Here is a 61,886-nt window from a genome sequence, read left to right as displayed (position 1 = left end):
CATTACGTCGTTGCACTCGGTGCTTGCTTGGAAGTTTAGGGTTTTTTTCGCTGTAAAAAGAAGTTTTCTTCCCACGCACAACGGACTCTAATGTTTTTGTCACTTTTTATGGAATCAAACTCAAAGTAAGGTCAGTACTTCCACGCTTTAAACCCTGCACGCTCATACTCTCTCCTGCACTCGATATATGATCCATTGTTGATCTGCACACAGCTGTTGTCACGAACGTCGCACTCGCTTACGTCACTGTCATGAGACATTCTCGCAAAAAATCACGGTTTTAGTAACGCAGTAACGCAGCGTTCCTACGGGAAAGTTGCAATAGTAATCCCTTACTTTACTCGTTACTTGATTAAAAGTAATCGGATTACAGTAACAACGCGTTACTGCCCATCTCTGGTCGCCACGATTAATCCCTGTGACAGCTTTATTGGCTCGGTCAGTTTTACACAGCATCCCAAAACAAGTCAGCGAACAGTGAGTTCATCTTGTGTATAATATTAACTACAAACAGATGTTTAGTTTATTTAAAATCATTACTGTGATGTTTAAAAGAAACTACAGCACAAAAAGAGATGAGTTCATAGCCTGCTATAGACAGCATGTGTGCCAACAGCAGGAAAGCTACACAGGCCATGGAAGGATTTTCCTTTATTTTACAGTATTTGCACCTATTCATCTGCATGTTCATGTAAATATCTCATCAGCCAAGTAACTCAGTGTATGAGACCGACCATATCTGTGGAAAAGAACAAACCCAGTGACTGTTAGCTCTCTGGGTGAAAATGTCTTGATGGCATAAGAGGTCAGAGGAGAACATCCAGACTGCTTTAGGCTGATAGGAAGGGATCAGGAACTGAAATAATCACTTGTTCTAAACAAAGTATGCAGAAGAGCATCTCTGAATACATCACGCTTCAGATCTTGAGGCAAATGGGCTACAGCAGCAGAAGACCACACCAGGTGCTCCAGGAACTATTATCACTTCTTTTTCCCATTAATCTTCTTTCCTTCTGCTGTACCTTAGTCAGTATCAGTATTAAGCAATAGGGCTTACTCCCTGATTTATCCAGTAAAATGACGCTATGAATCACAGCGCGTAGATTAAAATGTTACACAATTCATGAAAAAGTGCCATTCTTAGTTCCCTTTTGATTGTGCAATCTAATGTTTTCACTCTTTTGGAGGGGGGAGGGGGTCATCTTTGAAGAGCAACATTATGAATGTACACAGCCAGTAACTCTGACGAGTGCCATTAATTACCAGCGTTTGGGGAATTAACACACATCAGCAGCTGAAACAGGGAGCAAAGACATCAATAACAAGTGGCAGCATGAAAATAAAAATGACACAATAGCGGCGAAAACAAAACGCTCAGTGGGAAAGCAGGTTTAATTAGGTGGATAAAATAGAACACTGAGCTGTAAATCACCTCATCCCCTTTAAACATCATTCATCTACTTATTATCCAAACACATTGTCTGGATGTGATTATGGCTATGAGGTGATAAAGGCGTACTTTATTTTTCATGGAGCAAACAGAACCTGTGACTTTTTTTCTTCCATTTAAAGGACAAATTGACTAGGAAGCACTCATGCAGGCTGGAAGCAAAACAGAGAAGTTTTGAAGATGCTCGCTAATGTAGCCAGGCTGTCAAAGAAATGTGATGAATTGCAGTTATGTGGTAACTTTGTCCTTAAATAACCGACACCCAGCAGTGCACCGTGTGTGGTCATAATAAGCAGTTGCACTGATGCAAGTACTGCACAACAGTGGACTGTATTACTGTCAGGCTTGAAAGGACACCTGATGCTGCCACAGATGTAGCAGCAACAAGGCTGGGATTACATAAACACTCCAGCTTTAAGAGTGTGGGCTCATCTAAAGAGAAATGAAACAACTCGACCCAGTGGAGCTGCTCGCTAAAGAACAACACTGACAGCATAATGAGCATCCTCTCACACGGGCCTGTCCACATAAGCAAGGAAGCTGATTCGAACAACGATGGGATGGCTCAACCCGGCCACAAGCTCCACTGACAGCATAATAAGTATTCTCTTGAAACCCATCCACGGCATTTAAGAATGGGATGCATCCAGAGTTTATCTGCTGCAGTGGAAGCAGATAGGGCCAACACAAGATGCCACACCAAGCTATTTGATATAGCTAGATAGTTATAAAGAGCTCATTAGGATCATGTTCATTCATTCAGCACTATGGAATAGAAATGGCAAAACTCTTTGACCCACAGCAACATAGATTGCATTAAATCTGCACTGCATTAAAAGAAAGTGAGCTGATCAAATGCAGTACAGCGATACAGTTTTTGAGATATGAACATTCGTTTTTTGTTTTGTTTTGTTTTTCCAGAAAAACTACAAGAGCGTGATAGTAATGCAGAAACTGCATCCAGGACAGAAAAACTGCATTATGTTGCTAACCCAACTTTGGCTCTTTTCAAGCATCTGCAGGGACAGCATGCTAACGCTAAGCTAGTAAAGAACCCAGAGTGAAGTTAAAGCTGAGTGAATGCCGACCCAGCCCAGCAGCCAGACCCTGAATTTAGGCAACAAACTGATGGGCAGTCAGGCTGCAGCCTCAGTTTCTACCTGTTTATGTTTCTATAGTAGAATCGCCATGGCGATTGCACTAAAGTCTCTTTGTGCTGGTTTTCATCTTTGATATTTGTGTTGTCGGCTTTTTGTTCATTACAAAATACTAAGAGAAAGATGATATATGTGTCCTCAATATGATAGGCATTTGTGTTGGTGTGTGAAACTGTAGCATGTAGGTTTATATCGTTAAATGATAATTATGAGAAAATGTGTTTTGTATCATTTTATGGAGAAATGCAAAAGTAAAGTAACAAGTAGTATAACAAATTACTTTCTCCTGCGAGTAATTATGTATTTCATTACTTTTAAGAAAAGTGTTCAGTGCAGTAATGACTTCTTTTTGAGTAATGATCACAAAACTGATCAGAACGAAGAAGGGAAATACTCCCAACATGCACAAACATTTGACCCACCGCATACGATTAATTTGCATGAATGTAATGTCTTTGATATGGCGCTTAGCGATGGTGGTGACTCAATGAGGAGCCAATGAGAATCCAATATGAATCAATAAGGAATCAATAGGTGATATCGATAATGGAATCAGAATTGCTAAATACTTATCAATTTCCATCCCATCCATCCATGGCATGATTTTAAGGAAAAGTAATGAGTAATGTGCGATATATTACTTTTCTTGAGTAACTGACCAGTTTGCACCCATATTCAGTGTTGCCCTTTGCCAAAGAGTACAGCCGACATCACTACACGGTTTTCTGAGAAGGCCAGATGTGGTCCACATCTGGCCTTGAGTGACACCATAGCCTGAGGGTCCGTCTGGCTTCTGCATATTTTGGAATAAAAAAATAAAGAAAGAAGTGATTTGTCCATTTCTCACTAAGAATTTCCTGCAGTGTACCTCTAGCCATGATCACATTCAAATATTCTCTATACTGATGCCGGATGTGTCGGTAGACTGACTGAAAAGTAAGAATAAGGAACAATTCCAGCAGCGTGTTGCGATGCTCTTTGTTTGCGAGCTTGTCAAGTGCAGCATCTTTCATCCTTTGGGGTCATTGATGGCCTGTTCCATCTCCTAGCTCTCTGAGTACACTCACTTTGATTTTGTGCTGAGATGAGATCTGCTGCTTCACACCAGAGTTTCTTTTCTCGGTGTGATGGAGCAGCATATGCACGCTGTCCTTTAATGGCAGAACAGATGGTGGCTGACATCATTGTTTTCAAGCTCGTGCACATGGACGCTGATGTAAAGCAACACATGCAGCTTTTTCTGACCAGGAGCAATAGCAGCCTCTGTGGCCACAGGTGGTAGTCACAGGATTCCTGCTTGGATCTAAGTGTAGGTGGTAAAGGGAACCAGAATGCAGTTTATCAATTGCTCGTCAACAAACAAAATCTTTTTTACTTTGCATGACTCTCCTGGCCATATTGTCTCCAGATTCGCTGATTTTATACTCACACAGAGCCAAGATCTTCAGCCTGTACAAAGAATAGAATCCCTCAGCAGAAGGATATGAAGTTGTGTATTAGGAGGATCTTGTGCTCTTGAAAGCAGTTTCACTACAAGCAGACAAAAGAGACAGATTGCTTTCTGTTTACTGTGTAACAAAGACATATGTGAAAAGAATGTCATGGTGAAATTATGCTCATGCTGTAATAAACAATGCATTCAAAAAACAAACTGAAATCGTGCACAGTGTCTGAAACTTTCCGCTTGCAAACACAGTAGGCATAGAAGTAATTATCTGCTTTTGTATTTTAGCGTGATGGAGATTTTACAGAAAAAAAATGAAATGTTTGGCATGGGTGCATTTTTGGGCTTCATCTCTTTCTTAGGCTTTTAGAAAAACTCACACGGTCATCGTCTTCCCTGAGAGAGGGATGAGGTGAAGACTTCCTGTGGCTTTTCACCTCTCAGTGGCAACGATTCATCCTGAGTTTTCCTTCCTCTGATCATATCCAGAGCTTCATTCCTTGTCAACTTGTGCACCCATCAATCTTTGCTAAGTTCTCCTGAACATGGACGGCTGACAAAGTGGAGCTTCCTGTGTTTGAGTGCAGGAAGAAAAAGGAGAGGTTAAAAGATTATAGAGGAGTCTGGAAGAGCTGCAATTTGTGCAGAGCATGGAAAACAAGAGTGTAACGCCAACTTTGAACTTTTTGAACTATTAAAGTGTTTCTTTCTTTCTTTATTTTTTTATAAAAAACTAAAGCTGCACATGTTTGTGTGCCTGTGGATGAACCCTGACTTTTTCAGCCCCCTTTTTGTGTCTGCATTCAAACATTTCAGCAATAACTGGAGTGCTTAGCCTTGAAACAGAAAATCAAGATTCATGGTGGATAATGTGTATTTCACCTCATTACTTGAGATAACATCTAATTCCACAGTGTGCTCAAAAATGTAACCATATCCAATATTTGTTATGACGCACTGCGGGGTGAGAGCATGAAAAGAAACCAGAGATCCTTCAACATCTTTGTGAAAGTTTGTGCTGTCAGAATGACACCATCCAACATAGTTAAGTGACATAAGAGACTCTCTCAAGAGTTTGAATGACACGAAAATGGGGCAAGAGAGACATTTTTCTCACTTGGGTTGATACTCATCTTGTCACCCTTGTCAGGACGGGAGACAACAGCCTGCGGGCTTCAGAAAAAGAGAATGACACAAAATAGAAGAGTTTTCCTTAGCTTAGCTCTCAATCTTGTTGAATGTAAAAGGATTCCTAAATACTGTGTGACAAATCTGAATCGTGATGATAAATAACCTGTTACTTTGAGGCATAACTTGATGTTTAGTTTTAATTCAACAAAGTAATGTCAGCGTAAACTGTCGTAAGTGACATTCTTCGTAATATCACTTTCTTGTTGTCTGAGACCTGTCAGAGAAATTCATACAAACTCCGAGTATTATGGATTCGCTTAAAGTTTGTGTGACATTTTGGCTGGAAGGAAGGCATTGCATTTAAACTTTAGCTCTCATGATTCAATTCAATTCAGGTCAGTTTAATTACATTTTTTATATAGCACCAAGTCACAGCAACAGTTACCTCAAGGTGCTTTATTTTGTAAGGTAAAGACCCTAGAGTAAACCCCAAAAATCAGATGACCGGTGATGAGCAAGCACTTGGTGACAGTGGGAAGGAAAAACTTCCTGTTAACAGGAAGAAACCTCTGTCATCTCACCATCTCACAAAGCGAAACAACCGCTAATTTGAAAACAGGAGTTTTTGGGCCACACCAACACAATTTAGCTTCCTTACTTGCCCTTCTTGGCAGATGATCTTGAACGGGAATCAGCTAATGTTCTGGAGTTTTATATGCCCGTCGCAGTAAGTTTTTGTTCACAACTCAAAGCAGATTTTGCATGTCATGTCTGCAAATTTAAATTTTTTGTGCAGCATTTTATTGCATCATTTGAGACATAATAAGTATGATATCTAATAGCATGCCAAAAAACAGAAAAATGGTTTGTAATAGGATTTAAAACATAAGGGTGCTGACAGGGAGACACTGCTTCACCACTTCAGATAAAGTCTGTAAAATGTAATTGCTCAAAATCCCCAGCAGATCAACAAAACAACTCGTGGCAAGTGACTCAAAGAAAGCCTTACAACCGTGGAGCTATAGTAGTTAACAGGAAGTCCCAGAAGCACTGAGTTTCCATAAATGATCCATAAATCATCTACTGCAACAAAAGTGCATGACTATATTCTATTTTTGTCTGTAAAAATCATACGTATTCCATCTTCAGCACATAAAAATCCTAATAAGCTACAGCTAATCCCTCTCTGCTAACAGAAGCAGCTTGCCCACACAATCACTGTCAACAACCCTCCTTAGAAATGCCAGTGCAGGCCTTTCAAAACACCTGCTTCATTAAATCTTGCTGCTTTTCTTCCAAACATTGACTGGTAATTGTGTTTGAGCTCTGCAGTCACCCAAGATCTTGAGGAAATACACACTGTATGCCTTCATTGTAATATTGCTTTGACAGCAGCGGATGGATTTCCTGCCCGCTATGACGGGAAGATCAATTCTCGCAATCCAACGATAGCAGAGCATTCTCCAGAGAGCACAGCATTATCTTTTAAGAGATAAGCTAACGCTGGCACATTCACACACTGTAGGTTAATGCAATTCAAAGTGGGATAGAGGATCTGGTGTAGATGCCTGCAAATGCAAATGGGGCACACATGATGGAGTGGGGAAATTGCTGGTACTGCTGTAAACTGGTGTGCAGGGAACAGGGTTTTGTGCGTAGGAATAATCTAATAATGATCTTCTTTGCCATTATCTTATTTAATTTTAAGATTTCTTCCACCCACAGAAGAAGGAAAAAAAGCTAACAGGGCGTGTGTTTGTGCATCTAGCTAATGTGATTAAGAGCCCGACTTTTAGTTCTTTCTGTTGTTGAATGTTCAGCCCATCGATTTAGCTCTTTGGTCCAACACACAGACAATTTGTGTCAGCGATTAATGTCAAACGATGCATGTTCAGTTTAATCCAAGATGGTGAAAAGCAAGATTTATGAAACAGGTCTGCAGACTGTGATTTGTTACTCAGGTGTTGGAGCATCGTAGGCATGCTAAAGGAGATAAAACACATCATTTAAGGAGTTTATGAATCGTGGGCATAAACATGTGATTGATGAAACAGTCCTGAGGCACATTGTGAGTCTAGATGATAAATATCATGCTTTCATAGCTGTGGCTACATCTCAGATTTTTTTTTAATAGTTGTAGGAATTAGTTTTATGTGACATATCATCTTATTTTGTTATCAAATAAGATGGTATCCCCCCCAAAAAAACACCAAGCAGTCATCCTGTCAGCCAGGCACAGTCAAGCGGCCCTTCAGGTAACTGTGTCAAGGTTTCACTAAAGTATTCAGATGTAGGAAACAGCTGACAAGTTTATCAGTTTTAATGAACAGAATTTTCAAAATGAGCAGTAACACTGAACGTCACAACAGGATCCAGCAGGAAACACAGCTGCTCCTCTCTTTCTGCAGGGCTGACCGCCGCTGCCCAGAGTTTCAGGCCAGGTGAGTAGTAAGGATTCATATAAGGTATGTAAAGCAGTGTTAGGTAATAAATATATAATCTTAAATGCTTATATGCTGATTATATTGGTTTATATAAGAGAGGCCCAGACTTCAGTGTAAAACTAGGCTGCAGGCTGACGGGAAATTACATGCTTTTGCAGCTAGAAAGTGAAACCAACTAAGTGTGGTGTGACGTAGAGAGCAAGTATATAAATACCTAGGCTTCCGTTTGTGCTTCAGACCTGGGGTTGTGTGTTTTGTGTTCAGGTCTCCATATCCCGGATATGTAGAAGCTACACTACCACACATCAGACAACAGTCCAGCAAGTAGTGGTGGTGCTGCACTGAAAAGTTGTGCCTTCTAGAAATCAGAAGACCACGCTGACACTGTAAGAGACTGGTTAGCCATAGCCACGCCCACATTCATACAGGTAGAGGACAGAGAGCACAAGCCAAGTCTGCACCTGGAGGACAAGGGGGACCATGACACACTGGAAAGGCATCTCAAATATGTAAACATGTAAATCCTTTTTGTTCCGTTGTATTATTTTTGGCTCTTTTGATTGAAATCTCGTTGGTTATGAAACAGTTGTGATCAGATAGCTGCACAACAATGGGTAAACAAACTCGTCTTACTGGACAGAACATTTTCCCCATTATAAAAACACACGTACATGTAGATTTTGTTTTTAAAGGCTTAGTCATCATTGTGTGTCGCTTATTTGTGCAACATCAGGGCAGTGAGGTGCTAATAATAATAAGCAATGTTGCATCACAGCGAGAAGGATCTGGGTTAAAATACGCTGATCCCCCGAGGAGTTTGCAGAGGTCTTGAAGAGGAAGGGCTTCTTTCCCCTTTTCAGCAAAATTTAGATGTGATGGGGCTTTTACTCAACATCTTGACCAGAGGAGCAGCTCTTCACCTTTCACTTTTTAACCAAATGTCAGAGTCGTATAAATGTGTAACAAAGCCATCCACTCAGGGTTTTTTTCCTGTGTGGGAGCAGATAACAGATGCAAAAAAAACCCTGAGCAGAGTATAATACAGTGCAATGCAATAGAAATGTCAATCACGGTACGTGGCATTCAAATGTTTAGTCAAAACTGCTGTTTACTGCCTTAAAAACATGATGCTGAATGACTGGAGGTGTAGAGCGTAATTCGCTGTACACACATAAGTGTTGTTGGTTGTTGTAGCTTTTCTGTTGCTTGATGTTTAAAGAAGGGATAACCACCAGTAAATATTAACTGCTTGCTATACTGCTTATCTTTTTGCGTCAGTTTAAGGTGCAGCAAGTGGATAAGAGGGATTAATGGTATCTAAACCTTAAAACACCAGCCAATCCTGTAATCCAAGCCGAGCATGGTTGCAATAGTGCAAATGTGTGTGGCTTTGGCGATCCTTCGTACATCTCCTGACACCAACGATGGCTCTGATGACAGAGATCACGCCCTACACGCTTTCTCCTGTAACGGTGCGTACACGCCAGTTTATCCCATTTTACAACCCCAACTCAAATCCAGTTCCTCTTTCAGACTACAAATGCTGAACCCATGATCCTGAGTCATCACTGGCTCCATCCTTTCTGCTTTAACCAGTAACATAGACGCTTGGTTTGTGGGGTATCCCTCCATAAACACCCTCCCCTTTTAAGTTCTTTGTCCTCGTGTTCATCCACGCTAATGGCGCATCCACGCTTATTCCTGCAAATTCCACCCCGCCCCCTCCCAATACCAGTGCAAAACGTGAAACGTGACATATAGAATGCCTTTTTTTTTAAGCTTTAAGTCAAAGCTTTGTAGAGCTTGTTCCATACTATATGTTTGTTTGCCAGCCTGCACAGTAATGCTGCTAAGAAATATCTGAAAAGAACCAAGAGCATTGTGGCACAGATAACGTCCTGTGACGGTGTGATAAACAGAAGCTACTAACAACACTGATCCATTATAAAGAGAACTCGAGGAATGACAGTGAAGTGGGAAAGACGCTTTGATGCTGTCACAGTGCAGTGCAATCTCCACACCAGATGTGAGCAGCATTACTGTGGTAACAGTGGATTATCAGTGATTACATAACAGGGGCTGTGCACTTAAACCCACACGATAAACAGTCACATTGTGCAGCCTTTGTTGCTAGTGTGTACAGTACAGATCTGGGTGGGACATATGGTCCTGATGGTTCAGAGAAGTAGAATTTCAAGAACAGACAGATCACTGTGTGTTCAAGGCCTAATATGCCTGTTTTCATAACCTTGCAAAAAATACTCCATTATTAAATATATAGACGGATCCTTCATTAAAAAATAATAAAAAATTAAAATGTTAAAGATTAAACAAAGAAGAAACTCTGCAGCGAGGAAGCTCTCATTGTACCCTCTAATTATGTCCTACTTCTCCATTCACACTGAGATAAGAAAGGCAGAAAAACATAAAAACACCAAATGGCATGAACTCTCAGTGCATCTGTGTTTGTAAAGTTACCCCTTATCATGATTATTTTAAATTATCTGACTTCAAAAGCCAATCAAAATGCACTACATCGTGCATTTGGGATTATTCAGGTTTGAAACACAATCTGCGTCTGCTTATGGAGTTGGACGTTTGAAAATGCTCACGACGAGATTGCTCCTGCTGACTTATACCAACACCCTGGAGTCCATTTTCATTGTATGTGTGCTAAATATAACCAGCTTGCATTTTAAGCTTGCCATCATACTATATGCACAATCTGCTGCCAGTGAGGCCAGCAGATACTCTGATCCAGAAGCACTGTTCTGCTTCCCCTTGTTTAAATACTAATCAGACCTGCTGAAATCTGATTGGGCAATACAACATGGACTACAAGAGTCTACAAATAAAAACCAAGAAAGCAACCAGCATTTTTCAGATGAAGATATTTGCTTATAGAGCCAATATGTGCATGTCTTAAATTTTGCTTCGGCTGATGAAGGTAAAATATAACCCTCTGTTGTTAAACTCTACTGCACAGGGTTGGCATGGTGGTGCAATCGTTAGCATTAGATAGACTTGAGTCTCTTCCCGACCCTGAACTGGATAACTGATAAAGACAATGTACAGATGGATGTCTTTGCATGGTGAGGGGTGACATTATGCTTATCAATAAAATACTAAATTGTAGCCGTGTTTTTGTAAGCTGTCATCTCGAGTGTAACAAAAACTCTATTATTAAAGTAAACACAGTCTCCTGCACAGATGCACACATCTATGCACTCAAACACAAATCATGTCTGATTGCCTGAGGGGGTGACCTTTACGAATAAGAGCCCGAATCATCCACCTCCTTCGCTAATAACAGAAGTGCTTCACTACAAAGTATGTGCACTGATTTAACAGACAGGCAAATGTCAAACAGTCTGGTCTGGAACCAATTGAGGTGAAGCAGGCATACGTATACGTTTCAAAGAAGCAGTTTTTACAGATATTGTATTGAAATCAGCACATGCTGGGAGCCAAACAGCAAACGCCTACTGGGAATTTCACCATGCAATCGAGTCAACAGTGAAATCCACCTGGGCAGGCATACCTCTTACCTCCTAATTACTAAGGTCCCTGGAGAAATCTAAAGTCATTGTTCTCTGAAAACACTTTTAACTTAAAGCCCTTTTGAAACATTTTGATTGTGTTTTCAAACAAGTAAAGGTAATTGAGCAGAAAGCTGTTGCTCACAGTGGGGTTAAACTTCGTGCTGCAACAGGAAGTTTTATTTGTTCAGTTGCTTTAGTCAAAATGTCCAGCTGAGCTCTTGTTAGCTGTGTGTGTGTGTGTGTGTGTGTGTGTGTGTGTGTGTGTGTGTGTGTGTGTGTGTTTTAATACATTATAAGCAAAAGACTCTCAAAGAATTCAAAATTGAAATCTATAGAATAATTCCTCAGTAGCAAATAAAATAGTAGAAATATAAATAATAGGTAAAAAAAAATTGTAAGAAAGTCAGGAAACCTTTTAAGGATTTTGATGCAGATGCCTTAGTGACTGCTTAAATTAGAGTTAATTCAGATAATTTCTCAGTACAAATCAAAAATAACTGCTGAATGATTTCAAGACATCTGATTGCTGGTGAGATTCACGTCGGTTCAGTTGTATTTTTATAGCAAATCACAACAGCAGTCGCCTAAAGGCGCTTTATATTGTAAAGTAAAGACTCTAAAGTAATACACAGAAAATCCCCCAAATCAGATGATCAAGCACTTGGCGACAGTGGGAAGGAAAAACTCCCTTCTAACGGGAAATAATGTCAGAATTGGGTTCAATGCAGCCATCTGGCGTGACTGGTTGAGGCAGATGACAAAATGCTTCATTTCCAGTATTTTCTTGCATGTGTGTCAGTAGGTGCTTTGTTTCTGTTTGTGGTAGAGCAAAGCACCAAAGCACTGCCTGTGAGTCAGAGTAAAACAAAAGAACCGTGCTAGAAGTTCAGTGAGGTTGAATTAAGGGAAATTGATGCTTTGAGATTAAATAACGTGACATGCATATTTCTGGCAGATGATGCCAGTTTACTAAGTTACAAGCGCTTACTTGCTAACCTAAGGAGTAGCTGATTCTGTTGTTGGAGGTCTGTTGGAGGTCTATGCAAAGAAAGAACTATGATCCTATGCCCAAGACTTGCTTTTCCCAGGACACCAAAGTTTAGTCATTTTATAGTTTAACTGATACTGCAGGTATCAATAATGGATCAAATAAGGGTTGATGGATTTAGGCTTAAATGTCTGCGTTTAAAGTCGTGTAAATAATCAGGTTTTGGCTAGCTATTGAAAATGTCTACAGGTCCTTTTGAGTAACTTCATTTGACTCTGTCTTACATTTGCAGCAGCGGAGGCAGTGAATGGTATATGAGTCAGTCTGTGAGTCATTTGGATTCAATCGGCTCTAAAATAAAAACTCTCTGTGTAACCGGGTTTCATTTTTTCCACGTTCTGCATTTTTGTCTTTGTTGCACTGTGAAAGGGAACTAGCGAGAGATGACAAGTAGCAAAGGTCAGGAGCCGGAGTGGTGCGGTTAAATGGCATGTGAAGGCGGCCGCTGCAGTGACAGTGTTAGTCATATCCATCACATTTTGTTTTGGCCTTCATGTAATTATTTGTCTTTGTAACCATTTGCTGAATCTTGAGCTCTGTGATTACAGCAAATTAAAGCATTGAAGTCATACATACATGCATCAGTAACAAAAACCTTTTTACTCCAAACTCTATCAACTTTTAGGGGGAAGTGATTCTTCAAACTCACTCTTCATTTACCCAGATACTCGCTCTTGGACGAATTGATTCATTCAAAACAACCACTTGTTTGCGAGCTTCTATAATCTCGATTCTTATAGAAAAACATGCAGGGGTGCTCTGCAGTTACCTGTTGCCATTTTTATAATAGCTTCATTTCGGAATTTCAAATGAACAGAGCTCCCTGGCGCCACAGTGCAAACCTCCAATAACTGGGAAAAGGAGGCGATACTACAGCACACAGCTGTGCAGCATTTGGTATATACCTTTATTCTGTGCAGGAAGGCTCTCAGAGAACTAATGAAATCACTCTCCTACCTGATGATCCTGAAAGTGTTTGCTAGTTTGTTTTGCAGAATGAGGAGGCAGTTGCACAGGTTCTCCTCAGCAGGGTGAGTAAGCCTGGTGGGAGAATGGCACACTACATCCTGTCATGTTGGGGCTGTTGCTAATTGTTTCCCTGAGACCAGTGGCACGCCAGACAGTCAGACCTAATTAGGATTTTCAAAGACTCCAACCTGCCAGACAAAGTTGTACAAACCCTCGAGCAGGTACACAACACTCACAAGTTGAGTTTATACTTTTGTAGAGACATCACAGATTACTACATAGAGTCCTGGCTTGTGAGAAGACTTTGTATTTGCATACAAGTACAATATTACAGTAATTCCCTTTTTATTAAAAGTCCTGCTCTCATATTATGGCTGTGTCCCTGTCTGTTGACAGCAAATTCAGAAGAAAAGTCTAAATAAATCCAGACTGTGGTAACTCATGTTTCCCTTTTCACTTCTGAAAATTAAGTGTTATAATCAGCAGAGACTCTAAACTGGTTTTGGCACTCAGTAAACATTAGCGAGCAGTCTGTAAGCCTCAGAGAAACACCAAGCTGTATACCAGCTGCTGTGTGCATACTGCCGCATGTCCTTTGAAGTGCCAAAGCCAACCAGGCCTCATGACGAACGAGCCAAGATGGACTGAAGGTGCCAAACGGCAGACTACTGCCAGGTCATTGTCCCAACAATAAAGCGTAATTGAGCTCTGAAGCAGCAGCAGAGTTATGGGTAATGCTGTATTACACGCCTGACCAGAATTTTCCCCTCAAGGACTGAGAGGATTATTGGAGGGCACACATACATCTGGTGAGCTGTACACGGCCGGCATGTTCCGAGGAAATAGCAGTAGGCACAGCAGTCTCTGCAGCACAACGGGAACCCTCTTTCCAATTTCCTGCACCAGTTTCCATTCCTGCTTTATTTCGTGCAGGGACCTGTAAAGAGGGATTCGCTAATGCAGAATGTAACATTTAGCCGATATGGCACCACAGAGCACAAAACAAGGAAATTGATTCTGTCAAAGGCAATATTTGTGATAATGATCTCAATAAAAACATAGGATGATTTCAAACAGGGTTAGCACAAGTCCCTATAGAGATTTCACACCTAGCGCAGCAGTTGTTTCTAACAGGCTTTAAAACAAGTGCCCGAGGTATAATCTAGTTCCCTCAACACAGTAAAGCTTGATATCAGAGCTGAGTTAAGACTTGTTGACATACATGCTTTTCCTCTGCTTGTTTTAGCAGCGACACAGTTGAAACAGTCAAGAGGCCCAGACCTTTTTTTAAAATGTTGCATCTAAATGATCCATGCCGTCTATCAAATATGTAGACAAGCAAATTTTACAGTTGTTTGCATATATGTCGTCGTGCAAACAGATCTTTGTGCGCACTTGACACCAATTTCGTTCATTTGAGAACTTTAATAAAAATATTGATAGATCACAAAACATCATCTATCCCTTAAAGGTTACATTCAACATTTTTATCATGCAGTGAAAGAAACGATCTAACAAAGACAATCTGACACCCATTTATCATTTAAATCAAATTTTAAGAGAATACACAGAAAATTCAGTTTTTTGGAAAATGGAGTGTTTATTGAACCTTCTTGTGACGATTGTTCTTAAAGATACGATTACCATTTTGTTTTAATTGTATTATAATTTGTACCAATTTCTTTTACATTGCACAATTTGTTGCTAATTTCATCATGTCATTTACTCAGATTTTGCATAAAAACTCAAATCAAATATGACGCATTTGAGGTAACAGGGCTGAGGAAACCTACTCTGCTCATTTAAAACCCCTTATTTTTTTTATTTTAACTGTTTTAGCATTTCTCCTTTTAAAGACACGTTTCCTTTAGGCCAGCCTTCTTCTTTTTTTCTACTGGTGCAGACAGAAGGTTCAAACAGCAGGTGGCACTGGCTCCTGTGCTGTGAAAACTGTATTAGGGATATCCCCTCTCAGTGACACCATAAAGCCCTGAGTAGAAAAAACTGCCTGAGCTTTGGGATCCCAGATTTTACACTGGCTGACCTCAGTCTTTCAGACTTTGGTCATGTTTGTATGAGCGTTTAGTTTGGTGGGTTTCCATACACACCTTTTTGTGCTCACTGCATAAAAACACACGGGGACAGAAAATGTGATAAAATGTTGAAAAGATTGTGTATCGCTGAAAGATGACAAGTTACAAAGTGCAACAAAAAGGAACTAAAATCAGACCACCCTCACCACCAAGGTCTTATTTCCCAATTAGGCTACAACGTGATTCAATTCACGCTGCTTGTTTTTATGTGAAATCGTATTAATTAAGGAACCTTATTGAAAACATGCCGTTGTTTTGGTCTTGGTAAGGAATAACATATATATTGTATATGAAGCATTTATTAGTCGATGAGACTAAACGAAGAAAGATTTGATTTGTCTTGAGCAACTCTTTCTTATTTTTATTTTTATTTTTTTCTACATTTTGATTGCAACTTAGTTGCAATTAAACCCCAACTTTACAGCTCGCAGAGGATCATATTTGGGGAAACAAAGATAATAAATTATGTTTATGCATTTCTGTGTAGCACCAAAAGTTTGACAACAGGCCGGAGAACTGAGTGGAGCATTTAGCTTATGACTGCTGTTCGATCAGGAGTTCGTGGAGAAGAAAAACAGACCTATTCAACTTCTGATAATTAATCTGATGTAAATGAACAATTATACTGCCATAAGCCTTGGCTACTGTGGAAAACCCTATGACGGGCTGAGCACTTCTTCTTCCTACTTCCTTCTTTCATTTTCTGTGCATTTACAGCATACTTCATACATCTTTCTCAATCTGTGCCCTCTTCCTGTAATTTTCCATAGAAATCTTTGACTCAGGAGCTGAAGAGAAGTCCTGATTTGAGATGATTGGCCACATCAACCTGCTCAGATCTTTTTCTCCCTGTCTTCACACTCCTCTCACCCCACCAGTCACTGACCCTAATCCTGGATCTGCTGAAGCTCTATTTCCATTAAAAGGCTTTTCCTCCACGCTGTCACATCACAGTCTTTCTCAAAGGGGCCTGCTTGCTTTCACTGTATATGATATTTTCCAGGATTCACGTCACTAAAGTTATTATTCCGTAAGTGAAGTGAAATGAAAGCTAGTGCTCTCTTCTTATTAAATCTTGTAATCTTTTTCTTGTTTTAATGCACTTTGCTCTGTTCTTCTACCCGCCTACATGTAAAACACTTTGAATTGGCAGTGAGAATGAACTGAGCTATAAAAACAAACTGCACTTCCTTTATGTTCTCAAAGTGGCCTGAAAAATCTCTGCAAACACACAACAAGGTTGCTATTGTACGTACTGGCAAATGACATAATTTAACATGAAAGTTCAAGCTGTTTATCAGCTTAAATGTGTATGCATGTTGTGTAATTCATTGGATGCCGTGGTAACCTCAAAACAACCAACTAACTAAGACCTAGCAATGGGAGTTTCATACTGGAATGTGTGTGTGTGAGGCAGAGAGTGAGCAAGTACATCACTAATTAGACTCATAAAAGTAACACACACAGACCTGGATTTCCAAATCTCAGGTTGCCACAGGAAACAGACAAAACAACTCCCAACAATTAGTGTTATTCTTTACAGATGTATGTTTGTATGAGTGTAACTATTTATGAGGCTTTTTTGCTATAACTCAAATTTTCCAAAACAGTGGCGTTATTGGAGAGACAAATTAGTAGAAATGTGTGTTAGCCACTCAATCTTTTTTAATTAAAGCCAAAATAAAATACAAAGCACCTTTGTTTGGATTCACGCAGCTGAAGGAAATCACTGGTAGGATTTTTGGGTGATGTTCAGTAGCTGCAAATTTCTCATCGAGGTGATTTTCGATATATTTTATTAATTGCAAAAGAAAGCTCGGTCTTGCAGGAGGTGCTGCTTCCAACAGCTCAGCTGGAAACATTCTTAAAGTATCACATTGCTATTACTGGAATGAAAATATTCCTCCTCCATTCCGGAGTCTCATCCCACACTGTTCTTCAACAGTAATGTTTTCCTCTCCTAGTGTTTCAAATGGGAAGATCTCAGCCTCTGTCCTGGAAAGAGAGACAGAGCTGAAGACTCCCACAGTTCTTTGCCTTTGTGGAGCATCATTTAATCACTTTTGTATGTCAGATTGGATTAGTACATGACACATAGCTAATATATACAGCAATAACAAATGGCACAGGAGGGTAAACTAACTTTAAAAAAAAAAATCTGTAAAACTCTTAAAGAGATTAACTGTTGTCATGCGCTCGCACAGCTGAGGCTATAACAGGAAGCAAAGATGGCACACAGCAGTTTGCAATCACCATCACTCTCCCTTCATGACACAAAGGGGAGACTTTCACTCAGCAAGCATTTGATTAAAGCATCAGAAGAACATCAAGTTCCTTTTTTGTATTGCTGCAAAACACAGCATGCAGAGGTCGTACACAGCAGCAGATGGGTGTTGTATTCTAAAGCTATACCTGACTTTTATTGTGATGTTGGACCGACTGTAAGGGTATTTTCGTGGAGTAACTGTAGCTGATGATATTCACTAAGAAGCAAAAAGATCTTGTTGTCAGATTTATTTGAACTGGGATGATATCAAAACCAAACCCTTGAACCTACAGTGAATACCAAATACTTTGTAATTATACAAATCAAGTGAATCCAAAGCTACGAGTTTTGCAGAAAGAATATTTTTGATCCAGAGGATTTCTTTTTGCCAATTCTTTTCTTCTTCTGAGTGTGTTTAATATAAGTTGTGGTGAAAACGAGCATCTGCATTATTATTGCTATTAAAGGGAACCTTGGACGTTCATCTCGAGCTGCATATTTTTTTTTCTTTACAGCAGCTTTGCATGACTCGCAGTTCAAATATACTGGACTACTATATACTGCTATGTACAATATAATATTTATTTTATGCTGGGGCTTGGCCCTCATTTCATCATGCTTGAGAAAAACTAGGAAAAGATGCATGCAGTGTATTTAGTATCTTAAATACAGAGATCAGCAGGTGCACATGCACATGCCATCAAACTTTTATGTATATTAATTACTTGACCTAAAGACATTTCATTAAAACTATGAGCCAACATGGTTTCCTCAGTTTGACCCATACCCCATCAAGAGTGACTGAGGTTTCAGAGAGGAAACAGACTGCTTGTTAACCAGAGCTGCTGAAGAGCATGCAGAAGAGAGACACCTACTGTGTGTTAATGCCTACATCCTGTTGAGATGAGGTGGGTCACCCTGGAGACCAGATGTAGGTTTCTTCACAGGTGGGAGCAAAGAAACAGTGTATGTGCTCCGTTTGTTCCTGGATGTGTGGATTACTGAGTCGACAAACAGGCATTTCTCCACAATAGTTTTAGCCAGAGGTCACTGGCCAAAAAGCCTTTAAAGTTACTGGTTTGACCCAGTGACCTATCCTTGAAAATAGTGGAAGTAAAACGAAATGCAAAACTAACTCATGGAGCAGCTCAACAGTTTAAGAATGATGATGTACACTCAGTAATGTGAATTAAGTGCTTCACCGATCCCTTCGGGAAAGTGAGTAAGCATTGCATCAGAACAAAGTAGGTCATTCACTTCACATTTCAAAAAATCAATTCGAACAAATTTACTCCTTATCAAAATTTCCCATCATGTTGTTTCAGTAAAATGACAATAAAAGACCAGTGGAGGAATGAAATATACCACGTTGTGCAGCTCAGAACAAAGAAATATGTTTTATTGCACAAGCACATAAATGCCTTTTAAAATGCCCTCATTAGCTTATCATCCTTTTACCTTCAACTCAGATTTTTGTGAAATATTATTATAAAATCGTGATATTGTAGTAAGAGGTAGAGTCACAGCAAAAGCCTCGTTAGAAAATAATTTACTGGCGCCATCCAGAGGTCAATCATCGACACTGGCATGTGAAAAGGTGAAGCTCTTCTGCCAGCTGGATAAATTCAGGGCACACGTGAGCAAACCTGTTTTACTGCTTTAACAAAGCTGCTGTCATAATAGGGAATTTATAAGTTGGTTAGAAATAAGAAGAAACTCAGAGAACAAACAAACAAAAAAACATTTCTTCTAGTCTGGACAAAGAAGAGGTTCCCTGAAACGTGGCTTATTATCAAGACTTTATTTTTCTTCATCCTAACAGATTTCATTTATTGCATTCAGGAGGTAACAACATTTTAAGATCATCCTTCATATTTATGCAGGAGCCACAAATACGAAGGAAGCCACAAGCCAGTAAGTTTTGTGAGAGGCAGTGTACAGGTATTGTATATGTGTAATGTGACGACTTTGGGATTCTACTGTTACAAAAGGGAGCAAAACAAAAAAATATCGACTTGTTTTTTCAGCTATATTTTTCACTGTCTCTCTCCTCTGTTGGAGAAGTGCATTTGTTCCACAAGCTTATATTAAACAGAAAATGCAGCAATTCCTTCATCCTACAGTGATTGGACTGGTTTAAATATTGATAATATGGCGTGAGATGTGAAGACACAATTTATAGATGTGAGGAATGGTGTAGGAGTTCACACACACACACACACACACACACATAAGTCATAAACACACACAAGTTAATGATTTGTGTGCGTTTATGACTTTTTAAAGATAAAAACTTTGTTTATCTTTAAACTAAAACTATGCCACTATTAAATACTCTGAACATATACATAACATTTTAATGCCTCATTGATGTTACTGCTCATGTACTCCATTCTCTTGGTGTCATTCAGACTGCCCCACCTGTAATCATCTGGCCACTTAAAGAACTTAAAATTTAAAATTCAAGTATTCTGAAGGAGTTCATAATATTTCCAGAACTCAAAGGTGTAGAACAGATGCATTCAGAAGACGTCCACGACCAGGAGGAGTAAAGTTTTGCTTGGAAGTTAGTCAGACCCTCTGGGCCACGTGCTCATCAGTCGTAGCTGTTGGTGTTGGTGTGGCTGTTATACCAGGTTGTAATGCAGGCCAGGACTTCTTCTACCCTTACCTATATTTTTATTAGTTTGAGGGATTGCTATTTAAAAAGGTGCATAAAAAAAAAGAAACACATTCATGGGTTGGTGATTCTTTATCAGGTTTGACATTTGGATTAGTATTTAAGTGACTGTTTGTGGAAGGCGAAGACTGATTCAAGCGTGTGTGTTATTAAATTATTTATAGAACTTTTTATGAATATATTTGTGTTGTATTGCGGTTTGATGTTTGCTTATAACTTCGGTTATTCCAGATGCTTACATGAATCAGGTAGAGTATAAAAGAAAGCCAGCTGAAAATAAAATTAAAATGAATTGATTTTAAAATCACATTATAGTTTGCAAAAAATGTCATGTTTGACCTCTGACCTCACTTTTACAATCCTGCCTTTCCTTCAAGCTGACCCCACTCAAGAGACAGAGAGCTGCACTGTAGTATAATATCATAGCTAATAAGCTAATACGCTCAAGCTATTCAATACCAGTTATTCACAAATCAATATCTGAGTTACTCCTACATGTTTGTGTAATCAAAACAAACATGTGTCCTGCTCAAGTTTTCAGGCAGTAGGCTAAAGAAGGAAGTTTGTTAAAACAAATAACAAAACAGAATGAATATATAGAAAATTTTATACTATTTCTTTAAAAGTTAATATTGTCCAGAGCAGGGGTCGGCAACCCAGGGCACATGTGCCAAGGATTAACTGATGCACGACCATAGCGGGACTGGCCATCGGGCATACTGGGCATTACATATCTTTCAATGTGTGAAAGATATGTAATGATTTCTAAGATTCTAAGTTTTGGCTCAAACAAAGACAGTTTCATACTTATTCTAAACTTTAGGACATTAAAATTAAAAAAGTGAAACAAAGAATAATTAAGACGTGTTGTTTTGCTTTATTGGTTTTCAAGCTGGTAATCTCAAAGTTGTTTTGAACCTCTCAGTCATTCTTTTGTCAGAATTTTATTGATTAGGGTGACGGTGTCACCTTTTGATTTGAGCCGTACAGATTAAACATTTATGATGATTTTTTTTTTTACATAACAAAAAGTGATATGTAGATCAAAGTTCAAGTGGTATGGGACACATCATGGCAAGATAACGTTAGTTACATCATGTTGTAACTAACAGTTACCGCTGGCCTCTCAAAACCAGCAGGTTCCTCTGAATGTCACGGGTTGCCGGGGCAAGTCGTGCGAGTTAGTTAGGACCCAGGAAGCGGCAGCTCTGGTGCAAGTGAGTTTAATAACAAAAGAAAATACAAATAGCAATGGCGAACATGAAACAGGCAAACCTAAACTGGGCAAAACAAAACAAGCCAGAAACGAAGACGCAGGGAGGTACGAGGAAATACACGGAAGACGGACGGACAGAAGCAGACAAACCAGCAATGAGGACGAGGGAACACACACTATAAAAACACACAGCAGTAATCAGGGGATGGGGAACAGGAGGGAAACACACCTGGGAGACATAACAGCTGACGAGGCAGGGGAACCATAAACAGAACACACTGACATCAGACAGAGACCTTCAAAGTAAAACAGGAAACACACCCTAAACACAACACACACCAACTAAACACAGACTGGAGGACACCGACATCGGCACATGAAACGTGAAACAGAAGAGCACAAAAACCCAAGATAACCAAAACCACAGAATAATAATAAACTTAACATAAACACGGAGTCACAGACGCCGGACCATGACACTGAAGTGATAATAAGTCTAAATAGATCACTTCTTTAATGTCATATAAGGTCAAACTTTCACAAAATGTATTTTATCTTTAAACTCTGCTTAAAATTCAACGGTCTTTGTTTGTATTTGCAACATTTAGGACAATTATTTGGATACAGTTCAGAATCACTTTAGTTTGTTTTTTTTACAGTAGTGTGTAAAAGTTTTTGCTCCTTTCTGATTTCCTAATTTTTCTATGTTTGTCACATTTAAATGTTTCAGATCATCAAACGAATTTAAATATTAGACAAAGAAAACACAAGGAATCACAAAATGCTGTTTTTAAATGACAGTTTTATGATTAAGGGGGAAAAAATCCAAGCCTACATGGTCCTGTGTGAAAAAGTGATTTCTCTTTAAACTGGTTGGGCCACCTTTGGTAGCAACAACTGCACAGAAGTGTTTGCAATACCTGGCAATGAGTCTTTTACAGCACTGTGGAGGAATTTTGGCCCACTTATCTTTGCAGAATTGTTCTAATTGGGTTTTAGAGCATTAAACAACCTTTTTAAAGTCGTGCCACAGCATCTCAATTGGATTCAGGTCAGGACTTCAGGTCATAGGTGGACTTACTGGTGTTTTTTGGATAATTTTTGCTGCTGTAAAACTGAATTGCACTTCAGTTTGAGGTTGCAAACATCTGGCCGGACATTCTCCTTCAGGATTTTTTGTTAGACAGCAGAATTCATGGTTTCATTTACCACAGCAAGTCCTACAGGTCCTGAGGCAGGAAGACAGACCCAGACCATCACACTACCACCACCATATTTTACTATTGGTATGATGTTCATTTTCAGAAATGCTGTGTTACATTGATGCCAGATGTGATGGGACACACACTTTCCAAAAAGTTCAACTTTTGTCTCACCAGTTCACAGAGTAGCTTTGATCACAGTAGGAAGGAAAAACTTCCTTCCAGCACAAAGTAACCTGCAGCACAACCAGGTTCATCTGCTGTGAGTGGTTGGGGGTGACAGGACAAAGACACACTGTGGAAGAAAGCCAGAGATTAATAATGACTAATGATTAAATGCAGAGTGTTGTATAAACACATAGTGAGTGAAAAATGGTGAGTGAAGAAGAAACGCTCAGACCCCAGCAGCCTCGACCTGTTGCAGCATAACTAAGAGATAGTTCAGTGTCAAATATCTAAATCTCACAGTATAGCTTGCACAAAAATATTATGTCACATTTGACCTCTGCTCTCACTTTTACATTTCACATCTGCCTTACTGTCAAGTGAACCTCAAAATGTGTCATATATAAAAAGCAAAATGTATTCATGGTAAGTTATTTACAAATAATGCCTATGACCCATTACCCTCTCCTACATTAAATATATATATATATGTAGGAAAAATTGAATATTGATAATGATATTGTGATAACATCATTTTCATTGTAGTTTAGAAGTAATATTACATGCACTTTGCTTACAGACAAAACTCTTATCAGAATTATATTCGTGAAAGACTTACTTTGACAAGAATATAATTGCGATAACAGTTTTGTCTGTAAGAAATATATAAAATTCCGGCTCTCATTCTTTGTCCTTCAAGCTCGGGCCTTTACCAGAGGCCTGGGAGTTTGAGGGTCCTGCGCAGTATCTTTGCTGTTCCTAGGACTGCGCTCTTCAGGACAGAGATCTTGGATGTTGTTCCTGGGATGTGTTGGAGCCACTCGTCCAGCTTGGGGGTCACCGCACTGAGTGCTGTTATTAATGGGACCACTGTTACCTTCACCCTTGACATCTTGTCTTAGCTCTTGGTACTTATTAAGCTTCACGTATTCCTTTTTCCCGATGTTGCTATCCCTCAGTATAGCTCCATCTACTAGTTACTACTATGTTGAGTTGGTTAGGCATCACCTTCCCTTGGCCTGGAAGATATCCGGACTTCCAGGCAATACTTGGTATAGATGTTGCTTTTTACTGTGCCGGCCACTTGGTTATGGCGTTCCATATATGCCCGGACTCTTGCACCCTGCTGTTATGTGCTGGATTATCTCAGGCTCATCTTTACACAGCCTGCACTTGGGGTCTTGCCTGGTGTGGTAGTCCCCAGCCTCTATGGATCTTGTGCTTAGGTCTTTGTTTCTGTGCTGCCATCATTAGTGCCTCTGTGCTGTCTTTTAGTCGAGAGGACGGTCCTTCCATGATAGTTCCTCTTCTTGCTCCTCATCCATCTTAGATTTCTGCTGACTGAGGTATTCACTAAGTGGGGAATTTATTCCCCACTTAGTGAATACCTCAGGATATGAATTCTACATGATTACTATTAATAAAAAGTAAATAAATACATGTTAAAACGAAACTTGTATCAAATAAATCTTTTTGATACCTTGTTGCACATAAAAAGGCTTCACAGACAATAGCAATAATAAGAGTGGTAATAATTATAACAACACAAACCTTTCAACATCTTTGCAACACTTAGACAGTAAGATGTTAACTATGTTAAACATAAAAACAAACCAACAGAAGTCAAAAGTAAATAAAAGAGTTAAAAGACTAAATTTAAGCACCTAGGATAGGAGTAGTAAAATTAATGACTATGATATGATTCTACAGCAATAAAAAGTATATCAGAGCTCAAGAACAGAAGATGGGGAAGTTGCTATCTCTAGAGTCCAGAGTCTATCTGGCTATCTCTCAAAGCTACAATAAAACACTTGTGATAACTAGATGAGGTGCCAATAACAATAATTGTGTAACAATGTAAAAAAAAGGAAAGATATTGCTGTTAAATAGCTCGGCTACACTCGAAAAATATCAGTTGTTCTGTTTTTGAGCCACAATGAAGAAGTTGTTGTGGGTCTTTTGTCTGTACATTTTTTGTCTCTGTATTTGTCAGAGCAGTGAGGTGAATGGAAGGGTGGACTTCATGCTTCTTGCAGGGCCTCTGACAAAGCAGGTGGTCAGAAGCTCAGACAGAAGCGTAAATGATGCCTTTGACTGCAGTCATCCCGTTCCTCCTGGCTCTAAGCAGTACTTTGAGTACCTGCAGAGCAGAGGGGTGACCCACTTCAAAGTACCGCTGTCATGGGCTCAACTTCTTCCTACAGGCCACCCCAGCCAACCCCAGCAGGCTGTGGTTAGATGTTACCAGACCCTGCTGAAACAGCTGCTGGAAGCAGGTCTTCAGCCTCTGGTCATCCTTCAAGGATGGACAGTTCCAGAGTCTCTGCAATCAAGGTATGGAGGCTGGGAGAGCCAGGAGCTGGCACAGATGTTTCAGCAGTATGCAGAGTTTGCCTTCCAAGAGTTTGCACCACTTGCACACTCATGGTTGACACTGGATGGTGTTTGGCATGACGGGCAGCCTGCACATGCTCCCAGTTTTCTGCAGAACATCCTTCAACTTAACAAGAACATTTACCAGATGTACCATCAACACTTTCCTGACAAAGGTGAGTCAAATTAACAGGAAAAATGACGATTAATGACAAAAGTGTCGTGACTAAATTTATGCTTTCAGAATTCTTCTCTAGTAAATACTTTTTTGTATTTCTCTGAGGCTTGAGTTTACTTAAGGTTTTGTTTATAGACAAGTGTCTTGAGAAATCACCTGTAAAAATAAATCATATTTTATAACCAACTAAGTTAATAAAATCCTTCAGCACATGTTCAGCTGTTCCCAATAGTAAAAGTGCCTTTCATGCTTGCATATTTACAGGCAGACGTCTGTCACTTGGACTGAAAACTAAAGATGTGGCTTCTCTCTCCGACATTAAAGCTTCAACAAGTGTAAGTTTTTTTCTTTTCTTTTATAGATACATATCTTATAAACACTAATATATGTATAGTCAGAATTTCACCTCCTTGCATGATTTTTATTTAGGATCCTAATAATATTTTCGGTTGTTGATATTATTTTGATAATCGGCAATGAAATATTTTATATTTACAATAAGCTCCAGTTATTTACTCACCAAATATATGAGAAACAAAATTCTTCCACGGCCTCAGAATTGACAAATATCCCCTTTAATGATTTTCTTGCATTTAAAGCTTGTTTTTAAATCTCTCCAAAATATTACAAACCTCAAATTCAGCTTTTTAAGGAATTTGCTTATCTGCTTAGGATGAATATTCCAGTGAACGTCCCCACAGATGTTCGCTTACATGATGTTTACCACTCATTGATAACATAAAGTCTGTAAATGAATCAGTCCACATTAAAAGGCTTGCATGTATCACACAGGCGATTTTTACTGTGGCCAAACAATGAAATCTTACATTTGTCTCATGACAAAACTTTATTTCCATTCCAAGTAACGTGGATAAATTGCACGTTAACTGGCTGTTTTTGCGGGGGGTTGCGTCTTGTAGAGGATTGTTCCCTTGTTATAAAATTATTTCAAGCCATTTAAATAATTACTTGATCCAATTTTTTAATATTTTATTCTTTTTATTTTGGTTTTGTTGAAGGCATTCAACAACTCTTTACTCCACACACTCTAGTGACAAGAACAGCAGCACTAACGTACCTGAGGTTAATCATTCCCAAAGAAAATTTTAATCATTTTCTCATAATCTGGAACTACTGACTGTTGTTATATGGATTTTATATGGATTGGTCATATAATTATATACTTTTTGTTTGTTTGTTTTTTTGTTTGTTTAGAATAAGATTGATTTGGTTTTTTATGTCATGTTGAGTGCTGTGTGGTAGGCAGGATGTAGGACCCAATTTCAGGACTCATATTTCAGATTGAACTTAAAGCGGCAGCGTTTATATCTGGGAGACCTTCCATAAAAAGTAAACATCACAAAAAACAAACCAAAACCTCAAACTAGAAAACTAGAAATAAACTGGACACACTTGAATCTAAAAACTAAGAAACCAAGAAAACCACACAGCGCGGTGACGGTACAACGCAACACTGACAGAGAAACACGGGGCTTAAATACACTGAAGGATAACGAAGGAATGAGACACAGGAGGAGAGCACAGCTGTGTCTTGTCAGCAAACATGGCGCGACCAAGGGGAAGCAAAAGTAGAAACACTGACAAGAGACAAGGGACTGTCAAAGTAAAACAGGAAACATGAGACAGTTCACAAAGACGCAGACTAGACACTATGACGTGGAAACACAACAGACCTAACAGAGGCAAGACCAAGACTACAAATACAGAATAAGTCAAGAGTATAATAATACTGGGCTAGGAAATATAAAATACACAGAGAACCTAACAAATAAACAAGACTCAAGAGAAAATCCAAACAAGGAGTTAAACAGGGAATACAGGACACTCAAAACAGCATATAAGACTACCAGTGAATCAGAACATAAACCATACTACAAAATATTACCAAAACACAAGAAACTCAAAATGCTGGGTCATACTGACCCTGAACCATGACATTCAATTTATTTAAATGATGCCAATGAAAACAAAGAATAAGTCACTTTAATTACCTTAAAATTTCTAAAAAATGATGACGTAATGGTTCAAAAAAGTCCCATCTCAGAATGATGTGACAACCTGATGTTGTGTATCTCCTGCTTGGAACAGATGGACTTCTTGTCAGTGCACATTGACTACAACTGTGCCATCTCTTCAGAGTTTGAAAATGAACTGAGGAACTTACAGGTACAATAAGCATTATAAGATGTTTTTTTATACGTTGCATTTAACATTTTGCTGATACAGCAAAGCTGCATATGTTTCATTTTATGTTGTAGATTTTGAGCGGGAACTTGCCTATCCTGATTTACGAGATGAGCGCTCATGATTGTTCTCCCGATGATTACCAGCTTCTTGGAGATTTCCTAAATGGTAAATGTCATGACAGCTTTTTGACTTTCCAAATTTAAGATATTAATAATCATTTCCCATAACAGAAACGAGAACAATACCTAATTTTATGAATGTGCAGCTGTATATGTAATACTACTTTCTGGTAGCTGTTGTAGTAGAGATTCGTGTTGTGAAATACGTACTCATGGTGCCTAATACACCAGTTAAATGTTTCTGTGACTATAATACCACTTATTATTGTGTACAGTGTACATCCTTTCAAAAAACAGCTATCTGAAGATATTACGGGATGGCAGAATAAAGAAAAACCAAAGGCCACAACATCTGGGCAAATCCTCTGGTGTTATTAACCAAACAGAATACATTAAGATAAAGTTCTAGATTTTGGGAGTGTTATTGTGTCATGAAATCTTCTTGTTATGGGCCAGTGATGTTATATAAGGCACCCATAGACTTAGCACACACTTATGATGTTTTTCAGTAATAGTGAATACATATTGTTACAATAACATATATCAGAACTATATCAGAACTGAACTTAAAACAATTCATATTTCTTGAACACAACACAGTCTTGATGGACAACGGCCTGAATATTGTGGGATGTGACATGAAGGACATGTTAGGCAAGCTGGACACGGAAGATGCTCTTGTCAAGTAAGAGTTCATTTTCTGATTTATATGTACTGGAATTCTGTTATCTTTTTTTTCTTATTGTATTAAAGATTTGCTTATATTTTTCATGTCTCTCTCTTTCCAAAAGTCATGGCATTTCACACCACGCCAGGATGACAGGGTTAAGAAACAGTTATCAGACTGTGTGGGATAAATTTAAGTCCCAGACCACAGCAGAACGAGATCTTTTCCTTAAGGAATCATTCCCCTCTGGCTTCCAGTGGGCCACCTCCAGCGTATCCTTTAAGACTGAAGGTGGCTGGTCAGAAGGTGGGAAAGGAGAGACTATTTGGGACCGGTTTGGTCATGAGGGCTTGGCCTTTGCAAATCAGACAGCTGACCTAGCTTGCGACAGTTACCGTAAGGTAGATTATGATGTCTACCTTCTGCGAGGTCTTCAGGTCGACACCTACCAGTTTTCCATCTCTTGGGCCCGTATTTTCCCCACAGGGTACCGACAGAGCCAATCAGAAAAAGGAGCTCAATACTATGACCAGCTGATAAATGCTCTCGTTGCATCTGGCATACAACCCATTGTCACTCTGTACCACTGGGATCTGCCTCAAGCACTCCAGAATTATGGTGGATGGACCAATCCCTCCATTGTAGAGGCCTTCAAAGACTATGCAGACTTCTGCTTCTCCAGGTTTGGAGACAGAGTCAAGATCTGGAACACATTCAATAGTCCCTGGGTAGTGAGCCATGCCGGGTATGGTACTGGTGTGCATGCCCCAGGAGTAAAGGACTATGTGGAATCTTCCTATCAGGTGACAGTGATGTTATTAGAATACTACAATTAATCACTTTATTACAAGTGTAATTGTTGCACTAATGTACTTAACATTTGATTTTGCATTATCAGGTCACTCACAATATTCTCAAGTCCCATGCTGAGGCCTGGCATGTCTATAATGACAATTACAGGAAAACACAAGGAGGAAAAGTCGGCATTGCCTTGAACTCTGACTGGGCTGAGCCCAGTGACCCTGCCAAACCTGAAGACGTAGCAGCTGCAGACCGTTACCTGCAGTTTATGCTGGGCTGGTTTGCACATCCCATATTTGTAGACGGAGATTATCCTGCAATACTCAAAGATCAGGTGGAACAGAAGAAAACGGCATGCTCTGACTCTGTACCAGCAAAGCTCCCAGTTTTCACTCCCACAGAGAGCAAGAGGATACTTGGTACTGCTGACTTTTTTGGTTTAAATCACTATACTTCTCGGCTGGTCAGCAACAGTGATGGTGGGTGCACCCCTGGTCCTGACGGTGTGGGTGACTTCCATGCAACTGTGGACCCCACATGGAGTTCCACAGCTTCTGACTGGATCTATCCTGTTCCTTGGGGACTTAGAAGGCTCCTAAACTACATTTCAACAGAATACCTGAATGTTAACAAATTACCTATATACATAACAGGAAATGGGATGCCAACAGATTACAGTGTAGACAGTCTCACTGACACCAGCAGAATGGACTACATGAGAAGTTACATCAATGAGGCCCTGAAAGGTTAGTGTTGGAGATTTCCCCAATTTGAAGGCACATTTTTTTTAGAGAGAGAGTTAAAATAATTCAAATATTAATCTTGTTTTTGTTTGTTCATTTTGTAGCAACACTCACAGATGGAGTGGATGTGCAGCGATTCACAGTGCAGTCACTCATGGATGGATTTGAGGCAAACCAAGGCTACAGCCAAAGATTTGGTCTTCACTATGTCAACTTTGAAGTGGGATCCAGACCAAGGACCCCAAAGCAATCTGCATATTTGTACGCTGAGATTATCGAGCAAAACGGTTTCAGTTCACAAAAAAGTAAGAAGTTTAAAGCTGCAGAAAGGCCATTAACTCAACGTTTAGCTGCTTTACCACCCTCAGAAGTTCCATCTCAGGCAAAGGCAGTTTGGGAGAAATTCTCTTCACAGTCAAACTTTGATAGAAAAATGTACCATTATGGCACTTTTCCTGAGGGCTTCAGTTGGGGAATTTCTTCTTCAGCCTACCAAATTGAAGGTGGCTGGAATGCTGATGGCAAAGGTCCTAGTATATGGGATACATTCACTCAGACAACTAACACTATTCCTGATAACGCAAATGGCAATGTAGCCTGTGACAGTTACAACAAACTTAATGAAGATCTCTACATGCTGCGGGCTCTGAGGGTGAAGTCATACAGATTCTCTTTGTCCTGGTCCAGGATCTTTCCTGATGGCACACGTAAGTCCCTCAACCAGAAAGGTGTTGACTACTACAACAGACTCATTGATGGTCTTATAGCGTACAATATCGAACCCATGGTAACACTGTACCACTGGGACCTTCCTGAAGCTTTGCAAAAGGTCAATGGCTGGGAAAGTGCAGAGATGATTGACATTTTTAATGACTATTGCGACTTCTGCTTTGCTACTTTTGGTGACAGAGTGAAATTCTGGATAACCCTTAACCAGCCTCAGACAATTGCATGGTCTGGATATGGACTTGGAAATATGCCACCAAATGTTGTGGACCCAGGATATAGACCATACATAGTTGCACACAACCTCATTAAAGCCCATGCCAAGGCCTACCATACATATGATGACAAATATCGCCAGTTGCAGGGTGGTCTAATCTCCATAGCCCTCAACGCTGATTGGTTTGAACCTATAGATGTCAACGTAGTCCGTGAAGTGGTGACTGCTGACCGGGCGATGCAGTTCCAACTGGGATGGTTTGCACATCCTATTTTTAAGAATGGTGACTATCCTGATGCACTGAAGTGGCAAGTTGGGAACAAAAGTGAAATCCAAAGTCTTCCAAAGTCAAGACTTCCTTCCTTTACTGAAGAAGAAAAGAACTTCATCAAGGGAACTGCTGACGTATTCTGTGTAAATCATTACACTACAAGGGTAGTGAGCTATTTTACAGCTGCACTTCAGCCTCACTCCTATGAATCAGACCGGGACATGAGAGAATCAGAGGAACCTGATTCACCAACTACAGCCATTCCTAACCAAAAAGCTGTGGCCTGGGGCTTGAGGAGACTCCTCAACTGGATCAAGGAGGAGTATGGTGATCCAGAGATTTATATTACTGAGAATGGAGCTGCAGTAGAATGGGATGACTTTGAAAGAGTAATGTTTTACAAGGCCTATATCGATGAGGCTCTCAAAGGTGCAGTGATATAAAAATATTTCAGAAGATATTTAACATTTTCCACCACTGCCATGACTGGTTGTTCATTTATTTTGTATGTATGTGTTTGCATTTGTGGTTACATTACAGCCAATAACCTCGATGGTGTGCGGTTGCGAGGATACACAGCAACAGCTTTTATGGATTCTTTTGAGTGGCTGCACGGGTACAAATTTCTATTTGGGCTGCACCACGTGGACTTCACAAACCCAGATCGTCCAAGAACACCAAAGTACTCAGCTCATTACTATTACAACATCATAAAGGATAATGGTTTCCCCTTGCCAGATGATGAGAAGATGCTTCATGGCCACTTCCGTGAGGATTTCATGTGGAGCACTGCTTCAGCATCATACCAAGTAACTTATACTTTTACTGCAATTTTACTTTTACTCAATACTGTCTTACTTCCCTTGTTTTCATCTTTTTAAATTTTTGTTTTGCATTTACTGTGTCCAGATTGAAGGAGGATGGAGGGCAGATGGAAAAGGTCTAAGCATCTGGGACAAGTTCGCTCACAGTCCTTCCAAAATATTAAATGATGACAATGGGGACATAGCCTGTGACAGTTACAATAAAATAGAAGAGGATGTTGCGATATTAAAGCAGCTGAAAGTAAGCCATTATCGTTTCTCCTTATCCTGGCCGAGAGTCCTTCCTGATGGCACCATTAATAACATTAACGAGGCTGGAATCAACTACTACCAAAGACTTTTGGACGCACTGCATGCTGCAAATATCCAGCCACAGGTATGAATAATTCCTTTCTGGCAAACAGAAAATCTTTGTGCCAGAAAATATACATGGAAAGTAGATCAAGTCAGCAAGTACAGCCAATTTTCCTTTCCTTTCCTCTTCAGGTTACTCTGTACCACTGGGATCTGCCACAAGCTATAGAGGATTATGGAGGCTTTTTGAATGACAGCTTTGTTAAGCTTTTCAGGGACTATGCTGACCTCATGTTTGACCGTCTTGGTGACAAGGTGAAAATTTGGATCACCTTTAATGAGCCGCTCGTTGTAGCCCGCCATGGATATGGCTTTGGAGACTTTGCCCCAGGTATGGTTTGAGCCAGTGGTTTCCAATTCTTTTTTTCTAGGCCCCCTCCCGGCACAAACACATGCTCCATCCACACACACACATATTTTGTTTTCAAATTCCATTGCGGTTTATTTCACACCTCAAACTGTTTGTGAAGAATTAAACAAATAAATGTAAACTAATAAATTACAGGTAGCAATAAAATCAACTACTACCTCTTTTACGCCACGTCCACACCTACACTTGTATTTTTGAAAACACAGCTTATTCTATCCGTGTGGGTCTTTCGTCCACACGTAAACTGCATTTTGGGTCACTGAAAAAGTATATTTTTAAAAACTCCTGCCATGGTGGAGATTTTTTTTATCAACAAAAAACAGAAAATCTCTGTTTTCAGAAATACCCGTGTACGTGTGGAGGTAGAAAAATAAACCATCTTTATGGTGTAATTATTTTATGTGTAGTTATTTTGTTTTGGTCTTATTGTGTAAGAATATTCAACATTGCTACCAATACATTTTCCAAAAAAATGCCTCTCTGTGCAAAATGGGTTTAAAAACATAAACAACTGTTACTGTTTGTCCGTGATATGGATATGGGGTCAAGGTAAATATCTGAGTATTTTGAAATAAGCTGTAATCTGTACAGCAGTTCTTCACATTTCTAAACCATAGTGACAACCCCCCCGGCCTTGCAATAAAAACAACAACAACAAAAAAAAACAGAGCATATAGGCAGCAAATGTGTCTATGTTTGTCCCCAGGAATCAGTTCAGGTCCAGACACTCTGCCCTACATTGTTGGTCACAACCTGATTAAAGCTCATGCCGAGGCCTGGCATCTCTACAATGACAAGTACAGGGCCAAACAGAATGGCATAATCTCCATCACAATCAGCTCTGACTGGTCTGAACCCAGAAATCCTTATAGACAGGAGGACTATGATGCTGCACGACGTGTGGTGGAGGTATGCCAATTCCTTTCAGATTTGACAAAAGAAAAATTAACAGCAGTTAGTTTCAAGTGACTATTATGTTTTCTCTTTGTGCAGTTCACTCTTGGCTGGTTTTCCCATCCCATATTTAATGGTGACTACAGTGAAATTATGAAGACAAGAATAAGAGACCGAAGTCTAGCTGCTGGTCTACCACAGTCTCGGTATTATGAAGGCTATTATTAAATCACAAAAAGCTAATTCTGTTCACAAGCGTTTTTCACTAACAACGCTGCTTCCATATGAACAGAATCAACTTTTTGGGATTTCCTTACCTGGATGATTGAGCATCCATCAAGACCCTATTATTAAATCTTTAAAAGTTTGTCTGTGATTTTCTAAGTAGCTCTATAGTATAATAAGTAAGTTTGGTTTCACTTAAATTTCTCCAGGTTGCCTGAGTTTACTCAAGAGGAGATTAAGAGAATTAAGGGCACTCATGACTTCTTTGGATTGAACCAGTACACATCTGTCCTGGCATTCCCTGTGGACCATGGAAATATTGCAAGCCTTGAGGCAGACATGTAAGAAGTTAACATTTGAAAAACAACTGTCTTCTGGAACTAATTCTTCTGAACAGCTTTGCTTCTTTATTCTGTAATTTACCAAATTTTGCCCTCTGCAGCGGTGCGGCGACAGTTCCTGATCCCACTTGGTTGGATTCAGCCTCCGTCTGGCTAAAGGTCACACCATTTGGTATCCGCAGATTGCTGAACTTCATCAAAAATGAATATGGAAATCCACCAATTATCGTCACTGAGAATGGAGTCTCAGAGCAGGGACCTATTGATCTAAATGATGTTCACAGGATCTACTACTATGAACAGTACATTAACCAGGTGTTGAAAGGTAACAAAAACCTCTCTTTATAAAAAAAATCTAAAGCCAGGAATGTCCTGGAGAGGAAAATAACATAATCATGTTTTGTGTGTAATATGGATGCTTTAAAATAGACTCTGAATTTCAAGAATATGAAGGTACTTATTTTCTCTTCACAGCTTACTTGCTTGATGGTGTGGATGTGCGTGGTTACACAGCGTGGTCACTGTTGGACAACCTAGAGTGGGCTTCTGGCTTTTCACAGAGATTTGGTCTGTTCTACGTTAATCGCTCAGACCCTAATCTTCCTCGAGTGCCTAAGAGCTCTGTAAACTTCTATGCCACAGTCATAAAGTGCAACGGATTCCCTGAATCAGGAGTGCCTGAACCCAGGTAAAGGAATGAAATATTTGCTTAGATGCCTACTTTGAATGATAGACCTTTAAATTAAATGTTCAAATAAATAACTAACTTACCTGCTGAAAAGCAGGTTAATTACTATCTGCAAATCTTCACAACTAATACGACAGTATTGTTTTTACTGTGTCTCTTCTGCAGCAACAACCACGCCAACAGCTGCACCACCAGTCAACATTAACAGCGTGAAATTCCTTGGTCTGGATCTCTCCGCCGATGATGCTGAGACTGGACTTTATACCACATTTGCTCTACTGATTGTTGCAGTAGTAGGAGTCATTTGTGTTTCTGTTTTCCTCTTTAAGATAAAAAAAAAAAAAGTCCAAGAAAAGTGAACATGTGGACAGTAAAATGGAGTAAAAACTGTAACTGCAAATAAGCTGATGTGCAGTGTAGGCCCCCGTAAACAGCATTTGATTGCAGACCCTTAAAGACTGAAAAATACTGCTAGGCTCATACTACTTGACCACTGCTGCAGCATGAAGATTTGAGAATCCCCCAAAATGATTAAAAGTGTCATTTTATCCTGTACTCAAAAAACATAAAAGTAATTTATGTAATAAGAAAAACAATTTTCAGGTTATAGTACAGGATGTAACATACGCCTCAAATTTGAATAATGTTTTTGTATATGTTTATCAGATAATCAAATATATCAAATAAAACACTGCAAAAAAATCCAGTGAATTATGTCATGATTGCTGTTAAATGTAAGTACCTTCTTCATCTTAAGATTTTTTTCTTCACTTTTTTGTACAGTGATAAGCAATTTTTGATGGTGATACTGTTACCTTGAAGTAATCAAAATTACACTGTGAATCAAAACAATATATCCATTATATTTATTATATTTGTTTAAACATTTGTTATTTAGCTATAAATCCAGTGGCCTCTGAAATCTCTTAAATCTTTGCAGTGTTTTACTTCAATACATTTGACTTCAGCGGTCTCCAGCAGTGTTTCACAAACAAGGAGCAGAGTAACACACTTTAAATTGTTCTTGTTAAAGAGACCTGATGAGAGTAAGTGTCAGGGTACTGTATCTGCTAAGGTTTGGACTTGTATTTGTTTTCCAGCTTCAGTCAGCACTCTACAGCCCTCACCACACTCCCTGTCCCTGGCTGATGCCCCCAGGCGCCGGTGCGTTGGTGGTTCTAAGTGTCTGGGGCTGGGCGCTCAGGTATGTACTGGCTCACTCCCGGTGGCTGCTTGGGGGCCCTTAGGCCTCTGGGCCTGCACCTCGGTTCACTCTGGCGCAGCTGGGTGCCGGCAGAGCCAGCGGGCACATCACTGCAGGCCCCTTTGGCTTCTGCTCTATGGCTGCTGGGTGACCCCATATCTGTGGCTCTTCTCAGCTCCTTCCAGGAGGGTGGCACGGATGCCCCTCCAATGGTCCTCCTTGGGCTTTCGCACTCTGGATGTCATGGGCCTGGATCTCCTGCATGCCTGCTTCATGCCCTGGGGGACAGGGCCATGGCTCCCTACATCCTCTAGCAGATCTGTTTTTCTTCTCTCTTTCCATCCTCTCTTTCTTTCTCCATTTCCAATCCTCCAGCCATGTCTGTTGGGGGATAGGAAAAAAAAAACCCAAAAAACAAAAAACTCTACAGCCAAGGCCAAAACCGAAAGGAGGAAAAATGGGCGACGTAAAGGTATCATTATGTTAATATTTATCAGAGTGAGAGAAGTGAAGTGAGAGAACTCTGAAGAATCTGGTGTTCAGTTAAAATCATTTTCAAGGACTGAAGGAGTCAAAAAGCTTTATTTGTCATTCGCATCACATGTTAACATGAGGTGGAATGAAATTATGTACACACGGTCCCGGAGTGAAAAGAAACAAAAATAATGAAGAAACAGAATTATTAAATTTTTTTAAGTTATAAATAAATAGTTAAGTTTGTTATGTTTTTTTTTGTTTGTTTTTAACAAGCAGAAATGACACGTAATAAGACATTACAATAAGTAATACTATAACTAGAGTGCAACAACCTGAGTACCAGTATGGAGTATGGGTTTAGAGTGTGGGTATAAATATATATATATTTATATTTTTATATTAAAGATTACTTACATTTTTTGTTTGCATGTACTATAAATTTGGAAAAAGTACAAAATAAAAAGTAAAAAAAAAAAGATTACTTTCAATCTCTTAAAAACATTTCCAAAAATTAAAATAGAAAACCCTATTTTTTTATGCTGCTTCTCACTGCTAATCTCAGAAGCTGTGATTTAAACTGAAGTTGCTATGTTCTGCAGAAATCACAGTCCCACTATAGGTCACTGTGGAGAAGTCACATGTTTTATACAGAACAAAACAAACAAATACCCCCCCCCCCCCCCCCCCCCCACACACACACACATGTTTAGAGTGTTTTGTATTGATGATTTGTGCTTTACTCACCTGAGACTAACAAAGTAATATAAAATATATTTTACTACCAATTCCCAGAGACATTATAATATTATATACAGTGTTGGGAAGGTTACTTTTAAAATGTATTCCATTACAGAATACAGAATACATGCCCCAAAATGTATTCTGTAACGTATTCCGTTACGTTACTCAATGACAGTAACGTATTCTGAATACTTTAGATTACTTAACATATTATCATGCTTTTTACAACTACGTGAATGTACTATTGCTGTGTGATTTATTACTATTACTGAAGGTCCGTGACTCCGAACTGTAGTAAAGGGACCTCTGACTAATACGGCGGGGTCCCTGTCGGCTCGTAGCCGAAAAATAGCTTTACTTTGTTGTCTGGGTCAACTTTTCTTGTGAGAGACAGAGAGAGGCGTTGAAAGGCTGCTGCAACGGAACTTATTGTTTTCGGAGGAAAACACGAACACGGTGTACAGTCGAGTCTTAATAGCTTACTTACAACTGGGCTCGTCAGGCACTCTTCTTGGCTGCAGTGGTTATTATTATATTTACATGCTTCCAGCTCCCGTTTTTCCTCGATGACAACTCGTACCTTTCCACTCCCCTTTTTCTCCCTCCTCGCGCTCACAGACCCATAACGGGTATGGCAGTCCATTCTCCCTGCAGCACGGACTACACTGCCCATGATGCTACATTCTTTAGAGCTATGCTTGTAGCATTCTGCTTGTTAGCTTAGCACAACAACAACAACAACGAAAAGGCGCTCTCTCACCCAGGAAACACAGAGCGTCGCCCTGTAACCATGGCAACCGTAACGCTGAACAACAGAACGTAGCTGTCAAACAAAACCCAAACAGTCCTGACCCGCGACAATATGAAACAGAAAAGTACCGCAGTGTAATCCATTTATTTCAACAAAGTAACTGTATTCTGAATACCACCTTTTTAAACGGTAACTGTAACGGAATACAGTTACTCATATTTTGTATTTTAAATACGTAACGGCGGTACATGTATTCCGTTACTCCCCAACACTGATTATATATATATATATATATAATTTATTTTTTCCATGTGTCCATGTTTGCTCATAACTTATTCCAGATGCTTACCTGAAACAGGTAGAGTATAAAAGGAAGCCAGCTGAAAATAAAATTAAAGCTTAATTGATTTTAAATATCATAGTTTGCAACAAATATCATGCCACGTTTGACCTCTGACCTCATTTTAACATCCATACATTATCACTATAGTTTAAGGCATTCGAGTTTTGAGGCATTAGGCTCAGACATTATCAGTGGGATTTATTTCTTTGAGATATGAATTTCTTAAACAAAGAAGTTTGAAAATAACTTCTTTGTTTAAGAACGAGACAAAATAGAATGAATATATCAAAAATTTAATACTATTGCCTTAAAAGTAAATATTGTCCAGAGAGTGGAGAAGTACCTTGTTGGAGGTTTGTACTCTCCAGGTGCTTCTTGTTTATTTATATTTTCCACCATGACAGAGTACTTTCTCCTTCCTCCTGCTGCATTAATCGTCCTTTGTCATCATGACCTTTGGGACATGTAGTAAACAATTAGGAAAACGCACCGTCATACTTTCTGCACATCTAACAACTGTGGGCTGCATTTCAAGAAAGATAAAACCTGTGTCCCAGAGTAATCTAATTTCTTATTATCAAAGTAATCAAATTTTCTAAGAACAACCTGAAAGAACATGTGCGTGCGCACACACACACAAGCAAAGATACTTAAACAAAGAAATTGAAAACAAAAGAAACTGACACAAAGTGCTTTACAGTCACCCTCATTTGTAATCAGGGTCTCCAAGAACCCAGTTAAAAAGTTGGAAGTAATTGAAAAAAAGTCAAATAAAAATCAAAATATAACCAAAATATAAATATATTATATATAAAAATTCTAATAGTGGTGACACAGTCAAATAAAGCAGCAATAGGAAACATTTATAGTGAGCTCGACCAAACTGAAAATGTGTTTCCTTTAAAGATGATTTAAAATCATCACTTATTATAATTGTCTTTTATCTGTATCAGGCGGTAGATTTTATTTGCTGTAGAACAGAATAGAACCTTATTAATACCTTTTTAATTTCCCCTGAGGGGAATTATGGTTCCAGCAGCACAACACAACACTAACTGAAATACAAATAAGAAAACAAAATTACCAAGCAGGTACAAATAATTAAGAATAGAACATTAAGAATAAAAAAATCAACAGCAGAATTTAAAATGGTAATAATGAAAGGAAATCTAGGAATTAAAGTGTAAAACGTAATACATTGGCAGTGTGTTTGTTTGGTTATTTCACTGGGTTGACATCATCCACCCCTCCCCTCCTCTTCCCCCTCACCCTGACTGCTGAGTTGTACAGTTTGATGGCTCAGGGTACAAAGGAGATTTTAGGCCTGCTGGTTCTGCTGCTGGGGATGATTCACTTTGTCTAAGGTGTATTTCTGGGATTTCGCACAACCCAGGATTCAAATCATGAATACATAATGGATTTGGATTTACAACATTATGAATGAAATGTGCTCTATTTGGAAGCAGCCGGCCCCCCTCCCCTTTCGACGGGTTGTGTGTGAGACTTTAAATCATCAAACTGTAAATTATAAATTTCAAATTGTTATTGATCCCTTTACCCCGAGTCCTAAAGTGTATATTTATTTTCTTACCCTTCTTATATTTATTGTTTGTTTACTTGCACTGCTGTAACTGGAGCCTCGTCGTCTCGTCTCTCTATACACTGGACTGTAGCGGAGATGACAATAAAGTTTACTTTGACTTCAGCAGCGAGCAGGCGCACCGAGGGCTCTCGCGCTCACTTTTCGCGTACAGAATTTCGAAAAAACATCGGTGCAAATTATAAGTCTGTATTATGATGTCTGTTGTTTTCGTGTTTGTTGTTTTGTTTTTCTTTTCTTTTATTTTGCGAGCTACAGCCAGCCAGAGAATCCCCGCCGCCCCGTCCTCTCCTCCCTGTGCCACAAGCAGCAGGCGCACTTCGTAAACGGAGGGCGCCCTTACGCCCAGCAAATGGGCGATAGAAAACCGATCTGTGCCTACACATTCGGTGACATTCCCACTATGCGCTGGCTGATGTCGGGGCGGCATGAGTATGATAATTTCTTTTTTTTTTTTTTGCCGATGCCCGTGATGCCGCCCCCCACCACGATGCCGCCCCGGGCAACCGCCCGTGTCGCCCGTATCAAAAACCGCTACTGGCTGTTATAAATTTTGGGACTAGAAGAATTTGTCCAGAAGACTACCTGTGACTGAGTGTGTGTGTGTGTGTGTGTATTTTCAAATTAAATTTTAATGTATTTTTTAGCTATGAAAATACCATGCTGGAATCTCTTATACTTTGCTATACACTATACAAACAAAATTGAAATGTATTGAATTGAATGGTTTGATGATTATAAAAAATTATGCAAATTTTTATGCTATGGCTTTCACAAACACATGCCCTGTCGATCAACTATCATCATTTCTTTCTGAAAGTATTTTGCCATTGGAAATATATTTCCTTCTTCTCAGTTGCATTAATGTTTAATACAGATCATGTTGCACTGACACAGATGCACTTTGCTGTCAGACCACTGCTTTTCAAATAAATTAAAGGGAAGCTTTCATGCTCATTTGCAGCTCTTTGTTCTCAGACTCTATTGCAGTCGCTCTAACGAGAGTGTCCTGAGCAGCTGCATCACTCTGCTATGGTAACTGCATCGTATTGGATCTCAATACCCTACAATGGATAGTGAGAACAGCTGAGAAGGTCATTGGAGCCTCTGTTCCTTCCATCACGGACACTTATAGCACCCGCTCCATCCGCAAAGCCACCAGCATCATTGTGGAGGACCCCACACACCCCTCACACACACTCTTCACCCTGCTGCCTTCTGGAAAGAGGTAATGGAGCATCCAGGCCCTCACTACCACACTGCGGAACAGTTTCTTCCCCCAAGCTGTCAGAGTCCTGAGCACTCAGTGACTGGAATGACACACACACACACACACACACACCCACATTCATGCACATCACTACCAAGCACTCATCTGTCTTATCTTGTTTTTGGTTTTTTTTGCAATTTTTGCACATTGCACTTTAAGCAGGGTCTCAGAGGAATATTGTCTCATTTCACTCTGTACCGTACCACGGTACATGGTTGAAATGACAATAAAAGCCACTTGACTTGAGTAGCGTTGTATGACTCACAGGTTATAAACTTTCCATTTTGCTAAAGCATATAGTTAGGGGTGAATCACGTGACCCTGAAACCTCAGCTATGCTGCAGTACGTGTAGTCTGCTGGGGGATTCCCATGATGCATTGAGTATTTCTACTTCAGTCACCTTTCTCACTATGTGTTAATAAACCTCTCTGCATTCAATCATACTTGTTATTCATCTCTTTTTGCTTTTAAACCTTAAATTAGGTACATTTTAATGTGATCAAACAATGAAATTACCTATAAACAAGGTCAATGAATGCGGCAATATGAATAATAATATTTAAATGTACAGAAATATACAGTTAACAGTTGGTTTAAATAATAATGGATTGTGTTCATATAGCGCTTTTTGAGACCCTTCAAAGCACTTTACAATTCCCCTCTGGCCATCACCAGTAGGCGGTATAGGTGAAGTGTCTTGCCTAAAGACACAACAACCGAGAGTGTCCGAGCCGGGGTTCGAACCGGCAACCTTCTGATTACAAGGCGAACTGCCAACGCTTGAGCCACGATCGCCCTAAATAACAACAATAATAATAATTATTCGATGTAAAAAAAGTTTATAAGAATCATTTTATATATTTTTCTATAGCATTACATTTGAATTTAACAGTTCAATCTTTCAAATAATGGACAAATATTTGTGAAATTATGATACATTTGTGAATGTATTTTAACAATCTAAATATGCATATGTACAGACAGATACATTTAAAAAACAAGAAAATTATGTTTTATTACATTTACAGTGATTTTACGTTAATTTACATTTGAAATGTAAAATCACAGTCTATTTATGTAAATTTAATGATATTCTAGAAGAACAGTACAAAACTGTAAAGCACACAGTAAAATACTTTTATATTACATTTTTCTTTACAGTGTAGGGGGTCATATGATTGTTGGGTTTTTCTCTGTATGTATGATTGTAGGGTCTACCTTATAATATAAAGCACCTTGAGGGTGACTGTTGTTGTGATTTGGTGATGTATAAATAAAATGTAATTGAACTGAAATATAGTTAATACTACACATAGAGATCTGATGACACACACTTTTCAATAGGCTCACACAAATCTCCACACAGATTGAAATGCACTCAGAGAGATTGAGATATACACAAACAAATATAGTTTTCTACAATATTCTTTCTCCTGCTTGAATAACCTACACTCCTTATCATGACCTTGGGACAGGTGTTCATGAAAGATATAATCTCACAAAGTAGGGTGATCATTTCTGAACAATCAAATAAATGTGGATAAGACAACAAAAGAAGATAAAGGAAATCTAATGTAACACCCAATACAATTATGGTGATAATAAATAACTACGCTTACAAATTTAACAGTATCTATGTTTTAGTGTCTATGATGAAGAAAAAAACTAAATAAATAAAACATACATAGCTCTACCTGTCTTTGTCACAGGTGTAGGGTGCTGTGTAGGGACCAACCTAACCCTATACCTAACAATTTCTGAATAGTATATAACTACATTTCATAATAATGCTAATGAGACGGAATAGTTTTAAAAATAAATTCTTAGTCATAAAAGTGAAGAAAATGTTATTTTCATTAACACGCATAGTACCAAATGTAGGAATTTCCAGGAGGTGATCAAATGATATCTATGAAAATAATTTGGTTTAAATATGTGCACATTTTTTATTTTCAACACCTACTTTACCTACCCACGATTTTGAGACGTGCTGTCTTGCAAAAGTCAGGTTAAAATATAGTTGGAGGCAAAACATGCCTGTATTTAACAAAATTATTTCATCATTTCAAACTGGAATCGTTATAACAATGTGTAGAAAAAAAGGTCTGAAGCTCACCTTTGTTAGCGAATATATAGAAACTCCAGAATTGCGTAGACTATGTACTGATATTTTCATTTTTGCAACATGTGTTTGCTCATTTCAACCTGAAAGTTGATTGAAAAATGCATTACTTGTGAATGTGAAGTATTCTACATGCTTTTTTTTTATATTACATTATAGTGAAATATAAAGAAATAATTTTTTTTAAAAAGATATTCATATTTAAACATTTCTGTTGATTTCAGTGTGTGAAAGATATGTAATGATTTGTACATCTAAGTTTTGGCTCAAACAAAGACAGTTTGATACTAAGTTATTCTAAACTTTAGGACATTCAAATCAAAAAGTGAAACACATAAGGAATAATTAAGACATGTTGTTTTGCTTTATTGTTTTTTTAATCTTGTAATCTCAAGGTCGTTTCAAATCTCTCAGTCATTCTTTTGTCAACCCTGTTCAATAAACTGAATCTTATTGATTAGGGTGAGGGTGTCGCCTTTTGATTTGAGCCATACAGATTAGGCATTTATAATGATTACTTTTTATATAACAAAAAGTGATATAACTTCATACGTGTGGATCAAAGTTCAAGTGATCTGGGACACATCATGGCAAGATTACATTAGTTACATTATGTAATTATCTTATATTTGACATTGAGAAAGTAAATGTTCAGTTTCAGTCTGATCAGATCTTTGTAACCTCCAACAAGGAGGTTACGTTTTTGGTAGCATTTGTGTTTGTATGAGTCTTTCTGTCTGCAAACACAAGAGCTCTGAAAATTTGCAATAATTTCTTTGTAGCGGTGTAGAGTTAAAATTTGGCTTGCATGCATCAAGGACTTCAAGGCCAAATTAATGTTTTATTGGTCAAAACTGGTCAAAAAGCTTTATAACTTTGGTGTTTAGTCAATATGTAGAAACTAGTGTATAAAGATTTAAAGTATCATTTCACATTTGACTGTTGGCCTCTCAAAATCACCAGGTTGCTCTGAAGGTCAAAGTGATATTAATGCTATATAGAACAATTAAAAGCTGTGTTTCTTACTGCCATTATTTGTATTGACAACATACATGCATAAAGTAAATTATATATGGGTGTGATGGACCGAGTTGAAAAAGCAGGAGTCGTCACAGGAATTATTAGAAAAGTAGGGTTTTTATTTATTTAACCCCCCAAAAATTATATTTAAAATAAATGATGCAGTACAGTCTGGTTTATTAATAAACTAAACACCAAAGAGGAAAATCAAAACCCACTAAAACCCTAAACTCAAGTATTTAATCAAATACAAAATCTTTTTTAATTAAAGAAAATACACTTTCTCCTCCTTCGGCAGGAAGTGGTGGTGCAGTCCAATCATCCCCTCCATGTATTTTAGGTGCTTTGAGCCCAGCTTTTGTCTGGTAACTCCAGGAATAGCAGGTTCATAGGGTTCATAGAAGGTAAGAAGCAGGTGAAAGAAACAAAGATTAGTCACAAACCAAACCACGAATAAGATGAATTGGTATAAATTAGGGCTGGGCGATATGACCTAAAATCCATATTGCGGTATATTTTGAAGCATGTGCGGTAACGATATTATATCGCGATATATTCTTTTTTTCCTGTATAACATATTTTCCACCATAAAAATCCTTTAATTTTCTCAAAAATCGAGAGTGCACCTTATATATGAATTCTGGTTGTGCTTACTGACCTCGAACCGATTTTATGTAATACACGGTGTGCAGAAATCTGTCAAAAAATGCTTTAGTACAACTTTGGTAAGCTACTAAGCCGCACTGCTTGATGGACTGTCGGAGCATTACGTCTGCTGTAGTAAGGAGCCTCGCGGAGTATCTGGGTCCAAAACTCCGTCCGCTTCAGGTCCCAAAGTCAAACGAACACTGAGAGTTAAAAACTGTCTAAATTCATTCATCTTCAATAAAATGATCAGTGTTGCTGCTTTACCAGGTGTAACAATTAAGTTTAACATCCAGGCATCCATAAAAACAGAATTTATTTAAATTGAATTTATTTAAATGTAACGGAGTTAGAAGTTAGCAGGAAGTTAGCTCGCTAGTTTCCACCTAAACATGTTCTGACTGAGAGATTTTTGAAACAAATTAAAACGTACAGCTCCGCTACCACTTCCAACCTAAATGAAGACAGAAAACTAAACAGCAGTGGCGTTTGTAGGGTTACTGAAATCTGGTATATAATGTTGTGCTACGTGATCGCTAGCGACACCGCTATGTTAGCATAACACTAGCACAGTGAAGCTGGAGGATGAACACCAACTTTTTTCCACTCGATAAAAGTTAACGTGAGGGTTTCTGGTGGTTGGGGACACATGCAATCGCAAAGCAGGATGCTATACACGGACCAAACTTCAGTCAGGAGAACAACTCAGATAATTCATCCACAATACAAGGTTAGGTATTAATATACTGCAACAACATGGGAATAGAACAGCTGCGAGAGAATTCAACATTAATGAATCAATGTTACGTAAATGGAGGAAGCGCAGTTGTTGGCTTTCCCCATATTTCAACAGTGCTTCATCTCTTTGTTATTACTGTCGCCTGGCATAATTTGCAGATGATAGTGGTTGTAGCCGCTGCAATACTTTCAACCAAAGCAGGCGCAGCTTGATGACATCATCAACATGTGCTATCGCGGTAGAGCGGTATAGTCAAAATCTCTATCGTTGCCCAAATTTATATCGTTTCTATCGTATATCGTTTATATCGCCCACCCCTAGTATGAATATATAAGTAAACAAAATGTGCGCCCTTACAAATAGAACAAATGTACTGAAACCAATCAATAAACTTATTGGAAACTAAAGTGTGTTACTGTGTTCAAATGAAGAAATAAAAATACAGTGGTCCCTTGCTATATCACAGTTCACCTTCTGCTTTTTTTTGTGACATTTTGCATGCTTTTTTTTTCAGTGCATTGTGTTCTGCTTCCTGATTGGCTGTAGACCATTGTTAATCAATCTCGTGCCGTGTCTCCTGTACAGCGAGGAATGCGTTCAGCTTGTCAAATTTACATAACAACAAACACAACAATGTCGACGAAACATCATCACCTGCGGGTGCCTTTGGTTCCATTCTACAGGGTGGGCCATTTATATGGATACACCGTAATAACATGGGAATGGTTGGTGATATTAAAGTCCTGTTTGTGGCACATTAGTATATGTGAGGGGGCAAACTCCTCAAGATGGGTGGTGACCATGGTGGCCATTTAGAAGTCGGCCATCTTGGATACAACTTTTGGTTTTTCAATAGGAAGAGGGCCATGTGACACATCAAACTTATTGGTAATGTCACAAGAAAAACAATGGTGTGCTATGTATATATGTATACATATACGGGCGATCGTGGCTCAAGAGTTGGGAGGTCGGCTTGTAATCGGAAGGTTGCAGGTTGTTGTTGTCTCAGTTGTTCTCCTGACTAAAGTTTGGTCTGTTTACAGCATCCTGCCATGCCCTCAACCCTAACCACTGGGAACCCTCACGTTAACTTTTATCGAGTGGAAAAAAGTTGGTGTTCATCCTCCAGCTTCACTGTGCTAGTGTTATGCTAACATAGCTGTGTCGCTAGCGATCACGTAGCACAACATTATATACCAGATAGTCCAACTTCAGTAACCCTACAAACGCCACTGCTGTTTAGTTTTCTGTCTTCACTTATGTTGGAAGTGATAGCAGAGCTGTACGTTTTAATCTTTTCAGAAATCTCCTAGTCAGAACATGGTATGTCATGTTTAGTTGGAAACTAGCGAGCTAACTTCCTGCTAACTTTTAACTCCATTAAATGTACTAAATTCTGTTTTCATGGATGCCTGGATTTAAACTTAATTGTTACACCTGGTAAAGGAGAAACTCTGATCATTTTATTAAAGATGAAATAATTTAGACAGTTTTTAACTCTCAGTGATGCCGCAGTGTTTGTTTGACTTTGGGACTTGAAGCGGACTGAATTTTGGACCCAGATTACTCCAAGTCCGTGAGGCTCCTGACTACTGTAACCGTAATGCTCCGACAATCCATCAAGCGGTGCGGTTTCGTAGCTTACCAAAGTCATACTAAAACATTTTTTGAGCGCTGTGTATCACATAAAATTGGTGTGAGGTCAGTAAGCACAACCAGAATTCATACATAAAGCGTACCGATTATATGGCGCACTGTCAATTTTTGAGAAAATAAAAGTATTTTAAGTGCGCCTTATAGCGCGAAAAATATGGTAGTTACTGCTATGTCCAGTTGGTTAGCCATCACCAGTTTGTTTATATCTGGAAGGATATTAATTTGGTTGGTAATTCTCAACCACTCATTTGACATCAAGACTTCCAGGCCATACTCGGTATAGATGTTGCTGTTTACTATGTCGGCCACTTGGTTATGGCCTTCCATGTATGTCCTGACTCTTGCGCCCTGCTGTTATGTGCTAGATTGTCTCAGCATCATCTTTACACAGCCTGCCCCTGGGGTCTTGCCTGGTGTGGTAGACCCCAGCATCTGTTGATCTTGTGCTTAGGGCTTGCTACTGCCATGATTAGTGCCTCTGTGCTGTCTTTCAGTCCATCTTTGTCCAGTCACTGGTAGGATTTCCCTACTATTAATACAAATAAATGAATACATGTCAAAACTAAACTTGTATCAAATAAATCGATTTAATACCTTGTTGCACATAAAAAGGCTTCACAGATAACAATAATAAAAGTGGTAATAATTATAACAACATAATGTTTACAACACCTTTGCAACACTTAGAGAGTGAAATGTTAACTATGTTAAACATAAAAACAAACCAACATAAGTCAAAAGTAAATAAAAGAGTTAAAAGACTAAAATTAAGCACCTAGGATAGGAGTAGTAAAATTAATGACTATGATATGATTCTATAGCAATAAAAAGTATATCAGAGCTCAAGAACAGAAGATGGGGAAGGTGTTATCTCTAGAGTCCAGAGTCTATCTGGCTATATCTCAAAGCTACAATAAAACACTTGTGATAACTAGATGCGATGCCAATTTTAATTATGTAACATTGCAATAAAAAGGAAAAATATTGCTGTTAAATAGCTCGGCTACACTCGAAAAATATCAGTTGTTCTGTTTTTGAGCCACAATGAAGAAGTTGTTGTGGGTCTTTTGTCTGTACATTTTTTGTCTCTGTAGTTGTCAGAGCAGTGAGGTGAATGGAAGGCAGGACTTCATGTTTCTTGCAGGGCCTCTGACAAAGCAGTTGGTCAGAAGCTCAGACAGAAGCATAAATGATGCCTTTGACTGCAGTCATCCCGTTCCTCCTGGCTCTAAGCAGTACTTTGAGTACCTGCAAAGCAGAGGGGTGACCCACTTCAAAGTACTGCTGTCATGGGCTCAACTTCTTCCTACAGGCCACCCCAGCCAGCCCCAGCAGGCTGTGGTTAGATGTTACCAGACCCTGCTGAAACAGCTGCTGGAAGCAGGTCTTCAGCCTCTGGTCATCCTTCATGGATGGACAGTTCCAGAGTCTCTGCAATCAAGGTATGGAGGCTGGGAGAGCCAGGAGCTGGCACAGATGTTTCAGCAGTATGCAGAGTTTGCCTTCCAAGAGTTTGCACCACTTGCACACTCATGGTTGACACTGGATGGTGTTTGGCATGATGGGCAGCCTGCACATGCTCCTAGTTTTCTGCAGAACATCCTTCAACTTAACAAGAACATTTACCAGATGTACCATCAGCGCTTTCCTGACAAAGGTGAGTCAAATTAACAGGAAAAAGTGAAGATTAAAGACAAAAGAACATGACTAAATTTATGTTTTCAGAATTATTCACTAGTCAATACTTGTTCTTATTTCTCTGAGGCTTGAGTTTACTTAAGGTTTCGTTTATATGTAAGTGTCTTGAGAAATCCCCTGTAAAAATAAATTTCCATCAGTGTATGACCAAACTAAGTTAATAAAATCCTTCAGCACATGTTCAGCAGTTCCAAACAGTAAAAGTGCCTTTCATGCTTGCATATTTACAGGTAGACGTCTGTCACTTGGACTGAAAACTAAAGATGTGGCTTCTCTCTCCGACATTAAAGCTTCAACAAGTGTAAGTTTTTTCTTTTCTTTTATAGATACATAATCTACACAATAATATAGGTATAGTCAGAATTTCACCTCCTTGCATGATTTTTATTTAGGATCCTAATAAAATTTTCAGTTGTTGATATTATTTTTGCAATAATCAATTAATTAATCAATGTATTTATAAGCACATTTAAAACCAACACAGGTTTACCAAAGTGCTGCACATAGTAAAAAGTAACAAGTAGTGGTGTGCGGATCGATATTGAAATATCGATTCTTCTGATACCAGTAATTTATGTTCTAGAATCGATTCTCATATTAAAATATCAATATTTTTGTACTTTGGGGTAAATTTGTAGTTTATCATTAACAGGAACACAGTGGAAAAAAACTATATCATTTGGATCGTCTAAATTAGAAGGAACTACTTCCTCTTACGCCTTTCATAGTCATATGCGAAATACGGCTTATGTCGCAGCCCCTTGGCGTGCACACTCACAACAATGGCTGAGCGTAAACAGAGTCATGTGTGGACGTATTTTACCTCCACAAACAGCCGAGACGCAGTTTGCGATACATGTGGCTGTCTTGCCAACACCACTAACCTTGTCAAACACCTCATATCACAAATCATATCACAGAATATGACGAGCGTATGTTGAGGCGAACTGAAGAGGAGGACAGGGACAGGTGCTGCTAGGGCGAGACAGACGTCTCTCACGGAGTCCTTTAGTGCTGCAGGCAGGCAAGGTGTTCAAATAGGCACAACATCAAGTTATTTTTATTTCTATATGATAATTCTGCATTATTGAGCAATAAGAACAAGTAGTCTGATGTCAGTATCCTGATTTAACCTGAATTTTACTTGGTATTGGATCGGAAAGGAAATCAGTGGTATCGCACATCACTAGTAACAAGTAGATCAAACACACACAAAGAACAACACAAAACTTAGTCACAATTAAGTTTGAGGATAAAAGCCAATTCTACAACATACTGGAAGCCCGTGTAAATGAGCCAAGACTGGGGAAATATGGTCATGTTCACGAGTGCCTGTCAAGAGTTCGGCTTCAGCATTCTGAACTAGCTCAAGACAAGAGAGCAGAGCCTGGCTGATACCAAAATAAACACTGTTACAGTAGTCAAGCCTGGATGAAATAAATGCATGTATCACTTTCTCGAAGTCAGCAAATGACAAAATGTTCTTAGTTTTTGCAAAGACCCTGAGCTGGAAGAAGCTTTTACGACAGAATTTATTTGTTTCTCAAATAAAAAGCTGCTATCAAAGAACTCAGATTCTCTGCAAAGGGATTTCTGGTCTTTTCCAGAGGACCAAGGTCAACCTTCAGAGAAAAGCGATGCACATTAACTGGCTGTTGTGAAATCATATTTGCTTCTTGTAGATGATTTTTCTTTTTTATTAAACTATTTCTAACCAATCAAATAATTATTAACAATTATAATAATTATTAAATTTAATAAATAAATTGTTAAATTTGTAGTTAAATTTTTAATTATTATCCAATTTTTTCATTTATTTTTAATTTTGGTTTTGTTGAAGGCATTCAACACCTCTTTACACCACACACACTTAGTCACAATTAAAAGCCAGAGAGTAAAAAATGTGTTTTCAAATGAGTTTTAAAAATGTCAAGTGTTGGAGAGATGAGCTGGAAGAAGCTTTTACAACAGAATTTGTTTCTCAAATAAAAAGCTGCTATCAAAGAACACTCCCAGATTCTCTGCAAAGGGATTTCTGGCCTTTTCCAGAGGACCAAGGTCAACCTTCAGAGAAAAGCAAGGGTCAGAAGGTTCAAATAGTACAATCTCAGTTTTTTGGTTGTTTACATTAAAAAAATGTAATGCAAACCACGATTTAATGTCATCACGGCAGTCTAGCAAAACGTTTAGAGAGTCCGTAGAATTCTTTTTAAGAGGAAAGTAAATTTTAGAATCATTGGCATAATAGTGAAATGAGATTCCTTGTTTCCTGAAAATAGAGTCTAATGGGAGCATGTAAAGGGAAAAGAGTACTGGGCCCAGGATAGATCCTTGAGGGACCCCATATGTAAGGGGGGTGGATAAGCGGAAGCGAATGGATGGATGGATCATTAAGAACTTTTAAAAGCACAGTTTCAGTGCTATGTAGTGCTTTGAAACTGAGATGTCATTCATTTCCAGAAAAGCCTGGAGCTGAAGAAAGACAATTTTTTTCCAGGATTTTGGACAGGAAGGGGAGTTTAGAGATTGGCCTAAAATTTGACAGAACTGATGCATTGAGATTAGGTTTTTAAAGAACTGAATGCAAGAGATGTTAATAATGTTTAAAACGTTAGGTCCAATAGTGTCAAAGACTTCTTTGAAATATAATAATGTCGAGGTGACACATAGAGGGCTCATAGAGGAATCATAAGCTGGAGGGGAGATGTGAGACCTGATAGTAGCAACCAACCTACCAAATATATGAGAAACAAAATTCTTCCATGGCCTCAAAAGTGACAAATGTCCTCTTTAAAGGAAATAAATTGTGTTAATTTCTGCCAGTAATAGACTACTTCTTGCAGAAATTTAATCACGTAAGTAACCATGCAAATTTCCATCTGATGCGAGATTTTTCATGATTTTCGTGCATTTAAAGCTTGTTTTTAAATCTCTCCAACGTATTACAAGCCTCAAATTCAGCTTTTTAAGCAATTCACTGGTGAATTTGTTAATCTGCTTAGTATCATTATTTCAATGAACGTCCCCAGTGATGGTCATTTATATGATCTTTACCACTAATTGACAAGACTGAGAACATATAGTTATTTGGTCAATTTATGTGACCACATAATTTCTGTGGTCACAATCAGTGACCACATTAAAAAGCTTTCATGTATCACAGAGGCCATTTTTACTGTGGCCAAACAATTAAATCTTAAATTTGTCTGAGGATAAAACATTTTTTCCATTTTAAAACTGAAAATTAAAACTGTTAAACTATGCCACTTAGAGTCAAAAATGTGCATAATGTGCACATTAAATGGCTGTTGTGAAATCATATTTGCTTCTTGTAGATGATTTTTCTTTTTTATTAAACTATTTCTAACCAATCAAATAATTATTAACAATTTTAATAATTATTAAATTTAATAAAAAAATTGTTACATTTGTAGTTAAATTTTTAATTATTATCCAATTTTTTCATTTATTTTTAATTTTGGTTTTGTTGAAGGCATTCAACACCTCTTTACACCACACACTCTAGTGACAAGAAAGTAACAAGAACAGCAGCACTAACATATGTGAGGTTAATCATTGTCACCAAACCTGGAACTACTGATTGCTGTTATATGGATTTTAATTGGTCATATAATTATATACTTTTTTTGTTTGTTTCAAAGATGATTAATTTGTTTTTTTTTTGTATTTATTTAAAGGATGGAAGTGGCAACATAAGTCCGCTTAATCACCTTAAAATATATAAAAAATTATGTTAAAAACAACAATTTCCTACAAAAATGGAGCATTACATTCAGTCGTGCAAAAAAAGGAAAGGTTTACTGTAATACATTTCACATTAAGTCTCTTCTCATTATGTCCCATCTCAGAATGACGATGTGACAACATGTTGTGTATCTCCTGTTTTAAACAGATGGATTTCTTGTCAGTGCACATTGACTACAACTGTGCCATCTCTTCAGAGTTTGAAAATGAACTGAGGAACTTACAGGTATTGAAATTGTAATAAGATGGGGTTTTTTTTAAAAATGTTGCATTTAACATTTTGCTGATACAGCAAAGCTGCATCTGTTTCATTTTATGTTGTAGATTTTGAGCAGGAACTTGCCTATCCTGATTTACGAGATGAGCGCTCATGATTGTTCTCCCAATGATTACCAGCTTCTTGGAGATTTCCTAAATGGTAAATGTCATGACAGCTTTTTGACTTTGCAAATATTAATAATTAACTAGAAAGCGAAAATTTCTGAAGAAATTTTAAGTGTGCCTATGCCGCCGCTAATCAGTATAGTTTGCCATTCAAACGGCTACAGAGAGCAAAACTCAGCAGAGCAGCCATTCTCCACCATGAACTATGATAAAACCAAACACCGCTCGCACCTCACAGATGACAGCTTACGGTTTTGTGTAAAGATGAGGTGACTTCGTACAGCCCCGATTTGTAGACGCTGTGCGCAGAGGTTCATAAGCAGACCCGACAATGTTTGCATGAACACGCTTTGAAGCATTACGTTATGGACCACTTTTCACACATAGTTGCTGTACCCACACAGCTGACTGTAGCTTTTCATCTCACAGCCCGACACATACAAAAAAGCAAAAAGCAAAGAGAGAGCACAGACTTTACACCTGAGAGGCGTGATTGCAGATGCCGCTGAGGTGGGTCCACCTCCCCTGCAGCGGCACTGCAGACCACGCCCTGCCACACACATCAAACACGTAAAATAAATATTTATGCACTTTTGCATTCACTTTTTGTTTTTTGTTATTTTTACACAGTGTTCTGAATGATTAACAATGGTCTACAGCCAATCTTGTGTATTATTTTACAAACTTTGGTTGTAAGATTCAGATAACTATTTAATAAAAGCTAAATATTTTATATGAGAGTAAGAAAAAGAAGTATATCTTTGTGTCCCCCTCTCCCTGTTAATGCCCTACCTGGCCCCAGGTAGTTCAATTCAACCAGGCGTTCAATTTGTGGCTCGGACTGTTGTAGCTGTTCTGACAATCGTTTGTCTTTCAGACCCACGACAAATCTGTCTCGCACCATTTCATCATGCAAAGTCCCGTATCCACAATGTTCTGCCAGACAATGGAGTGTAGTATGGAAGTTGTCAACTGACTAACCCGTCTCTTGTTGGCGCTGGTTAAACTTCGCTCGCTCAAATATGATGTTTCTTCGGGCTACGAAGTGAGCATCCAATCTCCTTTTAACGGTCTCATAATCGCTCGCCTCTTCGGGAGTCAGATGCAGGGATACCAATATTTCCTCTGCCTGCTCGCCCATAGTGTAGATAAGGGCGTTCACTTGATTTTCGTCCGCTTGCGGGGTGACTTGAAACTGACTCATGACGTCTCTTTTCGCGCAGCTCCTCTCTGGCCGACCTTTAACCTGGCACCGACACCGAAACTTTCCACTTATGCCCAACTAACGTTTCCAGTTGTCTTCTGACACCATGTTCCGTTATTTGAGGTTATGGATGTTATTTGACTGGAGGCATAACTGACAGACACACGAGACGCGCCATTACTCCAATGAGTGTCCTGTATTATTTTTCATCCCCCCCACAACAACAACCAGCAGAAACGTTCCTACCAACAAGCCAGCAGAAACGTTCCTACCATCTAACATTTACCTGATACTACAAGTAACAACGGGCACAGCTGTATAGAAACTCCGTCGTGCTAGCTAGCACGCAGTACGAGTTATCGTTAGCCACCACCGGTCGATCGGCGGCGAGCGATCGTGGGTGGAAGGAGAGACGGCTTACTGAAACGGTTTTTTTTAGCGAAGGGTCGCTAGCCGGCGGCTAGCTAGCCGGCTAGCCGGCTACATCGTGAGAAATCTCTCGCTAATATGGGATGTTTTGACAAAACGAGCAGATATTTGACGTTTACACACCTACATTCTCACCTGAAAATATCTTAAAAGTTTACTTTGTGACCTAGAAACACAAATAAGAGGAATATATTAAACCAAGTGGCAGCCGCCATTGTTTGACTGGTAGAGGCGTGCTTTGAATTGTGGGATATGCAGTTTTCCACCAAGCATACACCCTTGCCGTTACCGTAACTATTCAATGCTTCGTGCAACCTTAAGAATTCCAATGGTTCCTGAAAGCACCGACGCTGTGCGCGCCGTTGATATTGTCGTCATTACGGTAATCCAAATACTCCCGACATACCACTAGAGTGAGCCAGCACACCACAAATCAAGTTTCCCTTAAGTTTCATTTTCAACTCCCATTCATTCCAATGGGAAAAAACTTGCATTAAAATATTCATATTTAAAAAACTATAGAAGTAATAAACACCAAAAGTCATAGCACACCATTCCTGATCCAGCCGCACAAAATGATATAACATATATGAAGCTTGTGTCAAAACTGTGGGATGAGTTACGCGCGGAAATTTCAGGCTGAAAAAGGAAAATAATAATAATAATAACTAGAAAGCGAAAATTTCTGAAGAAATTTTAAGTGTGCCTATGCCGCTGCCAATGAGTGTAGTTTGCCATTCATACGGCTCCAAAAAAAAAATCCAAATAAGGGTAGACAGGCCGTACTACTGCTGGCATACCACTAGAGTGAGCCAACACACCACAAATGAAGTGAGTGAGCCAACACTCCACAAATTAAGTTTCACTTTCGTTTCAAGTTAAGTTTCACTTTCCGTCCCATTCATTTCAATGGGAAAAAACTTGCATTAAAATATTCATATTTAAAAAACTATAGAAGTAATAAACACCAAAAGTCATAGCACACCATTCCTGATCCAGCCGCACAAAATGATATAACATATATGAAGCTTGTGTCAAAACTGTGGGATGAGTTACGCGCGGAAATTTCAGGCTGAAAAAGGAAAATAATAATAATAAGAATAATAAATCCGAGCAATAGTAATAAGTGTGCCTTTTGGCATAGGCACACTTAATAATAATAAGAATAATAAATCCGAGCAATAGTAATAAGTGTGCCTTTTGGCATAGGCACACTTAATTAAAACTAATTTCCCATAATAGACATGAGAACAATACCTCATTTTATGAATGTGCAGCTGTATATATAAAAGAAACAATACGACTTTCCAGTGGCTGTCTTAGTAGAGATTTGTGTTTTTGTCTACATGAAATTTGTACTCATGGTGCCTAATAAGCTAGTTACTGAATATGTATACTTCATACATGTAATGTTAAATGTTTCTGTGAATATAACATCACTTAATAATCTGTACAGTGTACATCCTGTCAAAAAATGGCGTTGTAAAACAGCGATCTGAAGATATTACGGGATGGCAGAATAAAGAAAAACCAAAGGCCACAACATCTGGGCAAATCCTCTGGTGTTGTTAACCAAACAGAATACATTAAGATAAAGTTCTAGATTTTGGGAGTGTTATTGTGTTATGAAATCTTCTTGTTATGGGCCAGTGATGTTATATAAGGCACCTGTAGACTTAGCTTTTGCTTACGACTTGTGCTCACTATTTTTCAGTAACAGTGAATACATATTGTTACTGAAACAGCTAATAGAGCCCTGGTGTGTCAAAGAAACAGCAAGTGGGTTTTTAGTTAAGATTAAAGAGGATTATTTCTAGATTTAGTTAAATAAAATTCCTTACATAAACTAAGCGAAGTATTGCGAAATTCACAAATAAACTGATTAATTACACAAAATTTTATTTTAAGAGTAATATATTTTTCAAGATAAGTTATTTATCATCAGTCATAAAACAATTCATATTTCTTGAACACAACACAGGCTTGATGGACAATGGCCTGAATATTGTGGGATGTGACATGGAGGACATGTTAGGCAAACTGGACACGGAAGATGCTCTTGTCAAGTAAGAGTTCATTTTCTGATTTATATGTACTGGAATTCTGTTTTTTTTTCTTATTTGATTAAAGATTTGCTTATATTTTTCATGTCTCTCTCTTTCCAAAAGTCATGGCATTTCACACCACACCAGGATGACAGGGTTAAGAAACAGTTATCAGACTGTGTGGGGTAAATTTAAGTCCCAGACCACAGCAGAACGAGATCTTTTCCTTCAGGAATCATTCCCCTCTGGCTTCCAGTGGGCCACCTCCAGCGTATCCTTTAAGACTGAAGGTGGCTGGTCAGAAGGTGGGAAAGGAGAGACTATTTGGGACCGGTTTGGTCATGAGGGATTGGCCTTTGCAAATCAGACAGCTGACCTAGCTTGCGACAGTTACCGTAAGGTAGATTATGATGTCTACCTTCTGCGAGGTCTTCAGGTCGACACCTACCAGTTTTCCATCTCTTGGGCCCGTATTTTCCCCACAGGGTACCGACAGAGCCAATCAGAAAAAGGAGCTCAATACTATGACCAGCTGATAAATGCTCTCGTTGCATCTGGCATACAACCCATTGTCACTCTGTACCACTGGGATCTCCCTCAAGCACTCCAGAATTATGGTGGATGGACCAATCCCTCCATTGTAGAGGCCTTCAAAGACTATGCAGACTTCTGCTTCTCCAGGTTTGGAGACAGAGTCAAGATCTGGAACACATTCAATAGTCCCTGGGTAGTGAGCCATGCCGGGTATGGTACTGGTGTGCATGCCCCAGGAGTAAAGGACTATGTGGAATCTTCCTATCAGGTGACAGTGATGTTATTAGAATACTACAATTAATCAGTTTATTACAAGTGTAATTATTGCACTAATGTACTTAACATTTGATTTTGCATTATCAGGTCACTCACAATATTCTCAAGTCCCATGCCGAGGCCTGGCATGTCTATAATGACAATTACAGAAAAACACAAGGAGGAAAAGTGGGCATTGCCTTGAACTCTGACTGGGCTGAGCCCAGTGACCCTGCCAAACCTGAAGACGTAGCAGCTGCAGACCGTTACCTGCAGTTTATGCTGGGCTGGTTTGCACATCCCATATTTGTAGACGGAGATTATCCTGCAATACTCAAAGATCAGGTGGAACAGAAGAAAACCGCATGCCCTGACTCTGTACCAGCAAAGCTCCCAGTTTTCACTCCCACAGAGAGCAAGAGGATACTTGGTACTGCTGACTTTTTTGGTTTAAATCACTATACTTCTCGGCTGGTCAGCAACAGTGATGGTGGGTGCACCCCTGGTCCTGACGGTGTGGGTGACTTCCATGCAACTGTGGACCCCACATGGAGTTCCACAGCTTCTGACTGGATCTATCCTGTTCCTTGGGGACTTAGAAGGCTCCTGAACTACATTTCAACAGAATACCTGAATGTTAACAAATTGCCTATATACATAACAGGAAATGGGATGCCAACAGATTACAGTGTTGACAGTCTCACTGACACCAGCAGAATGGACTATATGAGAAGTTACATCAATGAGGCCCTGAAAGGTTAGTGTTGGAGATTTCCCCAATTTGAAGGCTCATTTTTTTTAGAGAGAGAGTTAAAATAATTCAAATATTAATTTTGTTTTTGTTTGTTCATTTTGTAGCAACACTCACAGATGGAGTGGATGTGCAGCGATTCACAGTGCAGTCACTCATGGATGGATTTGAGGCAAACCAAGGCTACAGCCAAAGATTTGGTCTTCACTATGTCAACTTTGAAGTGGGATCCAGACCAAGGACCCCAAAGCAATCTGCATATTTGTACGCTGAGATTATCGAGCAAAACGGTTTCAGTTCACAAAAAATTAAGAAGTTTAAAGCTGCAGAAAGGCCATTAACTCGACGTTTAGCTGCTTTACCACCCTCAGAAGTTCCATCTCAGGCAAAGGCAGTTTGGGAGAAATTCTCTTCACAGTCAAACTTTGATAGACAAATGTACCATTATGGCACTTTTCCTGAGGGCTTCAGTTGGGGAATTTCTTCTTCAGCCTACCAAATTGAAGGTGGCTGGAATGCTGATGGCAAAGGTCCTAGTATATGGGATAGATTCACTCAGACAACTAACACTATTCCTGATAACGCAAACGGCAATGTAGCCTGTGACAGTTACAACAGACTTAATGAAGATCTCTACATGCTGCGGGCTCTGAGGGTGAAGTCATACAGATTCTCTTTGTCCTGGTCCAGGATCTTTCCTGATGGCACACGTAAGTCCCTCAACCAGAAAGGTGTTGACTACTACAACAGACTCATTGATGGTCTTATAGCGTACAATATCGAACCCATGGTAACACTGTACCACTGGGACCTTCCTGAAGCTTTGCAAAAGGTCAATGGCTGGGAAAGTGCAGAGATGATAGACATTTTTAATGACTATTGCGACTTCTGCTTTGCTACTTTTGGTGACAGAGTGAAATTCTGGATAACCATTAACCAGCCTCAGACAATTGCATGGTCTGGATATGGACTTGGAAATATGCCACCAAATGTTGTGGACCCAGGATATAGACCATACATAGTTGCACACAACCTCATTAAAGCCCATGCCAAGGCCTACCATACATATGATGACAAATATCGTCAGTTGCAGGGTGGTCTAATCTCCATAGCCCTCAACGCTGATTGGTTTGAACCTATAGATGTCAACGTAGTCCGTGAAGTGGTGACTGCTGACCGGGCGATGCAGTTCCAACTGGGATGGTTTGCACATCCTATTTTTAAGAATGGTGACTATCCTGATGCACTGAAGTGGCAAGTTGGGAACAAAAGTGAAATCCAAGGTCTTCCACAGTCAAGACTTCCTTCCTTTACTGAAGAAGAAAAGAACTTCATCAAGGGAACTGCTGATGTATTCTGTGTAAATCATTACACTACAAGGGTAGTGAGCTATTTTACAGCTGCACTTCAGCCTCACTCCTATGAATGGGACCGAGACATGAGAGAATCAGAGGAACCCAGTTCACCAACTACAGCCATTCCTAACCAAAAAGCTGTGGCCTGGGGCTTGAGGAGACTCCTCAACTGGATCAAGGAGGAGTATGGTGATCCAGAGATTTATATTACTGAGAATGGAGCAGCAGTAGAATGGGATGACTTTGAAAGAGTAATGTTCTACAAGACCTATATCGATGAGGCTCTCAAAGGTGCAGTGATATAAAAATATTTCAGAAGATATTTAACATTTTCCACCACTGCCATGACTGGTTGTTCATTTATTTTGTATGTATGTGTTTGCATTTGTGGTTACATTACAGCCAGTAACCTTGATGGTGTGCGGTTGCGAGGATACACAGCAACAGCTTTTATGGATTCTTTTGAGTGGCTGCATGGGTACAAATTTCTATTTGGGCTGCACCACGTGGACTTCACAAACCCAGATCGTCCAAGAACACCAAAGTACTCAGCTCATTACTATTACAACATCATAAAGGATAATGGTTTCCCCTTGCCAGATGATGAGAAGATGCTTTATGGCCACTTCCGAGAGGATTTCATGTGGAGTTCTGCTTCAGCATCATACCAAGTAACTTATACTTTTACTGCAATTTTACTTTTACTCAATACTGTCTTACTTGCCTTGTTTTCATCTTTTTAAATTTTTGTTTTGCATTTATTGTGTCCAGATTGAAGGAGGATGGAGGGCAGATGGAAAAGGTCTAAGCATCTGGGACAAGTTCGCTCACAGTCCTTCCAAAATATTAAATGATGACAATGGGGACATAGCCTGTGACAGTTACAATAAAATAGAAGAGGATGTTGCGATATTAAAGCAGCTGAAAGTAAGCCATTATCGTTTCTCCTTATCCTGGTCAAGAGTCCTTCCTGATGGCACCATTAATAACATTAACGAGGCTGGAATCAAGTACTACCAAAGACTTTTGGACGCACTGCATGCTGCAAATATCCAGCCACAGGTATGAATAATTGTATTAATTTCCCCGTGTGCCAGAAAAGATACATGTAAATGTATTAGATTTAGTAAGACAGTCATTTTCCTTTCCTTTCCTTTCCTTTTCCCTTCAGGTTACTCTGTACCACTGGGACCTGCCACAAGCTATAGAGGATTATGGAGGCTTTTTGAATGACAGCTTTGTTAAGCTTTTCAGGGACTATGCTGACCTCATGTTTGACCGTCTTGGTGACAAGGTGAAAATTTGGATCACCTTTAATGAACCAATCATGACAGCCAACCATGGATATGGCTTTGGAAGCTTTGCCCCAGGTATGGTTTAAGTCAGGAATCTCCGACGCCAGGTCTCAAGGGCCGGTGTCCTGCAAGTTTTAGATATCACTCTGGAACACACCGGAAACAAATGATTAGTTCGTTACCAGGCCTCTGGAGAACTTCAAGACATGTTGAGGAAGTCATTTAGCCATTTAAATCACCTGGGTTAGATCAAGGACACATCGAAAACCTGCAGGACACGGGCTCTTGAGGCCTGGAGTTCGACACCCCTGGTTTAAGTAATGCTTTGCATCTAATACTACACTGGTGTTAACCAAGTTCTATAAGTGCTACAGAGTAATATAGTGTTAAAGAAAAAATGTTAAATTGTTGTCAAGGTAAATTTCTGACTGTTTTGAAACAAGCTGTAATCTTTATAGCAGTTCTTCAAATTTCTAAACCGTAGTGAAAAAAAGCAAACAAACATGACACATTTGCTGCCTATATGCTCTGTTTTTTTCTCTCACCAGGAATCAGTTCAGGTCCAGACACTCTGCCCTACATTGTTGGTCACAACCTGCTTAAAGCTCATGCCGAGGCCTGGCATCTCTACAATGACAAGTACAGGGCCAAACAGAATGGCATAATCTCCATCACTGTCAACTCTGACTGGTCTGAACCCAGAAATCCTTATAGGCAGGAGGACTATGACGCTGCAAGACGTGTGGTGGAGGTATGCCATTTCTTCTCAGATGTGACAAAAGAAAAATTGACAGCA

General features: G+C 39.1%; 2 protein-coding genes across 2 annotated transcripts in view; both read left to right on the top strand.

The window, feature by feature from the left end:
• Positions 1-24,529: 24,529 nt before the first annotated feature.
• LOC120730987 (lactase-phlorizin hydrolase-like) lies at positions 24,530-34,844 on the top strand. Its single transcript, XM_040027676.1, has 16 exons — positions 24,530-25,356; positions 25,623-25,693; positions 27,468-27,545; positions 27,638-27,731; positions 28,286-28,370; positions 28,477-29,155; positions 29,251-29,899; positions 30,001-31,539; positions 31,651-31,919; positions 32,020-32,310; positions 32,421-32,619; positions 33,365-33,567; positions 33,652-33,758; positions 33,987-34,118; positions 34,220-34,443; positions 34,593-34,844. The coding sequence occupies exons 1-16, from the start codon at positions 24,744-24,746 to the stop codon at positions 34,808-34,810; spliced, it is 5,451 nt and encodes a 1,816-aa protein (XP_039883610.1). The 5' UTR covers positions 24,530-24,743; the 3' UTR covers positions 34,811-34,844.
• A 13,394-nt stretch (positions 34,845-48,238) lies between these two features.
• Positions 48,239-61,886, top strand: part of LOC120730989 (lactase-phlorizin hydrolase-like) — a 15,328-nt gene continuing 1,680 nt past the window's right edge. Inside the window, exons 1-12 of the mRNA XM_040027679.1 lie at positions 48,239-49,032; positions 49,304-49,374; positions 52,987-53,064; positions 53,163-53,256; positions 56,837-56,921; positions 57,024-57,702; positions 57,798-58,446; positions 58,548-60,086; positions 60,198-60,466; positions 60,567-60,857; positions 60,967-61,165; positions 61,639-61,841. Of these exons, the coding sequence (XP_039883613.1) occupies positions 48,420-49,032; positions 49,304-49,374; positions 52,987-53,064; positions 53,163-53,256; positions 56,837-56,921; positions 57,024-57,702; positions 57,798-58,446; positions 58,548-60,086; positions 60,198-60,466; positions 60,567-60,857; positions 60,967-61,165; positions 61,639-61,841 (4,770 nt within the window). The 5' untranslated portion in view covers positions 48,239-48,419. The remainder of the gene's footprint in view (positions 49,033-49,303; positions 49,375-52,986; positions 53,065-53,162; positions 53,257-56,836; positions 56,922-57,023; positions 57,703-57,797; positions 58,447-58,547; positions 60,087-60,197; positions 60,467-60,566; positions 60,858-60,966; positions 61,166-61,638; positions 61,842-61,886) is intronic.

Source organism: Simochromis diagramma, unplaced genomic scaffold, assembly GCF_900408965.1.
Source record: "Simochromis diagramma unplaced genomic scaffold, fSimDia1.1 OVJJ01000343.1, whole genome shotgun sequence".
In the NCBI taxonomy this organism is placed as follows: Eukaryota; Metazoa; Chordata; class Actinopteri; order Cichliformes; family Cichlidae; genus Simochromis; species Simochromis diagramma.
Note: the sequence above shows the minus strand (reverse complement) of the source record. Positions and strands in the feature narration are given on the sequence as shown.

Coding starts and splice junctions, on each gene's coding strand:
- LOC120730987 (XM_040027676.1), top strand. CDS start 24,744: ATGAAGAAGTTGTTGTGGGTCTTTTGTCTGTACATTTTTTGTCTCTGT. Junction 25,694..27,467: donor ACATTAAAGCTTCAACAAGT/GTAAGTTTTTTT, acceptor TGCTTGGAACAG/ATGGACTTCTTGTCAGTGCA. Junction 33,568..33,651: donor CTGCACGACGTGTGGTGGAG/GTATGCCAATTC, acceptor CTCTTTGTGCAG/TTCACTCTTGGCTGGTTTTC.